The sequence below is a fragment of the Erythranthe guttata genome, chromosome 9 (assembly GCF_056151865.1).
Source record: "Erythranthe guttata isolate IM_541 chromosome 9, IM_541, whole genome shotgun sequence".
NCBI lineage: Eukaryota > Viridiplantae > Streptophyta > Magnoliopsida > Lamiales > Phrymaceae > Erythranthe > Erythranthe guttata.
Window position 1 is genome coordinate 4,641,197 of NC_142541.1, and position 72,089 is coordinate 4,713,285.

General features: G+C 35.6%; 6 protein-coding genes and 3 long non-coding RNA genes across 15 annotated transcripts; 4 read left to right on the forward strand and 5 right to left on the reverse strand.

The window, feature by feature from the left end:
* Positions 1-8,164: 8,164 nt before the first annotated feature.
* On the reverse strand, positions 8,165-11,519 carry LOC148767927 (uncharacterized). The gene is made up of 4 exons (XR_016033559.1): positions 11,492-11,519; positions 11,301-11,383; positions 11,106-11,210; positions 8,165-9,192 (listed from the first exon to the last, which is right to left on the reverse strand). It is a non-coding gene; the product is annotated as an uncharacterized LOC148767927 (long non-coding RNA).
* A 1,477-nt stretch (positions 11,520-12,996) lies between these two features.
* Positions 12,997-16,025, reverse strand: LOC148767928 (uncharacterized). Its single transcript, XR_016033693.1, has 2 exons — positions 15,715-16,025; positions 12,997-13,228 (listed from the first exon to the last, which is right to left on the reverse strand). It is a non-coding gene; the product is annotated as an uncharacterized LOC148767928 (long non-coding RNA).
* A 7,578-nt stretch (positions 16,026-23,603) lies between these two features.
* On the forward strand, positions 23,604-25,566 carry LOC105977806 (uncharacterized). The gene is made up of 3 exons (XM_013003187.2): positions 23,604-24,135; positions 24,638-24,985; positions 25,089-25,566. Exons 2-3 carry the CDS (start codon positions 24,638-24,640, stop codon positions 25,305-25,307), a joined length of 567 nt encoding a protein of 188 aa, XP_012858641.2. The 5' UTR covers positions 23,604-24,135; the 3' UTR covers positions 25,308-25,566.
* Positions 25,567-27,855: 2,289 nt separating this feature from the next.
* Positions 27,856-28,314, forward strand: LOC148767929 (pectinesterase inhibitor-like). Its single transcript, XM_088822692.1, has one exon. It carries the CDS (start codon positions 27,856-27,858, stop codon positions 28,312-28,314), a length of 459 nt encoding a protein of 152 aa, XP_088678818.1.
* Positions 28,315-28,860: 546 nt separating this feature from the next.
* On the forward strand, positions 28,861-33,283 carry LOC105976121 (uncharacterized). 3 transcript variants are annotated; one of them, XR_016033694.1, is made up of 7 exons: positions 28,861-29,200; positions 29,895-30,012; positions 30,092-30,869; positions 31,035-31,129; positions 31,215-32,369; positions 32,469-33,064; positions 33,148-33,283. XR_016033694.1 is itself a non-coding variant. In XM_088823597.1 (7 exons), the coding sequence occupies exons 2-4, from the start codon at positions 29,950-29,952 to the stop codon at positions 31,767-31,769; spliced, it is 717 nt and encodes a 238-aa protein (XP_088679723.1). In that variant the 5' UTR covers positions 28,869-29,200; positions 29,895-29,949; the 3' UTR covers positions 31,770-32,209; positions 32,285-32,369; positions 32,469-33,064; positions 33,148-33,283. The 3 variants fall into 3 exon arrangements, 2 of the variants coding, with proteins under 2 accessions (XP_088679723.1, XP_088679722.1); XM_088823597.1 differs by lacking the exon at positions 31,035-31,129 and having other exon boundaries at positions 28,869-29,200; positions 30,092-30,190; positions 31,215-32,209; positions 32,285-32,369; XM_088823596.1 differs by lacking the exon at positions 31,035-31,129 and having other exon boundaries at positions 28,869-29,200; positions 30,092-30,190.
* LOC148767930 (uncharacterized) lies at positions 33,168-35,283 on the reverse strand. The gene is made up of 4 exons (XR_016033695.1): positions 35,022-35,283; positions 34,725-34,894; positions 33,565-33,887; positions 33,168-33,476 (listed from the first exon to the last, which is right to left on the reverse strand). It is a non-coding gene; the product is annotated as an uncharacterized LOC148767930 (long non-coding RNA).
* A 12,309-nt stretch (positions 35,284-47,592) lies between these two features.
* Positions 47,593-48,051, forward strand: LOC105951498 (pectinesterase inhibitor). Its single transcript, XM_012974956.2, has one exon. It carries the CDS (start codon positions 47,593-47,595, stop codon positions 48,049-48,051), a length of 459 nt encoding a protein of 152 aa, XP_012830410.2.
* A 1,732-nt stretch (positions 48,052-49,783) lies between these two features.
* Positions 49,784-57,001, reverse strand: LOC105951227 (pentatricopeptide repeat-containing protein At3g26782, mitochondrial). Of its 3 annotated transcripts, none has more exons than XM_088823598.1 (4): positions 56,635-57,001; positions 52,346-55,895; positions 51,482-51,540; positions 49,784-50,374 (listed from the first exon to the last, which is right to left on the reverse strand). In XM_088823598.1, the coding sequence occupies exon 2, from the start codon at positions 55,876-55,878 to the stop codon at positions 53,203-53,205; it is 2,676 nt and encodes an 891-aa protein (XP_088679724.1). In that variant the 5' UTR covers positions 55,879-55,895; positions 56,635-57,001; the 3' UTR covers positions 49,784-50,374; positions 51,482-51,540; positions 52,346-53,202. The 3 variants fall into 3 exon arrangements, with proteins under 3 accessions (XP_088679724.1, XP_088679725.1, XP_088679726.1); XM_088823599.1 differs by lacking the exon at positions 51,482-51,540 and having other exon boundaries at positions 52,346-52,458; positions 53,159-55,895; positions 56,635-56,963; XM_088823600.1 differs by lacking the exon at positions 51,482-51,540 and having other exon boundaries at positions 52,346-52,489; positions 53,159-55,895; positions 56,635-56,953.
* Positions 57,002-62,470: 5,469 nt separating this feature from the next.
* Positions 62,471-69,025, reverse strand: LOC105951226 (PHD finger-containing protein 6). 3 transcript variants are annotated; one of them, XM_012974612.2, is made up of 8 exons: positions 68,723-69,025; positions 65,403-65,488; positions 64,851-65,284; positions 64,608-64,769; positions 64,192-64,324; positions 63,884-64,114; positions 63,659-63,780; positions 62,471-63,097 (listed from the first exon to the last, which is right to left on the reverse strand). In XM_012974612.2, exons 1-8 carry the CDS (start codon positions 68,723-68,725, stop codon positions 62,775-62,777), a joined length of 1,494 nt encoding a protein of 497 aa, XP_012830066.2. In that variant the 5' UTR covers positions 68,726-69,025; the 3' UTR covers positions 62,471-62,774. The 3 variants fall into 3 exon arrangements, with proteins under 3 accessions (XP_012830066.2, XP_088679728.1, XP_088679727.1); XM_088823602.1 differs by having other exon boundaries at positions 67,882-68,777; XM_088823601.1 differs by lacking the exon at positions 68,723-69,025 and adding an exon at positions 65,587-67,786.
* Between the last annotated feature and the right edge of the window lie 3,064 nt (positions 69,026-72,089).

The window sequence follows — 72,089 nt, forward strand, 5'->3', positions numbered from 1 at the left end:
CAAAAGTGGAAACCCTAGTTCAGTGCTCTTTCTAAATTTGGAAACTTCCCGATTTAGAAAGTTCACTAACACGTTCGCCTATTCTTTTCCTTTTCTTATTCTCATTCATAATTCCAAATTACGAATGTTGGATTCAATCGTATTGACTTCCAATTATGCAAAGATAAACTATTTTATCTCTGACCGTTTATTCAAAGATCTCATGTGCACGAGCAGTGTGACCCTCGATGGTTCAGGTGTAAGCTAGCCGTGGGCCCACAACTCTTTGTGGTCAAAACTCGTCCCTTAGAGTTACGATTAAGATGAAGCTCGTTTCACCTTAATCACCCAACGAATCAAGATTGGCGTCTAGCAACTACGCGTCATGATTCCCTAGATACAAATGAAGTGCCTGCAAGAACCTTCAGATATAGTTAACGTACAGTACGGTCCCTTCGATTCATATGTCCCGATCGAACTGGAGGCATTGGTTCATCGAGACCTCTTTATATGTTCGATGACGGTGCGATCGTTCTAAGTGTTGTGATCCATACGTGCATGACTTAGAGAATCGAATTCTCTAATCATCACTTAGTCAGCTCTGGCCAGAGACTTAGAATGATTACAAACTTTCAGAACACACAGGACATCCAAGACTATTCTAGCGATCGAATCCCCGACTACAATGCACAGACCTCCCACTAGATTTCGGATTGCACGAACACTGGCCCTTGGGATGGTCCTCGGTGGAACTCAGGGACAGGTCACGATACAGCTGGTCCTCTAGTGAAGTCACGGTGATGTCTAGGTCATAAGGACTAATGGTGTACAACTATACCATAGATATCTCTACTCGATTATTGGGAACCACTTAGAGATTTCTAGGGTGAGGGAGTTCAGTGAACTCGTCAACTTACGAGCACCCACTTATGCATGCCGATATCACAATACCGTTTACTGATGAGATGCAGTACACATACACTAAGTGCTAGTCTTAATGGGAAAGGCCGATATCCTCATTAGTGGCGTAACCCTTCGACTAGGAACACGTTTAACAGTTATAATACTTAAGTAAATATCTCACGATCCTAACGATCAATTACTAGTACTTGTAATAACTGTAAGGACTATATCTATGCTTGTGACAAAGGGACAAAGATATAGAATGCCAAGGTGTTTTATCATTAATACGAATAAAGGTTCGTTTATTACAATAATAAATACGAAAGACCACAGCCACATGTTGGCTTGTTGGTCACCTACTCTAACAATCTCCCACTTGACCTAAAGCCAACTACCCATAAATCGCAATCCCATCGACTCTCGATGTTTCTCATGGACCGATCTCGGCAAAGGCTTCGTGAAGGGGTCTGCTACGTTCTCTTCCGAGGTGACTCGTTCTACCTTAACTTCACCTCTATCAATGATCTCTCGGATCACGTGATACTTCCTCAGAATATGCTTCGACTTCTGATGAGATCGTGGCTCCTTAGCTTGCGCCACGGCTCCGGTGTTATCACAGTACAATGGCACTGGATCACTAGCATCAGGAATGACACCCAACTCTTGGATGAATTTCCTTATCCAAGTCCCTTCTTTTGCAGCTTCGGATGCTGCAATGTATTCCGCTTCGGTAGTGGAATCAGCCGTCGTGTTTTGCTTGGAACTCTTCCAACACACGGCACCACCATTAAGCGTGAATATGAATCCAGAATTCGACTTTGAGTCGTCCACGTCTGATTGAAAACTAGAGTCGGTAAAACCCTCTAATTTCAACTCGGCACCCCCATAGACCAAAAATATATCCTTAGTTCTTCGCAAGTACTTGAGGATATTTTTCACGGCTTTCCAGTGAGCCGGGCCGGGGTTAGACTGATATCTGCTTGTGACACTCACAGCATACGCAATATCGGGTCTCGTACATAGCATGCCATACATTATGCTTCCTATGGCAGAAGCATAGGGCGTCATTTTCATCTCCTCGATTTCACTAGGTGTTTGCGGACACATAGATTTCGAGAGACGAACCCCATGGGACATTGGCAAGAATCCCTTCTTGGATTCTTCCATGCTAAACCGTTTCATAACGGTGTCTATGTACAGGCTTTGGGATAAACCAAGCATCTTTCTCGCTCTATCTCTATAGATGCGTATTCCCAATACGTAAGATGCTTCTCCCAAGTCCTTCATTGAGAAACGTGTGGACAACCATGCTTTCGTTTGCTGCAACATTCCTACATCATTCCCAATGAGTAGAATGTCGTCAACGTAAAGCACTAAAAATATCACTGCCCTCCCACTAACCTTCTTGTATACACAAGGTTCCTCCGGATTCTTCTCAAAATCAAACTCTTTGATAGTTGAGTCGAACCTAATGTTCCAACTACGGGATGCTTGTTTCAATCCATAAATGGATCGCTGGAGCTTGCAAACCTTTTGCTCACTTCCAGAAGATATGAAGCCTTCCGGCTGCGCCATGTAAATTTCTTCCTCAATATCTCCATTAAGGAAGGTGGTCTTCACATCCATTTGCCATATCTCGTAGTCGTACCACGCAGCTATGGCCAGCAAAATCCTAATGGACTTCGGCATCGCGACTGGCGAAAAGGTTTCCTCATAGTCAACACCTTGCCTTTGAGTGTATCCTTTTGCTACCAATCCAGCTTTATAGGTCGATACCTTTCCATCCACTCCAATTTTCTTCTTATAGATCCACTTGCAGCCAATAGGAACAATTCCCTTAGGTGGATCTACCAAGGTCCACACCTTGTTGGAGTACATGGAGTCCATTTCGGATTTCATGGCAGTCAGCCAATGTCCCATGTCCGCATCCGATACGGCCTCATTATATGTTCTTCGATCTCGTCCAAGATCAATATGATCTTCATCATTTTCGAGGAGGAATAACCTATCCGGCATTTTCCGAACTCTTTCGGATCTACGTACCGTAGGTTCAGAAGGTATATTAGTGGATTGTTGTATTGGTTCGATTACTTGTTCTTGCGCTTGAACTTCACTTTGTGGTTCTTGAACTACTTCAAGTTCTATCATGCTGCCTTTTCTATCGGATAGAAACTCCCTTTCCAAAAAGGTGGCATTTCTTGAAACAAACGTCTTTGCTTCCTTGATATAATAGAATTCGTATCCCATTGAATCTTCGGGATACCCCACAAAATAGCACAAGTCGGATTTACTATCCAACTTATCTCCCACTAATCGCTTCACATAAGCAGGAAAACCCCATATCCTAATATGTTTGTAGTTGGGTTTCCGGGAATGCCAAAGTTCTTTATCATTAATATCTCACTACGTTTTGCTGAATTTCGCCTTAGGGGCCCCCACTACCTTCACCCACTTCGAACTTGCTGTTTGGAAAGGGAACTCTTTCCTTTCTCTTCTTTTGGGGAGAACTATTCTTTCCAGAAGTAACAGCAATGAGAACAGACTTCTCTTTCTTAATGGTGGACTCGAAACTGACCAACATGTTCATTAACTAATCCAAGGGAGGATCTAGTTTGTTCATGTTGAAGTTCACTATGAACAATTCATAGGAACTAGGAAGAGACAACATGATCAAATCCAACGAAAGCTCGGCCGGGAGGGTGACATCGAGATGCACTAGCTTTTCAAGGAGAGTGATCATTTTGAGACAGTGCTCATGGACCGAAGTCCCTTCGCGCAGTCTCGCTGTGATCAACTCCTTTGTAGCAGCGTACCTCGATGCCCTAATATTCTCACTATACATGCTATCGAGATGAGCCTTTATATCGAAAGCATGCATGTGAGACTCATATTTCCTCGCAAGCGCGGGCTCCATGGCGGTTATCATATAGCACCTAGCATGTGTGTCATCTTTCTTCCACGCTTCATAAGTTTCCTTTTCAGCATCAGTCGTTGTGGCAGGTATAGTGGCGGGAAGTCTCTCGTTCAAAACATACAGACGCCCCTCAACGGTTAGCACAAGCTTAAGACTACGCAACCAATCTAGGTAATTAGGGCCATTGAGTTTATTGTCGAGGATTGACATTATGGGATTCTTAGACATGATTATCTGAGAGGTATAGGGAAGAGGATTATTAGAGATTCGCGTTAAATGATTGTTACAATTAAATGTTTGGACTTATGTTATTTAATTGTTCTCCCACTAATTTTATCGAATTCCACTTCCCTCTAGTAGACAAACGAGAAAACTAATTTTTCTTAATGGGCTTTAGGTCCAATGGACAAATATAACCCGTAGTTAATCTAGCCCGATTATATTTGCCCAAAGGTAGATCACAATCAATCATATCCACAATATGACCCTAAATTAATTTTCCTCACACTTGATAATGACCTAAGTTAATATCGCGAATATCAAAATCGTCGTGTGTCAAGTCTAACCTACCAATCAAAGATGCTCATAGAACTTGATTATGCCAAACTAATACAGTCCCTAGTTAATCTAGCCGACCACGTTAACTTAACATAACCCTTTTCTATGGCTACCTTCATCGCTATGTCAATTGAATTACAGCTTACTCTACCATAGCACTCCCCGCTAACACGGCTTACTGCACTATAGTAAAGGGCTACACATAATCCAACCGTTGGCAGAAGGAAAGAAATAACTCAACAGATTGGGTTTTTCTTTATAGCTTGAAATGATTCTTAATTAAATTAAGAATGAGGGATTTTTATTAAAATGTTTTATCTCATCAGAAGGTTTTGGATTGGTCTATGTGATTCCTACATCTATGTTCTCTAAAGGTATATGGAAGCGCATATTGTCCTAAGAGGAACATACGACCTAATTTCATAATTAATTACATTAATTAATTATCGAGTTTTTCAAAATAATTACAGAACCTCAACTAGCATAAATCATTCAAATAATGTTGAGGGACTACTAATTAAGTTGAACCATAATCAAAATTATGAACGTGTTCTATTAATTGAAATCAATTTAACAATTTAAATTAATTAATTAATCTAACACCTATTTACTAAAATAGATGATTGTCGATCCAATTATCTAATTGGGATTAATTGAAAATAATTTTCCAAAAATTAAAATCAATTTGTTTTAAGTTTAATTTTAGAAATCTGAAATAATTTTTTTTTTTATTTTTTTTTTTTTTTTTTTTATTTTTCAGTGAACCGGTTCGGCCCAACCGGTCTGACCGGTTCGGACCGAAGTGGTCCGGTTCTGCCCGGTCCAGCTGACCCAAATCAGTGGGCCGGGTCAGTCGGACCGGGAACCGGTCTGACCGACCCGAATCCACGTGGATTCGGTCAACTAAATCGTGCACAACCATCGAACCGGCCGGTTCGACCGGTTCGATCCGAACAACAAAAACCGACGTTTTAAAAACAATTTCAGATCCGATTTTCCAATTTTAAACAATTTTAAAGCTGGAAAAATTCTAAACAATATTTCAAAAATATTTTAAACTTACGAAAACTCCCAATTACATAATACAACAATCACTACTTTAATAAATCGAACATGCATAAAATCATAGCATATTATACAACGCAATTAATTACGCAACGAGCTCTGATACCACTGTTGGGTTTCGGGCACGTGTACGCAGCGGAAAACAAAAATTTTGTGCGATTTAAACGACTTTAAAGCACATAAGAACATGCCCGATAAATTAAATTCAATTAATTGCGTATCTTTGCGCTTCCAGCGAAATTAAAAACAATTCACATACTAATAATTTCAGCCGAATTAAAAACAATTAACATGCTCGCGTTTAAACCAAATAACATGCTTGCAATGATTTAATCGATTACACATAATCACATAAAATCATACAAAGCAAAACATGAAATCATACATTTAAACGAAACTCAGAACGAAACTAGGGTTTCGTGTGTTTACCTCTTGAAGCGTGAGGTAGGAGCGTTTAATACGTCGTGATTACCACGGAAACCAATCCGTGGAATCGGGGCAGCAGCGGCGCGTGAGGTCACGGCGGCGCGTGTGATATACGCGCGGCTTCGGGGCGGCGCGTGGGGCAGCGTGCGGCTTCGGCTCGTGCGTTGCTCCTCGATTCTTCGATCTACGGTCTTCCTCCTCTCGGATTTCACCTCGTATACTTCGATCTACTAAAACGTGGCACTAGACACGAAGTAGTTAGAATTAACGGAAGAAAAAGAAAGGAGAAAAGAATACCGAAATGGATCGGCCAAGGGATGGCCGATTCCGGCGACGGGGCGGCGCCAACGGCGGAGGTGGCCGCGCGGGAGAGAGGGCGAGAGAGAGAGGGGTCGGCCGTTTAGGGTTAGGGTTTGATGTATGTGTGCAAGGCCTATAAATCATGTATTTATAGTCCCTTGCATAAAACCCTAGCGGGCTTAAGTTGGACTGGGCCCAACAGCTTAAGCTCGTTAGTTCCTTTACTTGCTCGTCTCTCTCAATTCAATGACCGAAAAATTTCAACGATTGCATTTTCGGAATCATTATAACTTCCTCATCATTACGAGTGCCATCTCTTATTTTCCAACTTTCCAAAAGTGGAAACCCTAGTTCAGTGGACTTTCTAAATTTGGAAACTTCCCGATTTAGAAAGTTCACTAACACGTTCGCCTATTCTTTTCCTTTTCTGATTCTCATTCATAATTCCAAATTACGAATGTTGGACTCAATCATATTGACTTCCAATCATGCAAAGATAAACTATTTTATCTCTGACCGTTTATTCAAAGATCTCATGTGCACGAGCAGTGTGACCCTCGATGGTTCAGGTGTAAGCTAGCCGTGGGCCCACAACCCTTTGTGGTCAAAACTCGTCCCCTTCGAGTTACGATTAAGATGAAGCTCGTTTCACCTTAATCACCCAACGAATCAAGATTGGCGTCTAGCAACTACGCGTCATGATTCCCTAGATACAAATGAAGTGCCTGCAAGAACCTTCAGATATAGTTAACGTACAGTACGGTCCCTTCGATGCATATGTCCCGATCGAACTAGAGGCATTGGTTCATCGAGACCTCTTTATATGTTCGATGACGGTGCGATCGTTCCAAGTGTTGTAATCGTCACGTGCATGACTTAGAGAATCGAATTCTCTAATCATCACTTAGTCAGCTCTGGCCAGAGACTTAGAATGATTACAAACTTTCAGAACACACAGGACATCCAAGACTATTCTAGCGATCGAATCCCCGACTACAATGCACAGACCTCCCACTAGATTTCGGACTGCACGAACACTGGCCCTTGGGATGGTCCTCGGTGGAACTCAGGGACAGGTCACGATACAGCTGGTCCTCTAGTGAAGTCACGGTGATGTCTAGGTCATAAGGACTAATGGTGTACAACTATACCATAGATATCTCTACTCGATTATTGGGAACCACTTAGAGATTTCTAGGGTGAGGGAGTTCAGTGAACTCGTCAACTTACGAGCACCCACTTATGCATGCCGATATCACAATACCGTTTACTGATGAGATGCAGTACACATACACTAAGTGCTAGTCTTAATGGGAAAGGCCGATATCCTCATTAGTGGCGTAACCCTTCGACTAGGAACACGTTTAACAGTTATAATACTTAAGTAAATATCTCACGATCCTAACGATCAATTATTAGTACTTGTAATAACTGTAAGGACTATATCTATGCTTGTGACAAAGGGACAAAGATATAGAATGCCAAGGTGTTTTATCATTAATACGAATAAAGGTTCGTTTATTACAATAATAAATACGAAAGACCACAGCCACATGTTGGCTTGTTGGTCACCTACTCTAACAGAATTGCCTGTATAAATAGGGCATGTGGTTTTGTTTGTAAAATAGGTTGTATTTTGTGCATGTGAAATGGTTCACATGTTGGTAGTACGTGTTTTTTTTTCTCGTTGTTGGTGTGTTTAGATATAATTAATTTATCACTATAATCATATGAAACTTGTGTGTGATCGTTTTGATAGTGATTATATCACTACTGTAAAATAGGTTTGTTGAATTGTAAATTTTGTATTCGCCATTTTATGTATTTTTGTCCAATAATTAGACCATTAAATAAGTAATTAAACGAATAAATCATCCCAATTATTTTTTATCAAAATAGGAGAATCTAATATTGTTCAAAAGTGCTACTGTGCCCCATCCGAAGATGTAATAAACATTATACAAAGAAATTGACCAAGTACCTAAAATTATAATACATCAAACACTTGAAGCATAATAGTTTCAAAAGATCAAATACTGACTTAAATTATATTTAATAACGACCATCTAAGATCATTTGCACCATATTTTCCTTGTGTTCATCACCCAAGTAGAAGAAAATGTCGAGGCCTTTGCTATTATCGCAAATTCTCGAAGTTGCCTTAAGCCGTTGCTCGAAGGTGAGATGTTGCATGTTTTCTAGGGCATCAAACACTTTTTTTCTAGCTATTGACCCATCTTTATCAAACCCAATACGGCTCACTAGTTCGCCCATTTGGAATTCCATATTTTCAAAAAACTTGGAGGCCATTTCGACATACCCATTATCAACGGGATCAATGCGTGATCGTTTTTTGGAACGTATTCGTCGTATTCGAGGGGTCTACTTGTGGAACGTATTCGTCGTCATTAGAATTATGTTGCTTCCCTTTCGAGCTTGTCACCAAATCATTAATGGTTTCAACAAATGCTTCGGCATGTTCACCTGTGGCACGATCTTTTCTAAAAATTTGAGTCCAATCTTTGTAAAATGGCCACGATTTGTACCTCATTGAACGGGCATTTGTATTAGTCTACGAATAGAAACACACAAATACATCAATGTAATCATGTATATACAATTCTTATAATGAATTAAGTATGATTCTTTATTACGTGCATAACATGAAATACCTTTATATAATCTTGCCATACTTGATCGTCAATCACATCTATTGGTGTTGTTTGCATCGTTCCAACCAAATCCAGACATTGAAAACATGGTTCTTAATGCTCCATAATGCTTTTTTCACACGTGTATTTTGAAATGGATTTGTGGTGAAGCCTTAAGATCGGTACCCGAGAATTTCTGCACCATATATTGTTCCAAAGTCCCTAAAAAACCGGTTTTTTTAAAACCATTTTCGCACTTCCATCCCCTTGAAACAATATCTTTCAGTCCTAAAATTAAGGTTTGCTCTTCAAGGACTGTCCAACAACGCGTGCTATTGATGACTTGCTTCTTACCAGTAGTACATTTATTTGAACCAGCATTGGTATCCATGTACCCTGAAGTATTGGACAATATATAATTTAGAAAATCCATTAAAGCATTAAAAAAAATCACAACAGAACAAACCATTCTAATAATATAATCCAAATAAAATTTCAAAGTCTTACACGAAAACAAACAATGCATAAAAACTTAAAACAGAAAACAAACTGTTAACAATTGAATTACAAGCAAGACTTTTTAAACATGTTTAACGATACATTAGCCACTCGTTATACATGTTTTAGGCAATAGTATCCTGCCATGTGGTCCATTCTTCTGAAGTTTCAACAGTGTTTATGTAATCTTCACCATTAATAATGCTTGGATTCTTACGGAAAAAATCATCCGAGGTTTCTTGCTCAAGATCGAAATCATTGGTTGTGCGTATAAAATTATGGAGGAGACAACACGCCATTACAATCCTATTTTGTACTTTGATGGTCTAATATGCCGGGCTTCATAATATGGCCCATCTCGACTTCAAAAGATCAAATTCCCGCTCAATGATGTTTTTTGCCTTCGCATGTTTCATGTTAAAAAAATCTCTAAAGTTTGTAGGTGCATTTGGACCTTGACCATATGCATCAAGGTGGTATCTACTACCTCGATACGGTGCCAAAAAATCCTCACCATTGCTATAACCATTATCAACCAAGTAGTAATTACCTGTAATCGGAAGATTTTAAAACATATAGAAATGACTCATGGACCTTTAAAATTTGGAAAGGGTAACTAGTAATAACATACTGTGTTAATCTAGATTTTACAAACATACCCGTAGGAACCCGTAGCCCGTTGTCTCTAGTTACCGCGTCCTGATGTATTCTACTGTCGGCGGCAGAGCCTTCCCACCCCATAAGTAAGTAAATAAAGTTCATGTCATCATCACAAACGGCTAAAACATTTAATGACACCTTATCCTTACGGTTTCTATATTTTGGTTTATGAAGACAAGGGACGCGACATCCTATATAAGTCCCATCTAGTGCCCCGAGACACCCCTAAAATTTATTACATAGTAGTGAAAATATTAAATTGATTAATGATGAGTAAGATATCAATTACGTTGTATGTTATTCACCGTACCTTAAAGAGTGAGAAACGCTCATTTTTTGAATTTTCACCAACGGGCTTTGGTGAAATCAATAGCATTTCATGTAACTTTAGCAAAGCTAAAAGGACGCGGTTAAAATGCTTGCTTACGGTGTACCCCCGATCTCTTGAAATGACTTCGAACAATGACATTTTTTGTGTGGTGGGAAAGTATTTGAAGAAACATTGCAACTTGCTCGGGTACTGACACATTTCTATTAGGTTTAAGACCACCAACATTTTCCAAAACATAACACAAATGGTAGAAGGTTTGTATGTTCATTCTAAGATTATCACGACATGTAACATCATTCAAGACAACTATAGAACGCAAATAATCGAGCTGAGAAGAGGTTCTTCCTACTAAGCTATACGTTCGAGTTTCATTTTGCGACTCAGCCAAACGACGACAATTATATTGGGTCAAAATACGCACGGACATCAAGAAAAACAACCTTAGATTAAATAATAGTTGGTTCAACACTACTATTACATCTTCTTCTTGTTTTGACAAATCCATCAAAAGCCAACAAGATCCTACAATATTCATAACCAACAAAGTAACACATTCATAAAGAAGAACATCTTAGTGGATGAATAATCAATTAACCTAAATTTGAACATGAAGGCAAAACCCAAACAAAATGCACGCAAACATGATTATTAGTTCAAAAATTAAAAACAAGTGAATAGCCAAACCAAAACATAACATAACATATTTGTTTATGAAAGCTATACAGTAGTCAATTAACCTATACAGTAAACTAACACTATAAATACGTTAAATAATACAAATGTCCAAAATTAGAACCCACCCTTCCAATCGAATACATACCTGATTGCAGTCAAGAATTTGGAACATGTCAAGGCAGGGCTATTTCGCGCAACAAAAGCCCACAATCTAAACGGGTAATGGTAGTCTCCGTTCCAATCGACAACCCTAATTTTGTCGGAAAAAAATAGAATGGGAATTACGACATACAACGATGTTAAAAAGACAACTAATGAAGACGAAGATTCTGAGAATTACCTTTCCAGATCTAACCCTGAAATTGTATACTTTTGCCTTCTTAGTGTGCCCGAAAATTAGCCAAAAAATACGTGCCCCGTTCTCTGCGAAATGAAAAACTCTTCCAGTAATTAGGCGGTAGTAACAAAACCACATGTAAATAAATTGTCGATTTTGGAGAAAAGATATTTCGATGAAAGATCAGTTCTTACCGCGACAGATTAGGGCTCAGCAGTGAAAGGGGATCTGAAGATTATACCTTTTTATATGTAATATTTTTGTAATTATTCCTTGTTGTAAGGGCACAATCGACATATCACATTTGTGCAGATGATGGAATTATTTGGTGATAAAGAGTCAAGTCAATTTTGGCTTGACAGGTAATAATTCGATTGGTTGATAAATATGGTGGGACCATTTATCAACATGTGGCCAAACCTCCAAACCAAATGTCCTCCTACTTGGTACTATTTGTTCCATCAGTCGTAATATGGCGAAACAAAAGGGCCCTTAAAATATAGGGGTTGTAATAAATATCAAGTAAGAAATGTAACGCTTACCTTCTCTACTAATACATTGAATGGTAAGGCTTTAACTTTAATGATGTGGCATTTGTTCATATCATATTACCATTCCAATCATGAAATAAATGATAAATATGTAAATTTGATTTTTTTTCAATATCTTTCAAAAAAAAAAATTATTTCAATTCTAATTTTAAGAAGATTTTTTTTTAAAATATTGCTTTAATTTTAATAGTTTTTTTTCTAAATTTTCCCTTCATTGTTAGCATAAACATTTGAAAATATAAATCATGTTACTACTTTTTATATTCATTGCAATGTTGTCAGAGATGGACCGGACACAAAATTGATCGGTATTTGGGTTACGGTCAGACCGGTTCAACCGGGGTTAACACGGGTTGTTAGGACTGGTAGACCTCCTTCCCCATCATCTTCATCACTTTTTTCCTCTCTATAAATCTTCTTATACCTATCAATCTCTCTTACCTACAATTTTTTTCCTCTACACCACAACATATCTGCCCTCTCTTTCCCTTTTTTATATATCTCCTTTTCTTCTTCTCCTTCGTCTATTTTTTTCTCGCTCCATATCTAGTCACACACAACTTGTTCCGGTCATCCAAGGTAGTTAAAATCGAGATCTAGATCTTAAAATCGTGAGATTTTAAGATTTTACACACTAAGAAGGAGTAAGATCGGACTAAAATAGCAGGTGCCTCAAAATTGGGTGAAATCGCGTTCCAAATCGTTAAAATCGTTAAAAACGCGATTTTAATGCGATTTTGGCGATTTTATTTTTTGTCTCAGTTTGGGCTGGAATTTCGAGTTTGGGCCCAAAAAACTCAATATTTAACGAAAAAAATACAACCCAATAGCAAGTAAATCAATAATTTTATCGATAAAGATCTACAAATCGAAATCTATTGTCAATTCTATGTTCGCTAACCCGGACACTAAAGTACCCTAACCCCCGTCTCCAGTGTAACACCCTCCATGACTTTTACTTAACTAAGAAAGGCTTTGGAAAAATGGCATTTATTAAAATTTCGATACAATTTGAACCTTGAGAAATCACTTTAAAATTTGTGAAAGCATTTTTTTTTTGTTTACTTAAATCATAACTCGAGTTTAAAAACAAACCATTTTCATGAAGAGTGCTACATACATGACTATGAACGGGGTTTACAACATACTTGTAATACAGCGGAAGAAAATAAACTTTATTTATATACCCCGGTTTAATAGACTAGATTCCAAAATCAGAGTACAAACTGAACTCGTAAAGATCTCCATTATACATTAGACTTTTAAAAGGGAAAAGTGGAGAGATAATTTTGTAAGAAATCCGGAGACGACATTTAAGGCATCAAGGCTTGTGATTCCTCCAACTCCGCTCCGCTGCGCCACTCTGATTACATTGAAAACCTGAAAAGGAGATTCGCATAAAGCGTGAGCCTAACCACTGGCTCAGTAAGAACATTGGCCTGACGATACTCACACCTCTCTCAACGTGTCACTCACGCCCTACGGGAGTCCTAAAGTCCTTGTCTATGTTCTTTTCATCTATGTCTTTTATGGCATAACTATATTCATTTATTCAATATCATGACATTCATTCATATCACATATAATTGGCCACGTAAGAAACTTAACACACAAAATTAGGCATATAATAAACATGCAATCATTCATTCATACACTTAACATGAATCTCACATTTACCTGTTACTTTAAACCTTTCACTTTAAACATTTCACGGATACTTAACATCCAACTTTCTTTAATAATCGGGTACTTAACACCCTTCTAACATTTAAGGGTACTTAACACCCTTTTAACTTTACTATGCAATATGCAATATGCAACTTTTAGACTTCTAGACTTTTCATGCATGAGAAAACATTGGGCCCGTTTGGAAAAACAATCGTGGAGTTCGGCAATAAGCCGTGTATTTTGGAGCTTGTGATCTATAACTTTACTATAGTCACGACTATAACTTTACTATCGCCGAGTTAGTGGTTTATAATCCCGATTCCTATGTGAATCAGTCCCTATGTGGACAGGTCCCTATGTAGACCCCAACTATCAACCACTAACCGGAATATAGTCACGGCTATAACTTTACTATAGCCGAGTTAGTGGTTTATAATCCCGATTCCTATGTGAATCAGTCCCTATGTGGACAGGCCCTATGTGGACCCCAATTATCAACCACTAACGGGATACCAGCCCCCCGTATCCCATACTTATTCACCTAGATCCACAACCAATTTCCAAACATTTTTAACTTTGAAAAATCGTGATTTATGCATCTTAGACTTAATAATGAATCATATGATCTATCTATGTTTACTTTCACATAAACAACACCAAAGTAACAAGTACCATACCAACTATACTTCAAATCTTTAATCAAATCATTAAACACATAAATCATATAGAACATAACACTTTCACTTCATAAGTACACATAAACATTTCATAACCCAAGGTAGCACAAAGGAGGGCATTCTTCAACTTTAACCATATCATAGTCACATAATCACATAATCATATAATCACATAATCACACATTCCTATCATTAAAAATATCACTTACATCGCATTTAAATTCACCTTAGGCCATAGCTATCTAATATTTCACATAAAGCATCGAATACTTTACCTTTACCACAAGATCACATAACAACAGTTTGGATATATATAAGTATAATTCATAAGCCATGGATCGGAGTATAATCACGACCACGTAGGCAGAAATATATATATATATATGTATATATAGTAGCATACTTATAATACATAAGCCATGGGTTGGAGTATAATCACAACCACGCAGGCCTAAATACATATATAGATATATATATACATACATTATATCTATAGATACTTGTACAAGATTAAACCACAATCAAGCGTATATTTAATTTATCACACACGAAGTTCTAATCCACATAATTCCAGTCAAGTATATAATCAAAAACACATAACAATAATCAATAACTTTTAGATCATCTAAATAGCACATAAGTTCTATAAACAATTTATCATCATTCCTCATATTATAATCATACTCTAACTTATACCCGGTCACTAATTTCTTCAAGAGTTATTCTATAAGATAAATACTCTAAATAATTTATTCTAAGTTCAGTCATGCTATTAAAGTTATGCATCAAGAGTTTAAAACATGCTCATAATTAATTTCATCAATTCAAAGAAATTCATTTTAGAAAATAGGGCAGTTTTAGTACTTTAGTTTTGAAAATTAATTTCTCTTTAATCATGCATCCAAAAATTCTGAAGCTTTATATTAATACTCTCCTCAAAGTTAAGAGTACCGATACAAAACAGTTTTCGAAAATACTTATCCAATTAAGAGGAATACGGAAAACCGTACAGCTCTGTTGTCGAAAATCCAGAAACAGAGCTGTGACTTCAAAAATACCAAATAAAATTATATTCTTTTCAAAACACCGTGAAATTTTGACAGAGATAACATTTAAAAGTCTTATATCTAATCTAAGTGGAATCACTATGATCGGAGTAATACAAGATCAGATTTAACATGCATTTCTTTCATGACACATAATCTGTGCAGTTCCGGAAAATAAATCACAACTTAATCATTTTTAACCCAAATAAGACACACTTTATATCAAATTCAAGATAACAGAGTGATCTATATTCTCTAGGAATTTCATATTTTTATAAAAATAAATAGTCTATGAAACGAGGCATAAACTCCGTGACTATGAATCTGTAAATTTCAATCTAAGCATCTAGTTCAAGATTCTAAACTCAATCATCCTATAGTCATAAAACCCAAACTTAAACACATAAGATTAACATAAAAACATTGGTTAACTTAACATGCAATTCAATTTCACTAAAGACCAAGGGGTCCTTACCCATTTGAAGAAAATTAAAGACAAGAGAAGGAGAAATCGAAGGATTCATGGAGGTCTTCGAGTTTTGGCCATGGATGATCTTGGGATGCTTTGGGCTGAGTTTGAAGGCTGTGGGAGGGCTGTTTCTTAGAGGTTATTGACGAGAGAAACCTTTTATGAGTATATACTGAATTATTGAGGGGAACGAAGAAGGAGAAGAGCTTGCTTCTTTATGAAGAACAAGAGAAGCCTTTGGGATTATTTGAAGGAGAGGGTTGTCGTGGGTTGGAGAGGAGAGAGGGGAGAGGAATTTTGGCTGATGTTTTGGTGTAGAGAATTGTGAAGAAGAGGTGGGTATTTATAGAGTCTTGGATGCTTGCTATCTTAATGACTAAGTATGAAGAGGGGTCTTTTTGCAATTAGGAGAAACTTGAAATATAGAGGGACTTCTAGGCAATTTCATTTAAGTTATCTTAAAATAAAATGCTAAATAAAAAGCCAAGTGAAAATGCACATGGAATAAGTGTATGCTTGCAACACATACAATCCTAGCCAATTTAAAGAGGGTAAATTACTATCAATTAAGCATATAAACTTTCTAGTGTGAGAAAATAAATTCTTATGTTACTAAAACTAAATTCACGTAGATCACATAATTTCACGTGTTCAATTATATTAAACACATGAAATACATTTTAGTTGCGCAATTAGAGGATAAAATCAAAAATATTCATGTAGACATATAATGCACATTAGTTCACATAATTTCACATAAATAGCAAATAAAGCAAATTGAAAAGCAACTAATTAAATTCGCACATACAACACATATGCATGCAAAGGAGACGAGAGGGAAAATACGGAAACCGGGTATCGGAAACGCGGGGTGTTACATCCAGTGTAGTTAGAGTCTACCCACAGGTCCGACGTCTCCGTTCAGAACCTGATATTAAGAGAGCATTTAGGTCAAGTCCTTAAGGGCTACCCGAGGTGCATCACGTCTCCGTTTCCACAACCCGAGCTATGCTTTCCTAAAATCAAACGAGAAATCCTCTCTCGAGTTCATTCCCATTTAGAATCAATTCAATTGTTGGCCAAACAATCGAAAGCATTTAATACAGGAAAACATAAATAGAATCAAAGAACGACAAATAGATCACAGATCTGGAAATCAAAATCAATATATACAAGGATTCATTTCCCTAAAAGAAAATGCTCAGTTCATTACAAACATAGCATCAAAATGAAGAACACGAGAAATTATAAACTAAACGTAAAGAAAAGCTTATGAAAAACCCGAGTCGAAACCCTCGTCGAAGCTTCCCACGAAGAACTGGCGAGAACCGAAGAGAAAACCGAAGAAAAAGTCGAGAGATGGTCGAGAGATTGAAAAATGAAAAGGAGACCTTCTATTTATAGTGAGATATCAAAGAAAAATATCTAGTCTCGATTTCTGTGCCCAGATCGCGATCTGGGCTTCTTGGATCGCGATCTGGCAACCTCGAAAACTGCCCACCGCTTTCCCAGATCGCGATCCAGGAAGTGCGGATCGCGATCTGCCCCAACTTTTCGCTGCTACTGGAATTTGCCACCAGATCGTGATCCGGTGATGCTGGATCGCGATCTGGCCTCTGCATCAACTTCAAACACTGTTTTGACCATTTTTCAGCCCGAATTTGACAATTGTGCATTTCACAAAACTTGTGGCCCTTGAAGTTAGCTTTCTAAATCCACTTGAATTAGCCCAATCGGAGGTCGTATGCAAAAGTTATGCTTGAAATAAGAAACAGTGCCACATCCCGCGATAATGCACTTTTGCACGTGTTTGGTTTGATTCTCGGCTTCGCTTCCAAAATCGTTTCGAATCGGAAAAAATAGCTCCTCTTTACCTATAATATAAATAAAACAAAAACAACATAATATATACAAATAAAGCCGAAAACTCGGACGAACGAAGACCAAAACTCGAAGAATTGATAAGCAAAAACCGTGCAAAACGAACACTTATCAAGTTCTCATCTGTTCCTATATTGAAATATATGTAGCCGTGTGCACATTGAATTAATTATAACAAACCAAGAAAGTTAGCATAATACAACCAACCAAGCATAGTAAAGATGTTACACTAAATTATGAATGAATTGTTTCAATAAAGAGATGAAAAAGGAAACAAAGAAAAGAACATAATAAAAAGAATTATTTAGTGGCTAAAAAATTGCACTAAAAGTAGCGTAGTTATATTGTTCATATTATAAAGCTGGATTCTGAATTAATGTGAGAATAATAATCTAATTCGCATCAAAAGTATCTAAGAAGATTAATGTAAGTACTGTTAGATATTTGATTTTTAAATCAAATATATAATACTCTCTCCGTTCCTAAATAGGTGTCGTTTTTTCACATTAGCACAAATCTTAAAAATCTTAATAAATATGTCTTGATTTTAGGAAAATAGATATTGATGGACCAAAATACCCTTGTTTATTAATTAATGCAGGAAGAGTGCTATAGAGTTAATAAGGGTATAATTGAAAAATAAGCAATTAATGCAGCATTGGAATTGTGAAGTGACAGATAATATGGAACAAAAAAATTTCTCAAAACAGACAGATATTATGGAACAGATGGAGTAATTGTTTTGATTTTCTTAATTTCCGAATTATTATCATTTTTATTATTATTCATTATTCGGATTTATTCTTTAGAGAAGTGGGCGTTGTTATTTAGCTTAGTGGGTAGTTACCTTTAGCACATGTTTAATTTATCTACTAACCCATGATCCCACTAACTCTCTATCATCTCTTAGTGTGCTATTTTCGTGCAAGATATGATGTTCCTGAACTCTATAAATAGGAGAAGAATCAAGTTCATTTGTACCAATTTCTGACGAGAATCAAGAGCGCATAGCAGAGAGTGTTGGAACATCGTTTACAACACCTTGTATTCTTTTTCGATTTCTCATTACAAAATTGAGTTTGTATACGATCTTATTGAATACTAATTTGTATTCCTAGTATATCGTCAAGTGCTTTTGTACTAGTTACTAGGAATTATTAGTCTACGAAGAAATCATCTTGGGTTTTCTTCCTAGAAGAGAAGAGCTTGACTTCTCATTTGTATTACTTTGAATACTGGTTTAAGCTTGTAAGAGCAACTCCAACGGGATTATTAAATGGGTTATCAAACCCCTTAACCTCCATTTGACTCCCCAAATTTAAAAACTCTCTTCTCCAATGGGTTATTAAAATTGAGATCTATTTTAATAACTCATCTATCCGCAAGTAAATATACATCCCAAATAAATAATTATCAAATATTCTCCTAAAAAATAGGAGCACGTGAAAAAGAAAAACCTCAACAAATTGAGTTTTCTTTTATATACGTAAAAATCTCAACAGAATAAAATTAAATTTATACTCTTCAACAAATTTCCACTGGAAAAAAATATCTCAAAAATATCTCAACATATTTATTCTCTCTAGAGCTTCCACAAAGTTCCACGGAAAAAAAAAATTGTATGTATATATAATTTTTTTTCTTTTTCTGTTTTGAAAAGGTAAAAACTTGATGAATATTGATTTTGAGGATAGTTTATCAGAAAAATCAGTTTGTATGGTTATTTAAAATAGATTAGAAAATAAATAAATATATAAATAATCAAAAATTTGTTTGATAATTGTTTTTTGATACTTGTGGTTGGAGTTCACTAGTTGTATAGAGATATCAAAGTATAATTCTAGTATTTGATAACAATGGGTTGGAGTTGCTCTAAAGGCTCCATCCACAAGTTATATACTTGTGGATAATGATTTGAAAAACTTGTGTTATTTATATTCCGTTGTAAATTTTTTATTACTACAAGTTTTTATTTGTCTTGTTTAAAAATCTCTGATTTTACACAAGTTGTATCTAAATTTTTCGAATTTAGAGGCACTGAATTCTTTCAATTGGTATCAGAGCCTACACTTGACGTATACTAAGTGATTGTGTCCTGTGGTGATTTTTACAGTGCACGACTTCGCGATGGATACACCAACATCAGCCTCCATGCGTCCTCTTGTATTGGATGGAACAAATTACACTTACTGGAAAGTAAAAATGAGGACATTCATCAAATCGATTGATGAAAGAGCCTGGAGAGCTTTATTGACAGGATGGTCTCCACCAAAACGAACTGATGAAGATGGTGATCTTGTAGTAATTCCTGAGATTGAATGGACTGCGGATCATATTTCAACAGCTAGCTACAATTCCAAAGCCTTAAATGCCATTTTTAACTCAGTTGATACCACGATGTTTAAGCTCATCTCTGTATGCACCAGTGCAAATGATGTCTGTGATGTACTTCAATTACATTGTGAAGGATCGGAAAGCGTAAGGAGAACTAAGTTTAGGTTGATGTCATCCAAGTTCGAACGACTTAGAATGGATGAAAGTGAAACCATCTCCCAGTACAATGAAAAGATCATTGATCTGGAAAATGATTTCAAGCTCTTGGAGGTCCTTTAAGCAATGAAACATTGGTAAACAAAGTGTTGAGAACACTTCCTAAGTAGTTCAAAATGAAGGTCACAACAATTGAGGAACTATCAGACACATCATCAATTAGGCTTGATGAACTAATGGGAAGTCTGAAGTCATGTGAGATGAATGAGGAGGAGGAGAAGAAATTGAGAGGAAAGTCAACAACTAATGCATTACAAGCAGGTTTTGCTCAAAATGTCACAACACTTGTTGATGAAAAATTGGATGCTAAAGACTGCTTGAACAATGTTGTTGTTCAAATCAGAAGATTCAATCAAGGCATCAACCAGAAGGGTGTCAAACCTCAAAAACTGTTCAATGATGACTCAACTTCGAGCTCAACCAGATCAAATTCAAACATGAGTAGACCAGGGCCTCAACGGAATAACTTTCAAAATTTCTCACAAAACTTCTCTCAAACTCTCTAAAAAACGGTTCATATCTTCACCAACTAATCTTGATTTTGTGTAATGCAGGGCCTGCACAGGTTTCGGGCATTATGCAAATGACTGTGCTAACACACTAAAGAAAAGAGGAATGAGTCTTATTGTTCAGTTCAACGAAAAAGACTGTGAAGAGTTCGGTCAAACCAGCTCTCACGAAGAAGAACCAGTTGTCAACTTCGCAAAAGTAAATGAAAAAATCTACAAACTGATCCACAAGGGATTGTTGCCAGTGTTTCTTCACCCTTTGCAACATCTGATAATGTTGAATATTTTGACTCTTCTCTGACTAATTTAACATGCTATAATTGTACTTCTCTTCCTAATACAGACGATCTGTCTGAAGAAGAAGAAATGTGCAATGAGGAGGAGATGAGGATTCTTTATAAGGAGTTGTATAATGACTGGATTAAGAAGACTGGAATGCTTGAAGATCTAAGCAAGGAAAACAACTCCATCAAGAAAATAGTCACTCAGTTAGAGGTCTCTTCTCACTAAGAAAGATGTGGAACGAGTTAAGGTTAAAACTGATATGGAAGATGCTCTGCTTGCTATAAAAAAGATTAACACCGGCACATCTAAACTCAAGGTTCTAAAAGGCGGTTATCGGGTTCGTGGCGGTTAGGGACCGCCACATGATAAATCGGTGCGGCGGTGATTTATCGGAGATAAATCGAAAATAAATCGGTTTTTAAATTTAGTGTAATATATTTCTAAATACTATTTGTAGACACTCGATATATACAAAAAAATATTTAAACATAATTATATCCTATATTCATATGTTATAATATAATTCTAATTACTCAATAAATAACTAAAATTTAAAAATAATAAGATCATAATATAATAAAAAATTCTTACTAAATACAAATATTATGCAAGTCTTTTGCATCAACAATTAATATAAACACAACAAAGCATAAACTCATGTTTTGGGTTATCGCCAAGTTCTTCTTTCTTGCCTGTTTCAAATTGCGGGGTAGTACTTGGTTTTGTTTTGGAAGTTGAAAGAATTGGAGAAAAACAAAAAAAACAAAACATATTTTCATTTTAATCTAAATTAAAAAAAAAAAACCGATTTGTTGACTGATATATCGGTTTGACCCGCCAAAAAACCGCCGCAAACCGCCTCGCCGTAAAAAACCGATATTCCAAACCGCCTCAACAAAATCGTAAAGGTTTATAAGCGATACCGATATGGCGGCCGATATATCGACCGCCACGACCGCTATTTAGAACATTGTCTAAACTAGAGGATATTGTAGGTTTAGGAACTGTATGAAGAAAAAACGCAGGTTTAGGGTATGATAAGAAAAATTCTAGTAATAAATTTTCTAAAAAGGGGAAAATAACCTTCGTGAAAGAAAAAGGATGTGAAGAAAAATGGAGTATTGATGAACAACTTACTGCTATAAAGGACATGCTGATACAAAAGAAATTCATGTGCCATCCCTGTTTTCATTCTGATCATATTAAACCTCTCTGTGAGAAAGTGGAAATAGATAAGATGTTGCATCACTCATCTCATAACACTCTGAGCAACATCTCTAAGAAGAAGGATATCATATCTAGAACCTGAAAGGTATCAATTCCGAAAGGTGAGAAAACAACGTGCAATGTTGTGTATACTTCATTTAATGCTAATCTTTCAGGGTCTTGGTATTTTGATAGTGGATAGTCAAGATACATGACATGGATAAGGAACAATCTTGATAACTATCAAGATTGTTTGGTAGAGGAGCAAAAGGAAATGTGATTGGCAAAGGAGTACTGGATGTTATTGGTTTGCCTAAGCTTAATAATGTGTTACATGTACAAGGATTGAAATCAAATCTCATTAGTATTAGTCAACTATGTGATGATGATCTGAGGGTTGAATTTGATAAACTCTCCTGCTCTGTATATGATGTTAATCATCGTCGTCTTATGACAGGTTTGGTCAACAGATGATTTTTATCAAACATGTGAAAACATTGTATGCCTGGTTTCACAAATAAGTGATGTGGAGATATGGCATCAAAAATTGGGTCACACCAACGTCAAGAATATACAGGTGCTAAACAAATATGGTGTTGCCAAGGGAATTCCAAATCTGCAGTTCAATGATGCTTGTGTGTGTGGAATGTGTCAAAAAGGCAAACAAACTAGGGTGTCACATCCGATGTTGATGCAGTACTCTGGAACTCAGAGATGTCTGGAACTACTTCATATGGATCTCATGGGTCCAATAGAAGTTGAAAGCACGGGGGTAAAAAAATATGTGTTTGTATGTGTAGATGATTTCTATCGTTTCTCGTGGGTCTATTTTTTAAAAGAAAAATGAGAAACTTTTGAAGTCTTCAAAAAACTTCACAATCAAATTGGCAATCAACTTTTTATGGATGTTAATCAAAATTGATCCAGGAAAAGAATTCAAAAATTACTTGCTTTCAAGCTTCTGTGATAAGAAATAAATTCTTCATGAATTTTCTGCCAGTAAAACTCCTCAGCATAATGGTATAACTGAAAGGAAAAATAGAACTTTGCAAAAAATTGCTTTAGTTATGTTAAATGCCAAAAATCTTTCCAAAAAAATTAGGGCTGAAGTTGTTAACACATCATGTCATATTTCTAACATAGTATATTTGAGATCAGGAACCACTATGACTGCATATCAAATTTTGAAAGACAAAAAGCCAAATCTTGAGGCTATGTTTGGAACAAGTTTCATTTTATTTTGGTTGTTTGCCCGAAACAAAAACGTGTTTGTTTTGTATTTGAATTTATTCTGGAAACATTTTGTGCAAATAAATCCAGAATTTTCTTTAAATGTTTACCTCGATTTCCACCCACCAACTGCACTGCTGTCCCCTTCTCTCTCCTCTCTCACGTGTTCACCTTTTCTCTCTTCTTCACTTTTTTCAAGTCACTTCCCTCTTAACATTTCTTTCTTTTTTTTTTTTTTTCCATTTCCTATCTTCTCTCCTTATTTGTTTTCCAGATCTTCCTCCTTCATTGCTCTCACTCATTCTCTCTCTCCTCGTCTATCATTCCCCATTTTCTCCACCAACTACAAGCAATAACTTCTCCCTCATAAACCCTATCTTCTTCCAACCGCTTGTAATAACTTTTCTGCCGATATCCACTGTTGTATCTGCAAAAATAGTGAAGGAATCCGATTCTTTGCTTTATTTTCTTCCTGACACTGATTTTTTTTTTGTTACTGTAGTTTGATTTATGTAAAGGCTATTGTTGTAGTGTGAGGCAGACGAATCTCTACTGTGTGAAGCTTGAATGCATTTTTTTATGTTATCTCTCTGTAATTTTCTCTTATATATTTCATTCATTGTAGTTCATATATCACATATGAATCCATCTCTTGCCCCTCTTATATTTGTTTCTTCAGAGTCAAAAACGGAGTCCGACGATCTACTCTGTTCTTCAGTTGATAGCAATATCCCACTTCTTTCGGTGTAAGAAAAGAAAGAGAACGGTAATTCTAGTACCCATTTTGTTGTCTGAAATTTATATTATATCTATTTCTTTTAAATACTGATTTCATATAAATTCTTGTATGGTTGTCGTTCCTTTTGTATTTTTTGTGTGAATATATGCTAATATTGTCGGTAGTTTTTTTTAGGCGAGATCTAATTGTTCTTCCTTGGTTACTTCTATGTTATTTTGAGATGTCTACTGCCTCTTCTATTTTAGATCCATATATTTGAAAAATATTATGTGTATCATGTTTTGGTAAGGTGTACTTATTCTATGATTAGATCAATAGATTTTTTTTTGCACCTTTTGACTTCATTTTAAGGGCCACCTCAGTAACAACCTATAACAATAAGGATGTTTGGCAGCTAGTGTTTGGCAAATAAATGGCCAAATATTGTATCCAAATTCCAAAATTTCATTTACTTTATTTTAAATAGTGTACATAATGCACGTGTTAATGGGCTGATTTTTTGGAAATGTAATGAATATTATTTGTTTAGATGTCTAGATCTGTTAATACTGACAACCAACCAAGGTGTGAGAATGATCAATGGCCATTCTCTAGTGAGGAAATGTTAGTACATGTTTGCTATGATTCATACCTTCAAGGACAGCTTCTAACGACCACAATTTCTAGTTTTGTCTGGGGTACTATTTGTGAGGAACTGAACAAAAAAACAGAACATAAATATCAGTACAGTGCAAAGCAATGCAAACAAAAGTTTAATAGGATTAGGGCCCAATGGAAGTTATATTATCGCTTGTTGAACCAAGAAACTGGATATGGAATTGATGAAATTACGAAAACAATTACTGAAGACCCGGAGCGTCTTGCTAGTGTTGTGAAGGTAAATGATTACCTTTGATTCAACTTTTTTTGCAAATTTAGTTTGATTCAGCCTAATTAAGTTCATTTCATCATTAATGTGAATCCTTTATTTATATTTGTAGGATAACAAAGATTATGCCCGCATGTTGACAACCAAAGTCCCGAATTATGACTATTGCATTGAGATGTTCTACAAGAATGTGGCAAATGGTTCTGTGGCTCGTTCTAGTACGCAAAATCCGGCCAATAGCCTTGAAGAAAGTGAGGAATTGTCTGGCAGTAGAATGAAGCGGTCAACACCTGAGGTTACTTTGGAGCAAGAATCAGGTCCCAGCAATTAATTTGGAGTGCTTATTTAAAAAAAAAATAAGTTTATTTAAATTGGACTGTTGAATTATTTTTTTGAAATAGTGCTTAATTAGATTAAGAACGTTTTTAATTTTCTAGTTGTATTTGACTATTTATGTTATGGGCGTTAACTATGTAAGGACATAATTGTTATTTGCTTTGTGACCGTACATTATTATTTCAATCTTACTTCATTTTTCTATATAGCACGCATTTCAAATTAAAATAATTTATATATAAGGACAACTACATTAAATTAATAGATTAATAATTATTACCCAATAATAATAGCAATCACATATATCATAAATCAATAAAATAAATATGTTCCAATCATTAAAAGTATTTAAATTATATTAAACTATTTCATCAACTCATATCCCTAGACATTGGTTTGACTGCTACAGTATTTCTTGTTCCCTCCCAAAATATAAACAAACATTACTTTCATTCTCAAATTATTTCCCCAGAACTACCATTTCCCGAGAACAAAATGAAAATAAGGCCCAAAATGCTTCCAAACATTGCCTGAGTATTTGCATGTCTTTGGGTGCATTTGTTATGTTTTGAATGATAGAGATAAACTCGTCAAATTTGACTCCAAAAGTGATAATGGGTTGTTTGTTGGATATGCTCAGCATAGTCATCATGCCTATAGAGTTTATAATCTTCGCATTAGAATAATCATTGAGTCAGTAAATATGGTATTTGATGACATTGCTCATCTTAGTGGAAAATCAACCGAAGATGAAGTGTATGATTTGATAGACATGTCACAGACACAATCATAATCAAAATTGAAGTATTGATCACAGTGCGACTACACCTCCAACAACACTCTGCCCAGAGTCAGCATAAAATTAATAAAAACATATTTACGTTCGACTACGTCACAAGAAAGATTAAGTGAATTAGCTATTTTATCTATAGAAAAAGATTTGTTAGAAGAGCTAGAATACGAAGATCTAATTAATTCATTTGCATCTATAAAATCAAGACAAAATAATTTTACATAAAATAAAGATAAAACTAAGAATATCATAACCTCATTTTTTGGTTTCGCCTAGGGCCCGCAATATCCTAAGGTCGGCCCTGTGTATGACAATAATATTATCCTAAATGATAGTACATATACACAATATGATGTCAATGGCAGCACAATAGAATACCGACAGTATTATAAGTGATGAGACTAATGTATGACATTAATATTATCAACAACAAAGGCACATACATGCAAAATTACTCTAAATGACAGTACAATTAGTAATTTTAGTAGTATTATACATATGTAATTGCACTGTATTTGCCATAAAAAATCCTTAAAAGCCACATAAAATTATTTCCAAAATTGAAAAAAAGAATTCTAATAATGAAAGAAAAAAAAAATATACAATCCCATTATTTATGTCACAAAATCAAGATTTATAGAGTAACATAGAAACAAAATTTTATTAGAGATATAACAACTCATAAACTTTTTTCGATTAGGTTTTGCCAACGTCTGACTCATGTATTTTTTAGGCTCTAACAGTAATTTTGAACTCCGTAGACAATATTTTGGCGGAGGTAACAATATCTTCTTAGAATACCGGAGTGAATTTTCTTGAGAATGGTGGTGGAGATGACAAGAAATTTATTGTCCAAAACCGCGGTGGAGATCACAGTAATTTTTGAGATCCGGAGTGATTTTGCTTATGTTTCTGATGAGGGTAGTAATTTGGTGAAGAAAAATTGGCGAATACTTTAAGAGAAATGGGGAAAAAATTTCAAGTTTGGAGAGAGAAACTACATGGTGAGGGAAAACATTTTGGAGAGAGTGAAGAAGATCTGCGTAATTTTAGTATTTGAGCGTATTTTCGAAAAATCACAACCAGATGGGTTTTTTTTTTTTTTTTTGTATAATTTAATTTGATATAGAGAGAGTATGCAAATAAATTTTCATCCATGGGGTTGTATGCAATTTGCCACGTTATAGTCCATCAATTTTTTCCTTTTTTTTCCGTTTGACTAAATAGTCCATCACATTTTTATCATTATAATCTGCTTACGATTGTATCAATTTTATGTTTTGATCATTATAATCCTGGGAATAATTATAACAATCTTATGTTTCGATCTTTGTAACTTGATTTGTTATTACTCGAATACCACTATTACATGAATATAGTAATAAAACTCCTCCAATATAAAATATAAAATACGTAATAATATTGATTGAAAGTTGAAATCTCATATAGCTTTTAATTTCCACACCTTATTACAGCAATATTCAGCAGCCATATAATATAGAAATTTGATTACAGATTATGAATATTTAAGAGAACCGCCACTACAATGTAATTCACACACACAGATACATTTCTATATAAGACTGCCTAAAACATATACATTGGCAGAACACATAAACTTCTTGAAATATATATATATATATATATATATATATATATATATATATATATATATATACATCACGCTAATTATATATAAGCCATGTTCCATTACTACAAATATTCCCTTTCATATGTGTGCCTCTTAAACATGGTATTAATATTCGCACGCGCTTCGTTTCTTGATAATGTGTGTTCGGGGTGTAAGGATAAAGCTTTTTGTATGAAGGTTCTTGGATCAGATCCTCGTTCAGCATATGCTGGCTACGACGAATTGGCTGAGATTGCAATAGAATTGGCATCCGGTACTGCCACAGCGACACGACCCAAGATTTTGACGCTCTTACGTTCTGCAAAAGATCCTCAACTAATAAACAATTTCCGAACGTGTAATGAAAACTATGGAAATGCTCTCGATTCTCTGAGAAGAGCACCGGAATCTTTGAAGCATAGAGATTACCTAGAACTTAATTTAGAAGGAAACAATGTGTATGAACAAGTTACTATTTGTGAAGAAGTGTTCAAAAATGGATCCCCACTTAAAAATGAGAACTATCGATTGGCGCAGCTCGGGGATATAATTGTGGTTATTGCAACGGATGCAAGATGAGGAGATAAATCTTCTACATCAATTATGCATTGCTTTTTATATTAGATTACATCGTTATGGTACTTCTAAGATTACAAATCAATTAGGAATAATTTCTTCTTCTTTTTGTTCTATAGATAAAGGTTGTATTTCTATTCAACTAGTGCTTTGCATGCGCGATGCGTGGGAATATTTATCATGAAAATAAATATTTTACTAGAGAAAAAAAAATTTAAGAATGAAATTTCGTATACAAAAAACGAGGACATACTTGGTCCAACATGTACAACTATTATACTCAATGCATTCCAATTCTTCATTTGACCCGAATCTATAACTTAAATCTTAGTTGGGGTTGTTTAGGGTCCGAGAGGGTTGTACTTCTCGGACCGTAAGAGATATAATCTGGTGCGTACAATTTCCTTAAATTTCAATCTTATCCGTTGATTATTTTGTACGACTCAGTACAATCTAGTACGATATTATAAATTTTAAAATTAATGTACGAACCCAGTAAAAAAATATCGTACACTATCATATACACATCGTACTTTATATAAATTACTTAATTAACCCTATAAACTCAAATTAATTAATTGAAAGACCTTTTAAAAAATATTATAATAATCATAACTATTAGTTAAACTTAAAGTCAAAACCCCCCACCACTTCTCCCATTTTCTTTCGAAAAACTCTTCCAGTGCTTCCACCATTTCATTTCTTCTTCAGCGGCAGCGACAGGCAATACTCAACCAAGGAGATATGGATGGGCTCAGCCGCAACAATCAATCCAAGTTATGGGTGTATTTGGCTTTTAGAGGCGACACAGTGAATTCGAATTGGGGATGGTTCAGATTGAAGGAATGTAATAATTTGGGGGAAAGTATGTCTGGGCTTGGAATCTCGGGTACGAATCAATCCCCTTATTTTTTTTTATAAGATTTAAAATATTTGGAATTTTTATACAAGTTATACTGAAGTAAGATTTAAAATGTTTGGAATTTTTATACGAGTTATATTGTGAATCGGAGTTGAGAAAGTAAGATTCAAAATATTTGGAATTTTTATACGAGTTATATTGTGAATCGGAGTTGAGAAAGTAAGATTTAAAATATTTGGAATTTTTATACAAATTATAGTGTGAATCGGAGTGGAGAATTGAAGTAAACCCTTGCAAAGTCCTAAATTTCCATGTGCATCTTTAGTATTAAAACAATCGTTCAGACTCCCTCATCTATAGAATTCGGAAAACCCTAATTATGTTCTATTTATTTGGTTCTTGATTTGGTTGGTGCATGATTAATTGTTGTAGCAGTGTCAGATCAAAAATCATCACAGCTCTCTCCTCTCTCTATTTTCAAGCCGGAGACAATTTTGGGATAAATTATAGATTCAGAACTCCATCGAGCCGTAGACAGCTTTGAGATAAATAATAGATTCAGAACTCCATTGATTTTTCATTCGGCAGCCTCTCATATAAGTGATTAAATTACGTAAACCATATATATGCAGGTTTTTCAAAAGCAAGAGATTCCAATAATTTCAAAATTGATTTTCGATTATAGTTGTAAATATGTATATAAGACGTATTTTTTTCGTAGGGGTGATAAAAAACCTGATAATCTAAAGCGCAAGTTGAGCTAGAATGATTCGTACATGAAAACTAGTCACAAGTCCGTGAAGATTGAGTTGCCATCCGCATTTACAGAGTCCAGCATGGTATCGTATCTTCTTTTTTGATTTTGCACCTTTTCAAAGTTTGTTCAATTATTCTTATTTACGAATTTATTATTGATAGGATGCGAAGAGTACAAAAGCCTGGAATAACAACGGCAAAGGTTATAAACTGTACAGCGAGAGACATCACGTGAAATGTGATGAGTTTCTTAACCGAAATGTATGAATTTATTTCAACAGTACGAAATAGCTTAATCTATATAGTGCTCTTTTTTTCAAATTTAACCATTGTAGGTTCATAATTTGTTTAGGTTCCAAAGCTCGAATATAGAACTTCACTTAGAAAGCTGATAGAGGTAAATAGAACTCTAGACAAGTCTCAAATAGGATGCGTTGAACTGATGGGATTTGGAGCTCTGACTAGAGTTGAAATTGATCAACTAGATAGAGAGGTGCTAAAATGGATAATATACAATTATGACCCGGAAAGTAGCACCCTTAACATTCGTAGTCATTGTTATGGCGTGAATGATGAAGATGTTAAAATTGCACTTGGTGTACCGACAACTTCTCAAACCATTATACTACACACTAAAGGCACCGACGGGCTGAAAAAATATGGACATCTTTTTAAAATCATTGATGGACGTATAGACATAGTAACTTTAGTAGGGAGTCTTAAACAATGCACTAGTGCTGGTGACGAATTTAAGGTGATGTACTTGGCATTACTATTTGGCACGGTATTATTTCCATGTACTCAACACAACTTGTCTGTCATAGAGAATATTAAAGAGTTGAATTGGGCCGGTCTCATCCGAACAACTCTAAATGAAGGAATCGGGAAGTGGAAGAATACAGAACATGCATATATAGGTGGATCTTTGGTTTTTCTTCAGGTACAAATTTAATCAAGATTTAATCAAGGATATATTGTACAATAATTACATTTAAGACACTCGTTTCATAGAAATAATAATTGTTTTTTTTTTTTTTTTGTCATTTACACGTGTTCTTCTTTGCGATCGTACGCCCTCCTGGTTCACATTATGATTTCAATTTAGCATTTGAAAGGCCTTTCATAACGTTTTTAACGAAACAAAGGGTTAATTCGTTGACTGATGATATACACAAAGATGTTCCATACTGGAATGCCATGGTAGCTTATTTAAAATATTTTTCTACCATTTGAATATTTTATTGAAAAAAAAATATTTACACTTTGCATTCGAACTTTTTTATAGGAATGCTACATTGCTTTGAATGAAATCTCCACGCCGAACCCCGTGGATGAGACAAAAGTGAGAAAGGAAGATATTGATACAAGTGGAAATGAATTGAACGAAATACATGATGTGAGGGGTGAAGAGTTCATGGATTTCAATGTGGATTTAAATGTGTTAGGTGATCATCGTGTACATGGAGATTCACCTAGTGATCGAGAAAAATCATTGAACAACCAAGGTGAAACTGGTGAATTGAAAGAGGATGTGGTCTGCAATTATCGGGTCACCCAACAAATCGGGAATGCATACGATGACTCTGACATAAAAAATCAATTGTCGTTGTTGATTGCACGAGTAAGTAATATCGAGAGACAAGCAAAGTATGTACAAGATGACTTTTTCATAAGAAATCAATTATCGTTGTTTGGTGCACGATTAAGTGGTTTCGAGCAACAAATGACTCAGTTATTGAATACCATGGGTGAGTTGGTGATCCGATGTGCCACCCGATCTGCCAGTGGAGATCAATTTGGAGACCAGCCAAGTAGTCAAGAAAATGTTGATAAATTCTAGGATGTACTTAAAGAACTGAAAATTTTAGAGTTAAAAATTCCATCAATGATATGGGATACATGGGATGTAATATGTCGCAAGGCAAACAATGAACACATATCATCAAACGTTACCGGACAAAAAATCGAGGTAGATACTGTATTGAAAAAAAAAATAGATGAAGATACCGCGTTGAAGCAAAAAATAGAGAAAGATGTCGCATTGAAGAAAAAAATAGAGGAAGATACTGCGTTGAAGCAAAAAATAGAGGAAGATACTGTGTTGGCAAAAAAATTAGAGAAAGATACCGTGTTGGAGAAACAAATAGAGGAAGATATCATTTACATCCACGAGAATGAACAACTTATTAGCGCAAAAGAGAAAGAAAGTCCAATAAACCCTGTAGGAGCAGACTTCGACGCCATAATCAAATTCTTGTTCGATCCAAACTTGGATCAGAGGTAAGGCAAAAAAAATTAATATGCATGTTTAATACAATTTTTTTTTTTTTTCTCTTCTCTCATATAATTGGGCAGTACTTGGGTGATAAACTTTGGAGGACGAGGATGCAACAGGAAGAACTTGATGGGCTTGAAGCCTTGTGAGTTCATAGATGGAATTGTAAGCATGCTCATAACCCTTTCCTTTTTCCTTTTTTTAACCAATAATATTTTGAGACTTGTCTACTAACTGTACCGAAATAAAATATTTGAAATGTAGGTGATAGATTGTGTAGCATTTTTGTGCACACGAAATAGTATAGAGGGTAGAATGGAAGATGCTCGATGGTACTTCCCTGCAATATTTGTCGTATGTCTATGTTTAATCTAATTTTTCAATAACCCCATTAGATAAAATTTTCAGTTTTTGTATTATAAGTATTCATAATTTATTTTATTGCAGCAACTTTGTTTGACTGGAAATTTTCCCGATGAGCATATCATAAACACCATTGATTATTGTACAAGTCGAATGGATGATTGTTATTAGATATACTTACCAGTAAATGATCTTCGTGGTCACTGGTTCCTTACAATTATTCACTTTGATAACAAAGAGGTCAACATTTGTGATTCAGCAGCATCGAGAGAATCAAATGATTATAGGAGAGATTTACTCGATCAAGTGGTTGGTTAAATATTTAAAATTATGTCTAAGCATAATTCAAATTGTCCTATTTATATATTTTTATAATTGCAGATTATTCGAATGGAGCATTTGATACAAAAATGGAGACCAAAGGAGTACGCAATAAAAAACATAAAAGATAGTTTCAGTTATGAATATCCAGAATGGGTTCATAGACAACCAAATGGGTATATATATATATAATAATAATAATATGTTAAATTGTCAGTATTTTATTTATCACCATTAACTATTGTGCCTAATATGACAGGTACGATTGTGGACTATATGTTTGCTTGATAATGATGTTTGAGATGGGGGCAAAACAATTATCAGACGTAAACATTCACTGTGTATTTGTAAAAAAAATTGCTATCTTTTATTTTCATGCTTTCAAATAAAGCTAATGACGTGTTCACATCACCACCTTCAATTCTTTTTAACCGCATACTGTTCAACCAATTGTAACCATCTTTTCTTGTGAAAGACATTTTTCCAACACCCCCAACAAGTAGCTCTAACAAATCCATAGCTTGGCACGGCCTAAACCCGGCATCTGTAATTAAATTCAGCATGCACTTGTCGGGCATTGAAATGTACCTATTAATGGAATCAAATTATAAATTTTAAAAAACCGATGCAACTAACAATAAAAGTTGCGACTAAAATAAACTAGTAGATTTTGTACCTCTTCCTGTAACCTCGTAAATCGTGATTATGTCGAGGCTCAAACTTTTTGTCACTGAATAATGCCTTGAAAAACGGTCATGTGCAACACGAAACCATGCTATACAACCATACCTAGTCACCACTTTTGCCTCTCGCTTTTTAGTATAGTCGTCTTTCGGTCGTCTGCGGAATCCCTCGCATGTGCACACCCATTCCCTGTACTTTATGATGCCATCAGCGGTTTTGCGTTTTACACCTTGTTTCCTAATGCCAAAACCAACTACACCGGCATACGTTGTGTAGAATTTCTCTGCATCATCAAGACTTTCGAATACTAGTTGCCTGACCACATCCTCATTGATATTATCAAAATTGAAATCAACTGAATCACCTATATCATTAATACCATGATAGTGGATATCATCATCCTTACTATCATTCATGCAATTACTTTCGTCGTTATTAGAAGGTGAAATTGGTTTCTCATTTGTAGTATCAAAATCTATCGTACCTACAACATATGATTTTGAAAAAAAAAATGAAAGGATTTTCACTAAAATTTCTAATATAGGATAAAAAAAAATTCTAGCAGGTATTTAGTTATAATTTATAATTCAAGAGAGTTAGAAAATGAACTCTCAAACTATTAGAGGACCCTTCTTCATTCACTTGTTAAAAAAAATTATGAAATAGAGCAACAATATGACACAGAGCTTTAGACCAATTGATATGTATTGAAAATCAATAAAATTTCATTGTGTCTTTTTATATATATGGGACTTGGTGTTGATGAACTTGTGTTCCGAGTTGGTGGATTCATATACCAAGCAATTAACAAAAAAATATGTGTTTCTCTTCTTAAGGTTCTAAAGCTGCAAGTAATTCACAAGGTTCAAACTCAAATATCCAACTACCACAAAAACAAAAAACAAAAAAAAAAACAAAAAAAATTAATGGCAAAACCACTTAACTATCTTAAATTCAAGTTTCGAACTACCACAAAACAATTTTATTCAAAGATAGCAAAATCACTTTAAGTGTCACACCACTCTTCAGAAACATGTTTTAAATACATAAATATAGATGCAACAGGGCCAACATGATAAAATACAGCTGAATTGATTGTGGAATCGATATAACAAAGAAAATCTAAAATAAGAATTTAAATCCAATACTTACCAAATTACAGAGTTGAGTCTTTGGAAATCTTCCTTGTGGTTGACGGCCCACTCTGGCGTACGTGGTGCCTCGAATCTCGATGAATCTTGTTGTTGAAATCCCGCTCTACCCAACGAAGAGATCTCAACAAAAAACCCGACGCTCTCGAAGGGTGTGTACAAAGCTCGCTTCTAACCCAATTAAAATAATAGTGAAAAAGAATTTAGTAGAATACATCCTACATCCCCAATAAAAGCGTAGATTATTATGGAAGTTCTCCTTGAAAAAAAAAAAGAAACGAAACACTATTAACGTTACCAGATCGCAAACATATGCTATATGCCGCCGTGGCAACCGGATGAACAAGGCTGGTCGGCGGGCGGCGGGATGATAATTGGGCAGTCGGGGTTTTAGGAAATAGAAATTGATTTATTTGTGGGGAGAGATGCCCAATTGTTCGCCGAAAGAAGAGACGCCGGTATTGATTTATTTGTGGGGAGAGATGCCAATCGTTTGCCGGAAGAAGAGACGCCGCTGAGAGAGGAAAAAGTTTTCAAACACAGAGCCAGAAAACTTATTTTCTTTGTATTCGATGATTATAAAAATTAGGTTATTATTTAATGATAATTATTCATCTCATTAAAGTTTAGTTATTAATTATTAATTAATATTTAAGTTTTAAATATAAGGGTTTTAATGTAATTTTATTTATAAGATAGGCATCGTACCAATAAATTTTTATTGGTTCGTACTAATCTTACATGGCGCAATTCTATTGGTTGATTACGGTCCGAGAAGTACAACCCTGTCGGACCCTAGACAACCCCATCTTAGTTTGATAACAACTACCTTAAGTGCATGTCGAACCCAATAGTTCAAGATAAAATAATTGAATGAAATTTTTTGAATAGTTAAAATATATAAAAAAAAAAATGTAATCCTAAAAAGTAATATACATTGCATTTGATTTAAGTACTGGATTAAACAAAATAAATGAGAAAAGATAATATACAAAAAGAAAAATTGTGATTTAAAAAATAAGATACATCATCTGACCAAAAGGGTACAACTATCTCCTCCAATGCACTTGGATTATTAACATGAAACTTAGTTATCATAAGTGGTGTTTTATAATACATGCATTAACATCACTTATAACTCATTTGATACCGCTCAAGTAACCTGTACATTTTTCATAGTTCATTGTCAATCAGTGATATACATTACGGATATAAATCACCTAAAAATGTAAGAAATAATTATAATTTATATTAAATTACTTTGATAAAAGAAACTTCATTGCAATTGGAGATAAAATTAGCATAAAGTGCAAATAAATATAACACTTCAAAATAATAATAGGGGAAAGTACAGTTTGCACCCCTGAACTATAGGGTTTGTCACAAACACTCCCCTGAACTACAAAACGTAACTTAATGGCCCCTCCGTTTTCAATCTGTTTGTGTGATGATGTGGCTGTGTTGATTTTTTTCAATTTTAATCACTTTTGTGGCTGCAACAATTTTTTGACGTTTTTACCCTCTAGGCTCTATATATTGGTAATATATATATATATACACACACAAAATTGAACCAAAAATCTTTACAACACACAAAATCCTTTTTATCACTAAAAGTTAGAATATTTGATTTCCCAAATCTTTACATCACAACAAACATACAGTTTTTCTTTATCAGGCCACAAAATTGTATATTAAATCCTAACAAATCATGATGATAATGAAATATAGTGCTGGAAATAAAAATATAATTAATTATAAAAAATAGAAAATAAAACAAAAAACAAAAACCCAGCTTGTGCCTTCTCTTCTCCGATGGCTTATACCTTCTCTAGTTCAAGCACACCAATCATTTTTGCCTTCCAAATAGCGAAATCGGTTCACGAGCAGACTCTTTTCCCTCTCCGACTCTCTAATTGTGCAATTTGGGTGCATCGAGCGGACTCTATCTTCGACTCTCCAATTGTGCAATTTAAGTGCCCTTGAAATTGGAGTATGTCTTGTAAGATGGTGGCAACAACAGTCGACGTCGTCGGCCGGAGTATTCAATTTCAATTTAATGAGGAGGGGGCGAATGAAGCTACTACAAACTGACAACAATGGCGCCTTTGTTGTTCTCGCTGTGGGACGACGCGTTGGAGATTGAAGGCTGCAATTTCACCATTAAGGAAGTGTATGGGGCTGAAATCAACCGACGAGCGGAGAAGGAAGATAATGGTGGTGAGAGGAAAATATTGTCGATTTGGTAAAGAAAAAAGAAGAACAAGAGGCAGACAAAAAGAAGAACATGAGAGAGGGGAGAGGAAGTGGTTTTCTATTTTATTAAGTAAAGTTTGAGGACAAATAAGTAAATGAACATGAAAAGTAACGGTGTTAGTTTGCAGACGTTGACCACAAATCACAAGGGTCATTTTATTACGTTTTGAAGTTGAGGGGGGTGTTTATGACAAGCCCTATAGTTCAGGGGTGCAAACTGTAGTTTACCCATAATAATATATATATAAACAATACAAAAAATAAATGTATTATTGAATCACAATCACCTTTTTGTGGTATAACTTCTTATTAGCCGAAAAACTGACTTTTAGGCAACATTGCTAGTAACATTAGTCGCCCCATTTCGACTTAATAGAAATATCTTTATATAACATATACTCGTAACTCTTGATATTATCATGTATAATTGACTATGCCACCTCTAATAATAATATTAACATTAATACTAATATTAATATTAGTATTAACACTAATACTAACACTAATGCTAATGTTAATATAATAATATCATGATACTAACACTAATATAAAAACTAATGCTAATGCTAATGCTAATATACTAGTACTAATTCTGATAGTAATACTAATATTAATACTAGTACTAATAATAATATCATGAGATAGACTAACAAGCTAATCGTAGCATATTTTGATAGTTTGGCTTCTCCCTTGTCCTGGTTCTTATATCATCAGATAGACCACGTATGACTTGAGAAATTGGGTGATTCTTTTGTATTCTGCTTTGAACTTGTCTTATGAGAGGATGATGAATATCATTTTTAGTCATATTTGTTTAAAATTTTCTTAATCAGATTCAGTATTTTCTGGATTTCCAGAATCATGTGTGACTTAAGATGTTACAACATCTTATCATCATTTGGTGCAGACTGAGGGCAATAGCTTTCTATTGATCGATCCATTATTTTAGCTATCTTCTCTTCCCTAATTTTACTTGCAAGATAAGAAAGGTCATCAAAAACAACATTTGTAGTTTCTCGAAAACTCATAGTACTAAGATTATACACTCTATAAGCATGACTATTCACAGAATATCCAAGAAACAACCCTCCATCATTTTGAATGTAGCACACACATCCAAATACATGAAACTATTTGAGATTAGGTTGCTTACCATTGAATATCTCATATAAACATGATTATATATATAACAAGCCGTGTTTAAAGCTTCAAACCAAAAGTTTTTAGAAATATTTTTTGCATTCAATATAACACGGGTCATTTCCAGAAAAAAAAACATATTATTTTTTTATGGAACCTCATTTTGCATTAAAGTTCATGAAAAATACCATTTTTAGCACAAAATGAAGTAAATGAAGAGTTTCCAAATTCTTCTTCATGGTCATTTCTAATTCGACCAAAATTGAACCCATACACGTTTGTGAAACTTCTTAAAAACATCAAAACCATCATATTTTTCTTGCAAAAAATATATCTATGCAAACTGTGAAAAATTATCAACACAAATAAAATGGTACATTTTACCACCAAGTCTCATAACATCGTTCGGACCCATAATATTGGAGAATTTCAAACAAGTGGTGTGCTAAAGTGTCGTAACATGTGATGCGACGCTCTAGCTTGTTTATCTCGTTGGCACCAATCACAATCAAATGTGTGCTTACGGGGAACTCTCCTTGCAGCTTCATATTTGACCAGCATCTCTAAATTCTTGAAATCTACATGCCCTAACTTTCGATGCCATAACTCGAGTTGACTCATGCGTATGCTTTTACACACTTGATTACCATCAATTGATAACAATTGTCAATGGATCTTTTACCTGCTAAAATACAAGTGTTAGAGTTATCAAACACATAACAATAGTTTTTTTTTTTTTTTTATCAAATTTAACATGGAAATCATCATCGCATAATTGACGTGTGCTAATCAAATTTGTACTAAGCCCATCAACATGCGAAGCCCTTATGAGTTTAAGAAGTCCTTTAATTATAATTGTTCATTTTCCAACAAATGTTCCCTTGACAGCTCCAACATAAGTTACCTGTCCACCATAAAAAACTTCATAGTCAGCCAAGTGTTCCCTTTTCCCGACCATATGGTAGGAGGAGTCGCTATCAAAATACGAAGAATCTGAAATGACAGGCGTCACAACAATCCTAGCAACATTACAACTTAGACAAGACTTAGGAACCCATATTTTCTCTGTATTTTACAAAATTGTCTCTAATATGCCTAATTGGGCCGATCCAATGTGCCCACAATTTATCTAATAATTGGGCCCGCTAAACGAAAGCCCAAACACCTTCAAAATAAGGTTTGGGCCCAACAAAGTAAACCCAATCCAATCAACTAAACGTGAGCAGTGATCCACTTTGTTCTCCCAACTCCCTCTATCTCAACTACTTAAGGTGATCTATTTCTAGCATCATCACAATGGCGCCGTCTATGGGAACGCATACAAGATCATGTAGCGCGCATGATGTCTCTGAGTCATCTACTCGGAGAGAACGTGCCAATGCTAACAACTTCCCACATCGCGGAGGCTCTGGCTTGCCACTTCCTCCTCGTAATCAGGATCCATCTCATGAGGTCCAGATAAATCCCCCGCAGGATCCACCACTCCCTTCTCCTCAAACAGTTCAGATAACCGAATAGGCGCTCCAACACATGATTGCGGAAGCTTCAGCTCGTGCTGCAACTGAAGCAGTGGCACAATACATCGACATAACGGGAGTCAATGCTCCCCTTTCAACTCTACCCGTGGCACAACGACCTCCATCGCCACCGGATAACACATCCACCTTAAACCCTAGATCACATATGCAACAATCTACTCATCGTCATGATGCACGAACTGAGCGACAAGACCCACGTTCACCTGCGAGAGGCAACGCCTCTCGCCAACGAGCACCTCCACACAATGGTGGAGAGGATGAAATTAACAGTCGGGTATCTTTCTCAAATCGTCTTCCCCATATAGGTAATCCTATTGGAGGAAGGGAAATACCTCCAATAAGGCGCAGTCCTTTCACTGTCGCAATACTCAATGAGATACTACCCCAACGGGTAAAGGTCTTGAGTCTACCGCAGTTCGATGGAACTAATGACCCACATGAGCACCTTGAAAATTTCTACGCCATGACAGATCTATATGGCCCCACTGATGCGGCGATGTGCAAGATGTTCCGCGCAACGCTGTCCGAGCGAGCATTGAGCTGGTTCAACTCCTTGCCCACTGGGTCAATAGAAGCCCTCTCCCAACTGACGGATCGCTTCACCAACCATTTTGCTATCAATAAAGAGTACGCTAAGACTTCCACGTACCTCTTCACTATCACTCAGAGAGAGGGCGAAACTCTTGGCAACTATATTCAACCATTTATGCAGACAGCTCATGAAGTTCCTAATGTGAGAGGAAGCATGCTCTCTGGAATCCTTCAAAAAAACTTGAAACAATGTAGATTCAAGGAATCTATCGCCGGAAGACCTCCAGCCACTCTGGAGGAGTTATTAAGTCGCGCTGAGAAATACGTACGCATCGAAGAAGCTTCGACCCTCATCTCATGGATGATCTCCTTCTATGTCTCTGGACTTCCAAGGATGTCAATGACACTTGGAGCATCTCGAGCCATAACAAAGTTAGTGATCACAACATCCTAAATTGGGGGGATATCCTATCCTAAGGATGATGCATCCCCTCACCTCTCTACATCAATTGGACGAAACACCTACATCATCTACTTTGTACAAGTTTAGTTATTTCGAGCAATTCGCTCCCTACTTATTTATTTACCTTCGCCTGAAGTAGGCTTGTAAGCTTCACATTTTCAAATAAAGCAAGTTATTTCCCCTACTCTCGGTGTTATTGCTCTTTCTCTACATAATTATTAGCTCAAGTCAACATTAACCCTAGAAACACTTAGAAATATTATGGGAATCTATATAGTCTGGCCAGCTTGATTACTCAAACTTATCGATCTACTTGTTTTCGACAGGTCCTTCATTAAAACGTGGCCACGGTCCTAACATATTTACGATCCATGAGGTCTAACAAGGGGCACGATCTCCATCGAAAAATCTTGAGAGACTGATCCCCTCATCAAGTACATCACGCACAATGCTAAATGTAAACACATACAAGGAACGCGTCAAACTAATGACAATATCAAACAATGTAAACGTCAAACGAAATAGTAGTGGGCATACCCATCTACTCCAAGTATGAAGACAGTGAAAATATCATCTACATCAACATCATTCTCTACATCAGTGCCCACATCATCGACATCCTCTACTTCTTCTCCCTCATCGAGAATGCTCGGCTTCATCCATCGGATGATGTCCTTATCCATCCCACCCGCATCGCGAAGGTGAGACAAATCCTACGATGAGATAACTCGCCCAACATCTCTATCCCACGCCAAGACAACTCCCACGAGGAGACAATTTGCTCAGACCCACAGAGTCACTTGACGAACTTGACTTGTCGTTATATCTCCCAAAATCTAAGACTTGGGAACTATAACATCAAACACTAGTACCAACCCCATTGGTGGTATCAGAAATACCAACATTTGGTCCAAAATCATCACTTCAAGTATAAGTTGTTCCTCGCCAATATGCGAGGCCCCATTCGAGCACGCCTCGATTCGTCCCAAAAAAATGGACGAACGCTTGCACAGCACGCGCGCGTGGAAGCCGCGCCCCTCGGTTCGCGCGCGCGCGTCATTAAAAGAAAAAAAAATTGGGCGGCGCGTGCACGGCACGCGCGCGTGGCAGCTGCGGCCCTCGATGTGCGCATGCATCATTTATAAAAAATAATAATAATAAAATAATATATAAAATAAACAAAAAGGTGCAAAGTGAAAAGAGCAGCACAACAGGAAGCACAGCAGAAAGGCAGCGCGCCACCTAGCTCCACCAAGCATCACATCACTCATTTTGCGTCAGCTCCCATCAAATCGCGCGGCTCCTATACATCAAATCGCGCGCGCATCAGCTACTATCCATCAATTCGCGCGCGCCTGCCCGCACTCACCTAATCGCGCCCAAGTTCTTATACGCGCGACCGAATCATGCGGGAATTTGAACGCGCTCTACCAAATTAAGCAACGAATTCAACGCGTTCCACCAAATCGCGCTGGAATTTCAACGCGCTCCGTCAAATCGCGCAACCATTCTAACGCGCTCCACCAAATAGTGTAATGATTCTAACGCGCTCCACCCAGTTGGGCTTGCTCTCCGCAGAGATTTTTTTTTTATATTTATCCACGCCACGCCAACGATTAACGGTACACTACAACATCTATCTAGTCTCGACACGATCCGGTGCCCTTTTCGACTTGGCTTCCACATCGACTCAAGAGTGGGGGGCTAATAATATGCCTAATTGGGCCTACCCAATGGGCCCACAATTTATCTAATAATTGGGCCCGCTACACGAAAGCCCAAACACCTTCAAAATAAGGCTTGGTCCCAACAAAGTAAACCCAACCCAATCAACGACATATAAATAGAGGTTTTCACTCACTTGTTAAGGTACGTCCTATTATCTGAGCAATACTAGCCATTGTATTCTCTAGACCTTATACTATCCACACGTCTGACTTGAGCGTCGGAGGGGTTTCTGCCGGATCAACCCTCGGCCTAGTTCACGTGTTTTCTGTTCGCAGGTATCTCAGGGTCATCTAGCACATGAGCAGTGATCCACTTTGCTCTCCCAAATCCCTCTATCTCAACTACTTAAGATTATCTATTTCTAGCATCATCAGTCTCAGTTCTAGAAATGTTATGTTGAATGTCATGTGATATTTTGCACAATATCTCATCAGTTTTCTTTTTTCGAAACAAAGTCCTAATATGACCAAAAACAAAACAATAAGGACAGACAAATTCTTTTCTAAGGTATGGCTTTTGAGAAAAAATATTCTTTTATAAAAACAATGATGATTTTTCAGTTTGCACAAACAATGTCTTTTTATCATCAGTTTATTCATAATGGGTAGACGAAGATGCACATAAATTAGTTTTATTAAATACACTCAAAAATATATTACCATTAAGATTAAAAGTACCTGTGTTAGAGCTTTTTAATGACAACTAATGCATTATCTAATTCCACCCTTACATTGAAAAGTTCAATGTCATTTTTGGTAAGCAAGACTTCCAAGCAAGTAACTTTGTTCTTCAATGTATCATTTTCCTTACCAACAACTTCTAACATTTTTGTTCCCTTTATCCAATCATGAAGATCATCATGTGAAATCATATAATGATCTGGATAATGACAATAACCATCTTGAATCTCCATAACAAAATTCGTGTCACTGAAAAACATGAATCACACTTAGTATCAGTCAAGTGTTGGCTCTGATGCCAATTGAAAGAAATCAATCATTACGCAAATGATTTAATGAGTGATTGTTTAAAGAAATATTTTGCAGCAAAATTTAAACAACACAAGATTTAAATCATTATCCACAAGTATATAACTTGTGAATGTTCCTTTCAGGCGAATTCATCCACAAGTATGTTTTTCCTTTTATGAAGAAATCACAAGATGATTTATTCGTACATAAATTTCTAGAATCGGTGACAATTTATTCTTAACAGAACTCTAGAAATACAAACTAGTATTCAATGATATTGAATACAAACAGTCTCAATTCTGTAGTGAGAAAAATGCAGTGAAAAACAAGGTGTTGTAGAAGATATTCCAACACTCAAAAGACTATCCTCTCAACTCATTTCAGAATTCGTCAATAAAAGAGGTGAGGACCTCTCTTATTTATAGAATTCAAGAGCTCCTAAACCTTCACGAAAATCAATAAATTATAAGAGATAGTGGGTTAATGGATTAGTGAGTTAGTAGATTAATTTAAGGGAAAAAACACATGTCAGTTACGGTAGTGACGGGAACTCATTTGATTCACATTTGGTCCCCTGTGTTAAAAAAAACACATTTGGTCCATCGGTTTCAATAATTTGACACTTTTGGTCATTTTCGTCAATTTACCGTCAAACCCTCATTTACGGTAGTGACGGGAACTCATTTGATTCTGTTAGTTTAAACGAAAAATTGACGGAAAGGACTGTAAGTGTTGAGTTTTTTAAATATGAGGGACCAAATGTGTTTTTTGTGAGCATGGGGGACCAAAGTTGGAATTAGAGCAAACTTGAGAGATGAACACTGTATTTGTCCCTTAATTTAAGCATGTGCTAAATAATTGACCGCTAAGCTGAAGATAAAACCGCCCACTAAATACCACTACTAAGGCCGACTATATAAATAAATAAAATTGGTTTAAAGAAAGTTAAAACAATAAATTATATGTGACTTTAATAGTAAAATATCCAACTTATATAGATATGAGTACAAATAAGTCTTCCTCCTTGAGATTAATTGCAGTTTCCCCCCATTGTAATCCGCATATGTTGTACCCGTTGTAATCCGCATACGTTATAGTCCATAAAAGTTTTTATTTTCGTTTTTCTTTCTTTTATTCTTTTATGACGCAGAACTGAACCACAATAAATAATAAATTGCAACGAATATATACGAAAGAACACAAGGTTTATGGAATTCACCAAAAAATTGAGAGAAATATCAGAAATTTTATTGATAATAAACAATGCTGAAAAATAAGCCTTATACCAACTACTTATACTAATCAAAGCTGAAAATCCCAATTAAACTAGGAAAATGAAAATTTGCCAAAACAAAAAAGCAAAAACGAAATAACTCCTAAGTGTAATAGGATACTGCAAATTGGAAATAACCCAATTCACGGATTTCAAATCCGGATTTTGTAGAATTAATTATGAATTATTTAAAACTTTCATAAAACAACGAAAATGTTGTTTTGAGGGCCTAAACGGCCTCAAAACGCCAAAATTCATTGTACATCACATTGCTGTGAGTTCAGTTCCCCATATTGTTCCGGTTCGGAAAAGCTTAGCCCTGCGTAGTTCCGCCTCCGTCACCTCTTCATCATTTTAACTTAATAGTCCCATCATATTTTCGCATTATAATATGCGTACGACGTAGCAAATTTATGGTTATTTCTATGCTACACCCGATGAAAGTTACACCGGGTGGATTTTTATTGTTGATCTACACACACCAATGTGAATGTGTGTATGTGAGTGTTTGTGCGCGTGCGTGCTTATGTATGGTAAAGATCTATCAAATGTATTTCACCCAATATAGCACTGTATAAACCCAATTTTATGTTTTGATCACTATAATATGGGGATAATCATAACAATTTTATTGTTTGGTCATTATAATTTTATTTGTTATTACTCGAATACCACTATTACTTGAATAGTAATAAAACTCTTCCAACATATATATATAATATAAAAAGAGAATCTATAGCCTCAATGAATGACATGTGTCAAATGCTTATGTCAAAGCTCCCAATCGCTCAGTTGGTACTAAATTGATTATGTGTATTCAGGGTCGTAAAAGGTGGGAATCGGGTCGGAGATGGTTAGGCACCACCTCACAATTAATCGGTGCGGCGGTGATTAATCAGAAATTAAGAAATTTACAGTCCAAAACCGTGGTGGAGATGATAGTAATTGTTGAGATACAGAGTGATTTTGTTTATATTTCTGATGAGGGTTGTAATTGGGTGCGAAAAAACCGGCGAATATTTTTAGAGAAATGGGAAACCGTTTTGGAGTTTGGAGAGAGAAATTAGATGGGGGAGGGAAAGCAGTTTCGCTAGAGTGAAGGAGATTTGCGCAATTTTAGTATTTAACTAAGGTAATTTCCGAAAAATCACAAGCAAATGTATTTTTTTTTAGAATCAAATTTGATCTTTTTTTTTTAGAATCAAATTTGATCTAGATAGGGTGCAAATAAATTTGCATCCTTGGGGTTGTATGCAATTTGCCCATTGTAATCTGCATACATTATAGTCCATCAAAGTTCTCTCTTTTTTTTCTTTTTTTTTCTTTTTTACTTCTTTCGACTAAATAGTGCATCATATTTTGATCACTATTATCTGGGGTTTTTTGCAAAAACCACCCCTGTGTAATCTCGAATTGCTGAAAAACCCCTCGTGTTAAAAATATTAGCACAAAACCCCCTGTGAAATATAGTCAAAGCCAAAAAAGACCCTACGAGCTCGATGTGTTATACACTCGCGCTTTGTGCGACTGGGCCTCGTATTTTGGAACTAGAAAGACCTAAATACCCTTTAAATCAATTTTTGAAATTTATAAATTTACCCAAAATATTTTTCATAAGCTCAAAATGAAGTTTTCAGAATTTTCAATTCAATCCCCACTAATTTCAGAAAAGCCCTCTCTCCAAATTGCATAGAACCAAATTGCAATTTTCATAATTTCTCACAACTTCACCATCTTCTTCCCCTCTCCTTCAGATATGCTCCTCGCCAAATAAAAAAAATAAAAAAATAAAATAAAACAAACAAAAACCAGCAATTAATCTACATAACCTTCCCATTTGCAAAAGAAGAAAAAACAACCAAGATAAAGCATAAAGCATAATTTGTAAAATCTTGATTTACAAGAGATATGAAAGAACCCATTAAACATAAAGCATAATTTTTTTGGGGGTGGGAAGGCAGGTGGTGATGCGGCCGTGGTGGTGGTGATGCGGCGGTGGTGCGGACGTGGTGGTGGTGATGCGGCGGTTGTGCGGCCATGGTGGTGGTGATGCGGCGGTTGTGCGGCCGTGGTGGTAGTGATGCGGCGGTGGTGCGGCCGTGGTGGTGGTGATGCGGCGGTGGTACGGCTGAGGTGGTGGTGGTGATGCCGTGGTGGTGCGGCCGTGGTGGTGGTGATGCGGCCGTGGTTGTGGTGATGCGGCGGCGGAGGGCTCAATGGAAGAATGGGTTACGGGAGAAAGAAAATGTTTGGGTGATAATTTTATTTTTCTCTTTTTTTTTTTTTTTTTTTTTTTGCATTTTATTTATTTAATTGAAATATAAATTATTAAAAAAATATGAGGGTTAGTTTAGTCATTTCATTTAAGTCAACTGATAATTTCCAAATAAGGACCAGTGTGCTTTGTCAAAAATAATATAGGGGGGTCAATGCTAATATTTTTAACATGAGGGGTTTTTTAACCATTCAAAATTTCACAGGGGGGTCTATGCAATTAGCTCCTATTATCTGCGTACGATTGTAGCAATTTCATGTTTTGATCGTTATAATCTAGGGAAAATTATAACAATTTTATGTTTTGATCTTTGTAACTTGATTTGTTGTTACTCGAATACAACTATTACTTGAATATAGTAATAAAACTCTTCCAATATAAAATATAAACCACATAATAATATTGATTAAAAATTGAAATCTCGTATAGCTTTCAATTTCCACACCTAATTACATTTCAATTTCCACCCATTATTACAGCAATATTCAGCAGCCATATAATATAGAAATTTGATTACAGATTATGAATATTTAAGAGAACCGCACATAGATAAATTTCTATATAAGATTACCTGAAACATATACCTTGGCAGAACACATAAACTTCTTGAAATATATATATACATCACGCTAATTATATATAAGCCATGTTCCAGCACTACAAATATACCCTTTCGTACGTGTGCCTCTTAAACATGGTATTAATATTCGCACGTGCTTCGTTTCTTGAAAATGTGTGTTCAGGTTGTAAGGATAAAGCTTTCTGTATGAGGGTTCTTGGATCCGATCCTCGTTCCCCAAATGCCGGCTACGACGAGTTGGCTGGGATAGCCATAGAATTGGCATCTGCTAGTGCCACAGCGACGCGACCCAAGATTTTGTCGCTCTTGCGTTCCGCAAAAGATCCTCAACTTATAAGCAATTTCCAAACGTGTAATGAAAACTACGGAAATGCTCTCGATTCTTTGAGAAGAGCACCGGAATCTTTGAAGCGTAGAGATTACGTCGACCTTCATTTACAAGGAGACACGGTCTTTGAAGAAGTTTATGAATGTGAACATGTCTTCAAAAGTGGATCCCCGCTAACAAATGAGAACTATCGATTGGAGCAGCTCGGTATAATAATTGGAGTTATTGCATCGGATGCAAAATGAGATAAATCTTAAAAATCGGTTATGGTAGTTGATGTTTTAAGATTATAAACCAATTCGGGATAATTGTTTTTATTTTCGTTTTTCTATAGATGAAAATTGTATTTATATTCTATGCAAAATTAAATTAAATAATTAAGTTATCAAGAAAATAAAGAGATCGCTACCTTCTTTTTTTTTTTTTTTTTTTGATATATATAAATCATCTTATTACAAGTTGTCTATCTCCCATAATGGGTAATTGATACTAATTGGCGATTTGATCCCTAATTGTTCAGAATTGGCAAAATCAACCCTCAAATTATATACCTCAGAAGCATTTACATTTTCTGATTTTACATCTATGACAAGACGGACTTCATTATTGAGGATAGGGTTCTTACATTTGCAGTAGTTTTTGTAAGAAATTGGATGTGGTTTTTATTCCGATATTTTGGTTTATGTGATTTTGTTTAGAGATTTAAAGGTGATTTTATTTACACATATTATTTTCCATAAGTTATTAAGACTATTTTTGCCACAACATTTTATGTAGACTTGGAGAAAAATAAAACTTATAACTAGAGATTATACAGAAACTAGTATCTAGGGGCCAACTAGGAAATTGCTCCGAAAATAAAATAGACATGAGCAATAACTACATAACTAGGGGTGCAAGTTCGAACAGAAATTCCAATTTCTGCTGGTTCCGATCTGAAAAGTTTCTATTTGAGAACAACATTTTTTGTTCCGACTTCCGAAATTCCATTTTTCGAATTTTTCCGATTTTTTTGGATTGGAATTGAAATTATATAAAGAAATTTGTGATTTCCGAACCGATTTAATTTCCGAAATTAATTCTCGAACATTCCAATTTTTCCGAAAAATTCCAATTTTTTTTCCGAAAAATACACCTATAAATAATATATATTATATAATAATTATTTTAAGTGTGTTTTTTTTATGAAACAATAATTTGATTTAAGTTTTGTTTTAGGATTTTTACATATTGAATTGTTGTTAGAAGTTTTATTGGGTATTATGATGTGTTTATTTTTATTTTTATTTTTTAACTTAAATTTAGTAGTTATTAGTTTTACTTTTATCGATCGTCGATGTTCTTATTTTTTGAAAAATTATGAAATCTTCATAAAATTTCCGCTAATTTTTGAATTTTAAAGCTTATGTGATTTCCGATTTTTTTCCAAAATTCCGAAATTTCCAGACCTTTTGGAATTGGAATGAAGTTTTAGATTCCGAAAATTTTGAAACTGGTATTTGAATTGATTTTGAACTTCCGATTTTTTTTGAAAATTTTCCAAAAAAGCTAATTCCGATCTGATCCAACCGACTTCCACCCCTATACATAACCACCGGAAATAGACATCACCAATATTCTAGGACTCACAACTTTCGTTCAGTAATACTATAATCCATCCAAGTATAAATCGTTAACAAAAATAATAAGGTTAATCATTTTGTAAAATGACCTATTTATATAACTCTTTGGTTTGGCGATTGTGGAATAATGTAGTAGAGACATAGTTTAATGTAAACAACAATACAAAGGGAGAAAGAAAGAATACAACAACAAATACATACAGAGATAATTATATTGTGGGTTATCTTTTAGAGGATAGAGAGATTCCATTGTATAGGTGTAAAATTACTCGGGGTTACAAATGAGTTGCAGATGGAAGTTATATATCCGCTAAACCATAGAATAGACATGGGAAGTTAATAAAATGGAGGGAAGTTGAGAATCATTAAGTATAGTTATGTTAGAAAACCCCAAATTTCATACTATATACAACACTCTCCTTTGGAGATTCCTATCAAACGACTATTTTTTTTTTGCCTCGTTAAGACCTTCCGAGTAATTAGAACTCACTGGAAAAAAACAACCCCGGTTAGAAAAAAGGGTATAATGTACAATTTTTTCAATCAACATATGCTGTCTCGTTAAAACCTTGGCGAGTAAAGAAATCTGCGTGGAAAAGATAAACCTCGCACGAACCCATTTAGACCCAAACTTGCCCCAACCGGTTTGGTTCCGGGTCTAAAGCCCGGGTAACCGGGAGCCATTGCCATCCCTATAGGCGACCTATTTGCTTCTTCACGGATTCTGGTATCGGTTTCTTTGTTAGGTGGGTAATTCGGCAAGGTTGACAGATCACATGAATATGACGGAGAAGATATTCTTTCCTCACCTCGAGCGAATGGTAGAGACTTGGCTTCTGGCTTCTTTCTATTCTTTTATTCACTCATACAATCATTTTCAATAGAGAAGCTATTGTTCAAAAATGTGGCACGAACAACTTTCGAGAAAACATGTTCTTCTCCAAGTCTACAAGAATGGCAAATCTACTGTTACAATATGAATTACGGACAATAGGCACTTTAAGTCGAACGAGAAAATAAAACATTTAAGGTAAGAAAATAACTGGTTAGTCATTTTCCTAGTTAACATAGAAGAATTTTAATCAGTTATTATATAAACAAAATAACTGGTTAGTCATTCACTTATGCAGCCATAGCTCCAAAGATGATAAATAAAAGATACTGGAATCGAACGGAGCATTTCATATCAATATTTAGATACAATCCTGAGTACGAGGTTTCTATTTACTTTAAAACTAACAAAACTATTTTAAAAGCTCGTTGCCTCTGATCACGAACTAACAAAACTATTTTAAAAGCTCGTTGCCTCTGATCACGTACTACGAAAATTGGAACTGTCTAAAGCCAAAAGAAGCTGGCAACCCAAAAAAAGAACACACACACACACGGTATGATGAAAAATGGTTTAGTTATACAGTGGATGAAAGATTACTTATTCCCGAACCTTGAAAAGTTCAAATTCGGGTCACAAATTAATCCAGGTCGATTTTGAACTGCTTAAACTAATTTGTACTCACATGCCCATATTTAATTAGGCTTTTCTGATCAAATTGAAATGGGCTGCAAGATCGGGTTTCAGTAAATTGACCTCCTAATGAATAATGGAGAAGAGTAGACTAGAGCTTATGAGGCAAATAATACAATCAGGTCACATTAGAGTTTAGGGTGAATTACAACCACCCCTGAGGTATGGTTAATTAACGAAAAAACCCCTCTTGTTTGAATAATTACATCTACCCCTCAGCTATGATTTTTTCTTACACATCCACCCTTATGTTGTCAAATTCAACATAATCAATCATCTAGATTTTGTTGAATATGCTCTAGTTTGTACTCATTTTGTAAATGCAGTTGCTGATGTACCACAATCTGATATATACATGCCCAAAAACACATATTATGATCATCTTGCTTCAAAATGTGAAGTTCGAATGAGATAAAACGGGTACAAAAGTGATAATATTCCATATAATCTCGAAGATTCCACTAAATTTGAAACCGCAAGGGTGGACATGTAAAAATATTTATAGGTGAGAGGGGTGGTTGTAATTACCCAAACAGTAGGAGGGTCTTCGTAATTTGACCATACCTCAGGGGTGGTTGTAATTTACCCTAGAGTTTAACGGGGAACAAAACATTAAAACGCGCATACGGTGAAAGGATACAGTACGGCAGCAGAATTAAAAACTCAAAACATGGTGTAAAAAATTGGGTTAAATATAGTTTACACTCCTAATGTAATACCCTCTGTAACACTTACCCCCTAAAGTATCATTTGTAACACTTACCCCCCTCAAGCTCAATTCAATTTGTATTTTAAACCCTCATACCTTAAAATTTTCTTTTTTTATTTAAAATAATAACTAAGAGAATAATTAAATTATACAACAATACATATCTGTTGAAAAATGCAATATTTTAAAATTTACTTAAAAAAATTATCTTGTATTGTTGGGTACATATTTAATAAATAACATCTAATTTTTATTGGACCAATTAATCGAATATATTCATATCGATAAATTTTAAGAAATCAATACATAAATAATAGTAATCTTAAGTATTTAAATTTATTTTAGTTCATTAATTTCTTAAAATATATTTTCATTCATTATTATACAATATATATATATATATATATATATATATATATATATATATATATATATATTACTTTCTTTTTCCAATAATTTAATTTTAGTTACTTTTCAATTTTTATGATCCAATAATTATTAGATTGTTATGTTTATTACGTTTTAATTTTAAAATCTATGAAGAGGGTTACAAATGATACTTTAAGGGGGTAAGTGTTACATAGGCTATACTTCAGGGGTGCAAAATGTATTTAGCCCAAAATTGTTCTACAACTGTATCAACTTTGCAATTAAAACTTATAAAGAGGGTCAAAAGCATTTACCTTACGATATTCAACGAACGAAGAACTTTCCATTCTCAAACTTGGTAGGATAATCGGATAGGGCCATTGGACAAAAGATTAAGCAATTCCAGTTCCAGCAAAACCCTTTTTTTCTGAAGGCGAAAAAATAAGATAACCGAATAACTGAATTCAGACAAGAAGCAAACATGATTTAGTTCCAAAAGTCACAAAATAAACCAGATAATGTAAGACAAGCAAACAATTCCCCGACAACGGGAATAAGTATAAAGTACTCAGTTTCTTGCATCAATTGCTCAAACACTCCATCAAACTAGAGTACCGGCAATGGAATAAACGATCAGGACTAAATTACAAACAGAGCTTAATCAGAGAACATGTTTCGACAAAAATTAGAAGCAACCGCTTCAAAACCCTTAGGCCCTCTTTGGTTGGCAAGATAAGATTAGCAAGATAAATTAAATAATCTAATGAAACCCAAATATTTTACTGGAGCTCGCGACGTCCAACCAAAAAAACTCATTAGAAGGCAAGATAAGCCATGATTATATAATTTTGGCGGGTCGACCCGGGGCAATTTATTGTGGATACCAAACATCAAATTAAGTCCAACTAATTTAGTTAATCATGGCTTATCTTGGCAACCAAACGGGACCTTAAAAGACTGCCAAGTTCAATATTTACGAACCCAAGGAAATAAATCAGAATCGAGATCGAAATCGCAAATCAGGAAATTAAAGATATAATTTAATGCCACAGTCTCATAATATAGGACTCGTCACTTTCGGCACCCATCTAAATTACAAAACCTTTCTAATTAGCAGAGTAGCTTACGCTTTTAGCTGCATAGGAGTCCAATCGGGACTGAAAAAATAATGTTACCAATAATCCCCACACGAACAAGATCCTCCTCTGAAGTGGTGAAATCGGCTAATATCTCTAATAATGATTTCTCTCGACACAATCTTGCAGATGTACTTAAATACCGTATGGCAGTCCAAACATATGCGGAGATTCTTCTTAACCCTAATCGGTGCTCCATGTGGGGTCACAATCAACGCAAAAGCCACCGCGAGTTTTTCGCTATGGTACGAGAGAAGAAGTTCCTTCTCTCTCTTTTCAACGTCGTGTAGGTCAATCTCCACCATAGGTACATACCCAGCTTTCGCCGCCAAATACCCCAACTCCTCGAGCTTCGCGTATATCTCTTCGCTTCTAGGGTTGCTTCTGTCGCCAGCTGTAAACGTGTATATATTATCCTTCACCTCCATCCAGCTCATTCCTGGTTCTTTCTTCACTCGACTCTCTTTCATTAATCTTCGCACCTTCGCGACGTCTTCCCATAATCCCGCCGATGCGTATATATTCGCGAGAAGAACATGCGTACCGGATTTTTCCGGTTCGAGGGCGTAAAGCATGTTGGCGGCGCGTTGGCCTAGCTCTACGTTTTTGTGGGTTTTAGCAGCTCCAAGAAGTGCCCCCCAAATTGCACCGTTGGCTTCGAAGGGCATGTTATTTACGAGATCGACCGCTTTATTCAAATTCCCTGATCGGCCAAGAACATCGATCATGCAAGCGTAGTGCTCGTGCGTTCTTTCTATGCCGAACTGCTCTTTCATAGTATCGAAGTAGCGTTGAGCTTCGTCGACTAAACCGGTATGATTACACGCACAAAGGACACTGACTAACGTTACGTGGTTCGGAGAAACGCCGTCGCTCAACATGTCGTCGAACAAACGGAGGGCTTCTTTGGCATGACCGTGTTGTGCAAGCCCACCAATCATAGCGGACCACGAGACGACGGTTCTCTCGGGAATTTCGTCGAACGCGTTGTCAGCATCCTCTACGCTCCCACACTTTGCGTACATGTTCACAAGCGAATTCCCGGCGAAAACATCCGACATAAACCCCAGCTTCAAGACGTGAACATGTATTTGCTTCCCCTGTTCGTAAGCCGATAAATTTGCACAGGCATTAAGAAGAGAACTGCAGATAAAAGAATCTGGCTTAAGATCCATATCTAGTAGCTTCGAGTACAGCTTCAGAGCTTCTTCGCCGTGCCCGCATTGCGCGTAAGTTGTCATTAACGATGTATAAGATGGTAAATCCGTATCCGGACATTCTTCGAATACTCTAGCTGCATCGAGTACGTGTCTGCATTTCCCGTACGAATCAACAAGACTGTTCAAAACGAAACTATCGGCTTTGTAACCCGACTTCACGACAAGCGAATGAACTTGTTTGCAGAAAACAATATCCTCCGAAGCAGCAATTGCATTAAGAACTGCTAGTAAAGTCGCCTGGTCGAATTCCATACATCGCTTGTGCATCTCCACAAATAGGGTTAGAGCTTCTTCATCCTCCCGATTCTGTGAGTGGCCGCATATCATTGCATTAATTGCAACCAAGTCCTTTTCCGGTGGCATCGAACGATAAACCACCATCGCATCCTTCATCAAACGACACTTGCAGTACATGTCAATGAGTCCAACCGCCACAAACGGGTCCCGCATTACCTCCATCTTAATCAATTCGGCGTGAAACTGTTTACCCAATTCCGGTAAACCTAACGCCGCACACGCTTTAAGAGCGCTCGATAAAGTGAACATATTCGGACATAACCCGGATTTCTTCATCTGCTCTAACAACTCCAAGGCCTTGCCGTTATAATCATGATACACACAACCAGCAATTATCGCATTCCAAGAAACGATATCGGGTTCTTGAATATTACCGAATACGGTAATTGCGTTTCCGAAATCGCCCCCCTTTGCATACATGTCGACTAGTGCATTCAGTGAGAACGGATCTCCGTCGTATCCGAGCTTTATTAGATATCCATGAACTTTTTGCCCTTGACCGATATCACCTAGCCCTGTTGCAATATTCAATACAGTCGACAAACTAAACTCGTCTGGCCTAGTCCCACTAGCAATCATTTCTTGAAACAACGCCATTGCTTCACTAAAATAATCGTTCTGCGCATAACATGAAAACAAAGCATTCCAAGAAACGACATTCTTTTCGGGTATGTGTTCAAACAGTGTCCTAGCGTCGATCAAATGACCGCATTTTGCGTACATAACCACCAAAGTATTGGCGACAAATACATCCGACTGGAACCCAGTAACCAATACAACTCCATGAACTTGTTTACCAAGCGTAAAGTCGGATGTACTTGCACACGCTTTGAGCACGCTGGGGAAGGTGAACTCGTTACACCTAACGCCCAAGGCGTGCATTTCTCGAAACGATAATAGGGCTTCTTGCCCGAGTCCATTTTGGGCGTACCCGGATATCAAAGAAGACCACGAAACTAAGTCTGGCTTTTCACTTTCATCGACCAGCTTACGGGCGTGGGAAAAGACTTTACACTTGGAATAGAAATTTATCAAGTGGTTGCGGTGTTTCGCGTCTTGGGATAGACGGGTTTTGATTAGGTGCGCGTGGATTTGGAGGCCTTGTTTTACGGACTTGGTTTGGGAGAGCTCCGACAAGAGTTTCGAGAAGGAAATGTAGGCTGATGCGGACTTTGGCACTGCTTGAAGAAGCATATACTCGAGATGCTTGCCTACAATAAAAACAAACAAGTACATTGAAATCCCGAAAAATAATGTAATACAAAAGGCATTCAATAACATCATGAATGAATAAACTAGATGCTAAGGCTAAAGCATGGTGCAGCAAATTTAAGTTGATTCAAGCTTCTTCGATTCCACGTGCTCGAGCTCTCGAGGTCGTAAGAATCAAGATCCAGTTCGAGTAATTGAAGCATGCGTTTCGATTTCAAAGAACAACTTTGTAATTGAAGATGCCAAAAACGTAAGGGGGCATCCATTCATCCAAACAAAAATTAACCAAAAAAAAATTAGCAAAAACAAATTAAAAAAAAAAAAAAAAAAAAAAACCCTATCAAATGACTGAAACAACACACTTAAAAGACAGAAAATTCCTTTAATAAAACCCTATCAAATGACTGAGACAATACATTTAAAGGACAAAAATTCCCTTAAGAAACCAATTGAGCTAATCCATCCAAATTAAAAAAAAAAAAAAAAAAAAAAAAAAAAAAACTCAACTGGATAAATGACTTCTCTCAAGAACAGACACTAAACTAGTTGATTCAAGAAAAAAAACTTTGAAGAAGATCAACTAGCGACAAAGTTCCAGCAAGCACACACACACACACACACTCATGGTGGTTCACCGGCGACAAAGTTCCAGCAAACAGCGGCTGGCGTGTTCTAAAATCTAAAAAAAAAATAAGCGATTTATTAGCCGGAAAGGCAATATATGCGGTTTACGCGTACCGAGGCGGCGATTATCGGACGGGACGGGGTCGAACGGCTTCCGGCGGTGTTCGTGGCGGCGGGAATAGATTAGAGCTGGTGACGTCGACAATTTTATATTAATTCTGATTTCACTTTAAAGTTTTCAAATGATTCCCTAAATTTTATGATTTCTATTAAAATAGAGAGATGTATTCAGAACTTACACTTTAACCATTAAATTGAAATTTTCTGTTACTCAAACCAAAAAAATAATAAAAAAATTGAATTTTTCTGCATTTTCTCCCTTTTGCAAATTTATTAAAAGTTCTGAAGCCTCCTTTGGTTACCAATGTAAGATGATTCTCCCTATAAAATAACATGCCTATTATTTTATAAGATGTTTGTTAGGAAGCTTTAATTTTTTTTATTTCACCATTATTTGATAGTTTTTTATGTTTGATTTCTCTCTAGCATCAACCCAATTACTTAAAAATGACCAAATTACCCTTTCATATGGTAATACCTTTTTTTTCCTCTTTATAACATTTATATTTTTTTAGTTTTTTTATCTTTTTTTATTTCTTTTCTTCAGTTTTGCCGATTTCTTTTATTTTTCTAAAAAAATTGAAAAAAAAAATACTTTCAAAAAATTTTCGGAATTTTTTTTTTGATTTTTTTCCAAATTTTTTTTATCTTTTTCAGTTTTATTTTTCAAAAATAAAAAATATTCAAACTTTGTTTTTTCGAAAAATTTTTATTTATTATTTTTCGATTTTTCTCAGAAATTTTATTTTTATTTTTTCGGAAAAAAAATATTTTTCCATTTATTTTATATTTTTCAATTTTTTTATTTTTTCGAAAAACAAATTTCCGATTTTTTTTTATATTTTTCAAAAAAACTAATTATATTTTTTTCGATTTTTTTTTTGTTTTATACTAGTTATTTAAAAAAATAATTGATTATGTCATTGTGATAAATAGATGAAAACTAGAAGGGCAATTGTATCATTAACGTGTTTAATCATAGCACAATGATTTTATTGGACATCTCAAGGTTCAATTAGTTATCTCCCAGTTAGCCAAGATAAGCCATGACAAAATTATTTTGTCGAGTTGACTCGGAAAATAATAGGGCTAACCAAACATCAAACTAAACCTTAGTATTTAGTTAATCTTGGTTAATCTCCCCAACCAAACGGAGTCTTAAGGTCTCGTTTGGTTGGCAAGATAACATAAGCCAAGATAAGATAAATTCTTCTTATAAAATAATAGTAGGTCTATTATTTTATAAGGTAAATGAGTGATACCCCTAGTTTTGAAAATGTATATGAGGATGTCCAATAAATTTTTTCGCCCTAATCAAAAACCCAAATTTCAATTTTAACTTGTGAGACCCCATTGGGCAACTTAAAGTATCTGTTTTACCATTTTAGTTTCAATTTGCCCTATTCTTCTCCCTCTTCCACTCACACCCACAACAACCTCCGTTTTGGTTTATGCTAAACTCTTTTGAACACTTTAATATAATTACATTTGTAATGAAGATTGAAGATATTAAGTAAATATAAAACAAGGCAGTGATGTATTTGAAAAAAAAAATTCTTTATTTATTTTTAATTTTTAATTTTTTTTTATTAAATTTACTATTGTTTTTGCAACGGATTTAGCAAGAATGTACGCTTCTCTAATTAGAATGCTCGTTTTAAATAGCAACGGATTTAGTGATGAATGTAATGGGATGTTGTGACGGAATATCTTGTCACCGTATAACGAATTTAATAACGTCATTGTCGGTCACTAGTAATAGATTATTTTGTCGCTACATATAGCGACGGACTATACTTAGTCGTAGCTAAATATTAGCGACGCGGATTTTAGCTACGGATTTGGCAAGGCACGATATTCGTGGCTAACGATGTGGTAGCGACGGATTTATGTCGTTTAGCGACAGATTCGTCCGTAGCTAAAAGGAAATCTAGTAGTGGCAATTTTATCTCTTCCCCTCTCCCTCTCTTCATCTCTCGTCCTCTCCCTCTCTCTAAATCTATCGCCAAAAAAGAAAAATAAAAAAAGCAGAAAAGTCTCTGGGCGGCGGCGGCGGAGAAGAAGAAACCGAATATCAACTCGGTGTTTTTTTGAGACGAAGGTTATGGTTATCCATAAAACTGTTCACCTTTTTTTATGGGTTTTTTTTTTATGAAAACCAACTAAATTTGAAAATTTCAAATCGCGATCCGACGATATATAGTCAGGTCTAATGCTGAATTTCAGATCTGAAACCGGTGGTGTTTGAATTGTGTATATTTACTGCATTTATCAAAAAAAAAATCGGATCTACTAAGTTTTTGAAGATATGTTAACAATTAATATTAAAATCTTTTTCTTTGGATTAATTTGATTTTTTATTTTGTTTGATTCTTATCTTGTTCATTTTTGTTATAAATCATATGTGATTTATTTTTTGTATTTATTTGAAGATGATTCGAAATGCCTCAGGTGTGAGAGCTTTGTTTGTCTGTAGTAGAAACTTAATCAGTAGTGGTTACTTAGATGGGTGATTTGGGTCAGATGATTATACAGTTATATGTAGTCATATACAGTCATGTATAGTCATGGTTACATATGGGACTTGTAGTATACTATAGACATGTAGTCGATTTCTGTACAGTAAATTTATCAAAAAAAAAAAATGAAAAAAACAAAATTCATGTTTTTTTTTTGTATTATTCACGTAATCTAACTCGCATGTTTTGATTCGTATTTTTTTGTCACATGTTTTGCTTTTATTATAATTTTATGAGATGCAGAGAATAAGATGCGGTGAAGTGACTTGTGAAGTTGGATTCACACTAAAGTAGTCTAGACTTTATGTCACTATATATAACTATAGATAATTGTAGACAACTATAGTCACATGTAGTAACATTGGTCTTTATAGCGTCCGGTCGTTAATTTCTGCCTGATGCAAGAACTCTATGAAAAGGATAGACGGCATCATTTTGAATAGGGTATGGGTTTGCTCTCGAGAGGGCCACCGTAAGGAGAGAATTGATGAAAGTGATCGATTGTGTGGACATAGACCAGAGACGCGGTGTGGATGCCCTGCTCTATTTTGTGTTGCTCTCAATCTTTCTACTGGGAGATACATAGTGACTGCCTTCAAGCCCAAGCACAATCACAGTATGGAAACCCCTAATAGCAGCCATATTTTTCGTTGCAATAGGTAATTCTATCTTAGGTTGTATTGAAAATGTTCGTTTGCCTGAAATTTGCAGATCAAATTCATTTAAATGTACCCCTGTCTATTTGTTGAAAAATTGGGTACCGAATATTGACAACAGCTACAAAGATAATGTTGGATACCATGACCCATATTGGGTGCAAACCTAGTCAAGTTCTAGACCTTCGGAAAATCTTGGTGGAGGTAGTGCAACTGGCGTATTGAATAGGAAAGACGCGTACAACTACCTGAACAGTGAAAAGTTGAAACGAATTGAATCAGGGGATGTGAATACTTTATTGGGTTTACTTGACGGGATGAAGTTGAAAGACCAAACACTGGAATACAAACACGGTATCGATCAAGGTGGAGCTCTAACAAGAATATTTTGGCACGGCGGAATATCAAAAGTCGAGTATGAGGAGTTTGGTGATGTCTTAGTATTTGACAGCACCTACATGACCAACATATATTGTTTTCCAGTAGTGTGTTCTCCGGAGTCGACTCCTATCTGTGCACATGTATTATTGGAGTTGTTATTATGTACAAGGAGACGACTCAACAATACACGTGGTTGCTGCAAATTTTGTTAGAATTCATGGAAGGGAAACCACCCAAATATACAAGGAAGAGCGCAGAAAAATACCTGAGAATTAAAACGACTTACCCAGACTTATTCCACACAAGAATTAGAATTTACTTCTCCCCGGCACAAAAAGACTCAGTTTATTTGGCACTAATATAATATTTAAAATACTTAAATATATATATATATATATATATATATATATATATATATATATATATATATATATATATATATATATATATATATCTTCCTGCCAAATAAATATATTAGAACCTTTTATGAAAAATTCAACAACAGCAAAAAAGGTCAAACTACAACACATTTAACTTTCGACACAATCTGGCACCCTTTCGACTTGGCTCCCACCTCGACTCAAGAGTTGGGGGCTTAATGATATGCCTAATTGGGCCGACCTAATGGTCCCACAATTCATTTATTTATTGGGCCATAGGTCCAATTTAAAAGAACACTACACGAAAGCCCAAACACCTTCAAATAAGGCTTGGGTCCAACAAAGTAAATCCAACCCAAACAACGACATATAAATAGAGGTTTTTACTTATTTGTTAAGGTACGTTCTATTATTCACAACAATTCTAGTGCTTATATTCTCTCTACAATCTCCACGATCCGAACATCTGACTTGAGCGTTGGAGGGGTTTCCGCCGGATCAACCCCAGCTTACTTCACGTGTGTTACTTTCGTATAAACCTCAGGACCATCCAGCTCGTGAGCTAGTGATCCACTTTGCTCTTCCAACTCGTTTTACTACATTACCCAATGTGATCTAAGTACTAGCATCATCAATATTTTATTTATTTTGCTATTTATTTTTGTTGATACAAATTGCAGTTTGTATGTTGTTAATTGTATTTTGCAATTCGCTATTGTAACTTGCATATTGTTGATACAACTTGGAGGGAGACAGCCGTGAGGCTACTTAAAAATAAGAGAGAGAGTGAGAGACAGAGAGAGGGAGAGAGAGAGAGAGAGAGAGAGAGAGAGAGAGAGAGAGAGAGAGAGAGAATCAATTAATAAAATAGATCTATATCCATATAAGTTCCAAATATGCGGGGGAGGAGGGTTGTTTCCAGCCAATTATCCCTATTTTCTTAAGAATAAGTTCAAAATTTTGAGAAATATTCCTTACAATCTAAAACAAAAAAAATATTATTTACTATTACTACAGTAAGGAACAAGTATAACCTATGTAGCATGGACATGGAAACGATGAGACAGGAAAATAGGGAAACGGATACGGGGACACAACATGTACCAAAAATGGGTATACAAGAATTTAGGGAAAACATGTATATTTATAAATATGATACGTAAACATACATAAGTTTTTATTTATATATTCTCATACGAATAGATTCAAAATAAAAACTATTATCAATTATTAATTGATCATTAAATCATTTAAATAAGGTTAAATTCCACTTTTCCTTTTTATACGGCTCAATATCACTTTACTCCCTTCTATTTTCGGTTGCATCGGTTTGTCCCTCTGCACATGAAACATTATCCCAATGTGGTCATCGCTGTTAGTTGTTAGACATTTGACATTAGCACAGTTTGATTTAAGCTATGAAATTACAAAAACGCCATCCCTCTCAATTTAAATAATTATTAAAAAAAAAAACAAAAGATAAAATAATTAAAAATTCAAGACAACGAGAAAACATAGTTCACAATGACAGCCACAATTTATTTTTTTATTTTTTATTTTTATTTAATTTTCTTAACAATTATTGAAACTAAGAGGGGGTAATAATTTTCAGACTTAAAGATCAAATGGTGTTAAAGGTCAAATGTATGAAAACTAACATCGAGGGCCACATTGGGACAATTTTTCAAGTACATGGAGCAAATCGATGTAATCGAGAGTAGAAAGGATTAATGTGATATCGAACCAAAGTACAAGAGGGAAAAATGGAATTTACCCTTTAAATAATTAGAGAAGCAACAAAAATATTACGAAAATTGCTATTCAAACATGTTTCCAACTTTTTGTAAATTGCAAAATGTCACACAAGGTGTCCTCGAGTGTCGGACACAAAACATGTCAAAAACGCGGATACGTTAACAAGTTAGAAATTTCCAAGCTACACAGATTGTAACACAACTACAAAACAACAAAGATAATGTGTCTACAGTCCATACTAAAACATAAATGAATATGAAATATAAGTAGAGAAGAAGCGGTTAACCCCCGTTAGAAAACGAATTTACAGGAAAACAAACGTTGCAAAGGACGGACGTGTAAACAAACCACATAGAACTGTACAGATCAACCAAATAGATCCGTGCCTAAAATCTAAACAACTCCAAAAGGCAATCGATTGATCGATCAATCACGGATCCCATTTACTTTTGCCTTCCCTCAACTCTGAGCCGATATATCTCCTCAAATCCAGGTGGAATACTGAGATCTTGGTCCTCCGTTTTGATGTTTATTAATCGAGGAATAATAGGTTGTCTCGGAACTCGAACATCCTCTCTTCCTACACTGATGCCACCTATCATGTCTATCTCCATGTCTACTTCCTCCTTATTGTCACCATTATTATTATTATTATCCTCTTCCCAGGGTTTCATCGACAATTTCGGTACCTCGTTTTCCAACAGACAACTTGTATCTTGTTTCACATTATGAAATACTCCCCAAAGGAAGTTCTTCCCCTCCCAACCTGTGTAATAATTCCAAACATTAATGCCAATTTTTTTTTTTTTAACATTCGGTGAACACGACGACGGCACAGAGAGAGAGAGAGAGAGAGAAATGAATAGGGGCATTCCTAATAAAAGCTTACATCAAAGATAAAGGGAGCATAAAAAATATATATATAAATAAAGAAATAAAAAGATAAAGGGAGCATGGCATTACAGTTTTAGTCACCCAAGTTTGCACCGATTTCACATTTGGTCCTCATGTTTCAACAATTTAACACTTTTGATCATTTCCATCAATTTACCGTTGGTCCGTCAGTTAAGATAGTGACGGGCACATGCTTGATTCCGTTAGTACTAACGGAATAAACGAAAAGGACTAGAAGTGTTAAATTGTTGATACATGAGGGACTAAATCTGTTTTTTTTTTTTTGTGAACAGGGGGACCAAATATGAAATAGAGGTAAAACTTGAAGGACAAAAAATGTAATTTTCCCGACTTTACCAACAAAAAGGACCTTAGTAAAAAAACATTTCCATGCAAACCATAAAGACAACACATACGAAATACAAGAACTTACATTGGCAGTTAACAGGCAAAAGTTTGGAGGTGAAAACCAAAAGCTCCACATCAGCAATCTGTATCCTCAACGCCATGTTTTTCACAGTAATGGACTCGAGCAGGGATATATAATCCTCCGATCTATAAAAAACGGGGACAAACAGTTATAGCAATATTCATAAACTGCATTCAATTGATTGTTATTTTTTTACAACGGTTAACGAAACACGAAACTGAGGCACACCTCTCTCCACCACCGGGAAAGAAGTACAACCCAATGTCCCTCTCGTACGGAGTATATTCCTCGAAGAAATCGATCCAGAATTTTTTCAACGGAACCAATTGTACATGAATCACTTTCGGCATTTGCTTTGAGAATTCGTAGATTTTTCTACGAACGTGCGAAGGAGAATGAGCTTGAATCTGATGATTCACTTCCCCACGTCGATCGTCTTCCTTGATAACGAAGCTTCCCCTAATAAAATGGAAAAACGAGAAATAAGTCGACATTCCGATGAAAAGAAATTCGCATACAAAGATTAGGTTACTTACGTCCATAAAGCATCCAAAGAAGGAGAAAGTGAATACGTTTCTAAATCAGGCAAAAGATCGTTGTTCGCATTCTCGTTACACTTCTTCAAATCAGACAAAGTTCTCGACTCGATAGCAGTTTGACCAATTTCACCTATAAAATAGATATAATTTCAGTTACTAAAATTCATCAAAGTCGTCATAATACAGTTGCGATAAAAACAGCCAAAAAATATACTGCAGACTGTTCGATGAGAGATACGGGGAAGAAGGCAAGATGGAGTGATTCTGTTATTTCTCGATAAAAAAAAATTCAGAAATTTTGATTTTCGGTTACATGTTTGATATATTCTCTCTTAGCTTCACTTCGTCTTTTGAGGGGTCTGTTTCTGTAACTCACAAGAGTTACAGAAACGTACGAAGAGAGAGAAAGTAACCTTGTGAGTCGTTTGCTGATGGTGCTATTAACGGGGGGTTCTTCCTTATTGATCTTCTCCCCTTTGTATGAGATAACTGAATTTCTGCTGCCATTTCCTTTTGCGTACGTTTGTTCACAAGGTCTATAGACTGTTTCGGACTGCTCACCGACGTTTGAATTTCTGACCAAAAAAAAAACCATATTTAAAGTTTCACGTGCATTAAAACGAAAGCTCGATTTTTTCCCGTAAAATACTAATCACCTGTGAGTTTCTTCACCTTTGGATGTTTCCTTCCGGAGATGTCGATAAGGCCATGTGCCTGAGGCTTTACGGTAAGTACTGTAGGCCTCAGCTGCGATCTCTCTGGTTGGTGTTTAGGGAATCTGTTTCTCGAGTGGGAAATGACGTTTGAAGGGCCGGGCGATTTTTTCTCACCCGACGAGAGCTTAATAGCTTCTGTAACAGAGATGTACTTAGTCTTCCCAGTTGCCACCATCTTCTCCCAATTTCTTTTCACCAGTTTTCGTCTCTCTGCAGTTTGCGTTTGCTCGGCAAATTTGACGGTGTTGCTTAATATCGAGACGAGGGGCGATATTTCTGCACTTGGTGGTTTATTAGGTTTGGAGGTGGAGTCGCACTCTTCGCAAAGCCATGTACCTACTGGGGGCTCCTCGAGAAGCGTTGCCATGCAATAGCTAAGATCGAAAGAAAAAAAAACTCCGATGAAGGATAGCCGAATAACGGAACTCAGAAGAAAAGCAAATGTAGTTTAGTTTCTCAACCGAAGGAGAAATACAGAAGAAATCTTCTTACGTGTGTTCGCAATTAACTTTGCATTGAGTGCAGGTCACTATTGCATCGGCAACTCCAATGACACCGCAGATGTCGCATTTCTCCTCCTGCAAAATCGAGACGTGTGGCATCGAATCCCGTGTTAAGGAGTTACATAAGATACTTGTTCTTATGACAGCATAATATAAGAAATAAGAGGAACTACCTCACAATCAAATAAAAATACCATGCATGACGAAGTTGCGGGTTTCGGGTTTTCGGGGTTTCGAATCAACTATCATGATATGCACAAAACTCGTGAAAAATTTCATCATCGGAATTCTTGAATGTCAATGGTTGAAGCTAATTACGAAAAATGTACGTAAATATTAGAAGCTGATTTCTTTATTGAACTGTATACACAATACGAAGTGTAATTTAAACTTGTAGGCTTCTTTGTCCGACTGAGACGCGTGTATGTGGAGAAGATTAGAGGCGGCTTAATAAATACTCTTCAAGCAACTCAGGAAATAATTTAGCTGCATTTCTGTTCAGACAGAATCTAAAGATCCATCGCTTAACAACCAACTCGTCTGATCTTCGTCAAATAACATATCAGAAAACAAACGCAAATGCAATCAAATTTCAAGGCAGGTCTCTTTTTTCAGTAGCATTCAATAGCTATCCGTCCAGGAAGATGAATTTTAATTTATTCGATTTAAGAAATAATACTTTGTCGGGAAGTTCGGTTTTTCCTTCCGACCTAAACAGGACATCAGAAAGCACTTGACGTACTCAAACGGCATATGGTAAAGATGACAGATTTTGTTTAAATAATTGATTCACACCAATGTGAGGATCTTGTTTAACTTATTTCGGAAATGAAGATCGTTTGACAATTATACTGGACAAAAAATTCGTTGCTTCCTTCTAGACTCGTAACTTATAAATGAGTAATCCGGAAATCCAAATCCAGCAAAATATATCCGCGATAACTAAATATAGAATGACGACAATGCACCAAAAATATAATCGAGCAAACATCAAAATTGTCATAGAAATGTGTACTAATCACCTTTTAACCATATATACATACCTCTCGGTTTAAATAAATTTGGCTCGTATATAGCAATAATAACCTCTAGAAAATGTAACGTTTACCAGTTGCATGGCTAGTTACCTATTTCACTACAAAGTCGTAAGATAGCACTGAATCCCGCATGAAGAATTTCACTACATTATGAGCAAATTATAATACGATACTGTCAAAATATGACATAACTAGTTTAACATGACTTAATGCTATATATTTTAAATATTAAAAAAAAAACGTTAAGTTTTTCGACGATTTGTTATCCAACGTGCTCAAAGGAAATCTCTATAGACGGTCTAAAATTTCTTGTAATTCGGTAATTGCTCTGACCAATTAATGAATTAGCGCCATACGAGCTTATTGCAATATAATTTATATCGTTCTAGGCTCTGTTACAACACGGTGAAACTAAATGGTTCGAATAAGGAGGGAAAAAAATTGAAGAAGTACACCTAATTTTTATTAATAATGTAAAAATTCCAATAAATTTTCATTATCATATATTCAACAAGCTATGTTTTAAATCATGAAAAGTTGACATTCCTTAAAAGATCTCTTGGCCTAAAGGCAACAACAAACAATAAACAATTAAGATATTAATTAATTAACAATTAGTACTACTAATCATTTAATCACATGTTAGACAAATATGTAACTGAAACTGACTCATTCTCATATGTGCTTCTTTGATCACCTCTTAAATATATCATACACGTGGACTTTTCATATCCAATAAATAAATTCAAAAAAAACAAACAATAAATTGTTTTCATTATACAAACCCCAACTAAATTTATTTCCATGAAATCCGCAATCACATATATATGTGCATCGAGTAAATCTCACTCTCGTGAGTGGTTATTGCAACTATACGAAAGGTGTAAACCAACTCGGCAACGAGCTCAACCAAGAAATCTAAAAGTATTGATAAACGGATAAAAAAAAATTAAATTCACTTCTTACGCGTAAATCCCACTTACTATTAAACCTCTATAAATTATAAATTAATACAATCGGATCTAGCAAAATCCTATTAATTTAACAACATATTAAATTATCGAACTAATAATTTAATACGTTTACACCAAGTATTAAATTATCGAGGTTCTAATGTATGGCTGACAAAATGAAGAAAATAGTGAAACGGAAAAATTAAATAAAAATCCAACTGAAAACACCAACAAATTGCAAGCTTTCGCCCAAGAAAGAAGAAGAGAGAGAACAGGATATTCCCTCGGAAAACAAGCACCACAAAGCAGATGTTCAAATTTCGAGAAACACATGGTTCCATTACAAAATTGAAAAATGTTGTAAATCACAAACAATTTGTCACAATTGAAGCAAACGTGACAGCATTATTTAATGCAACAACAACATAAACAAAAAACAAAAACAAAAAAAACTAAAAAAAAAGTAGGGTTTTCTCACCATGTGGTGGTGGGCCTGAGATGTTTGGAAAGCAAGTATTTGTGCGTTGGTGGCTGGCTATGTATTTTCACAGCAGCTGTTTGCAAGATCCCAGCTATTTTTGGGTATTTTTATGGTTTAATTATAATATAAAAGTAGAAATTAAATTGATAATTGAGATAGAAATTGGGGGAAGAAATTAGAGAGGAAGAAAACTTGGGGAAGAAGAAGAATACAGAGATAAGAGAGAGATTCTGAAAATTGGCTTAATGCCTTTCATTCAACTCGTCCAACCCTTATAACAAAAACCTCTAATAATAATTAAAATCTGAAAATAACAATTAAAACCTCATTAATTAGTTAACATTTTAGTGTGGAATACCTACTTCTTTCTTTAAGCCCCTGTTTCTTAAGAGTAACCATTTTCTCGAAAAATCAAAATTCCACGTACAATTAAACCTCTATAAATTATAAATTAATACATTTGGACTAGCAATATTTTATTAATTTAGCGAAATATCAAAATTATCGAACTAATAATTTAATACGTTTTCACCTAGTCGGAAAATGAAGAAAATAGTAATACTGGAAAAATTAAATAAAAATCCAACTGAAAACACCAACAATTTGCAAGCTTTCGCCCTAAAAAAAGAAGAAGAGGGAGAACATGATATTCCCTCGGAAAACAAGCACCACAAAGCAGATGTTCAAATTTCGAGAAACAACACATGGTTCCATTACAAAATTGAAAAATGTTGTAAAATCACAAACAATTTGTCACAATTGAAGCAAACGTGACAGCATTATTTAATGCAACAACAACAAAAACAAAAAAAAAAAAAAAGAAGTAAGGTTTTCTCACCATGTGGTGGTGGGCCTGAGATGTTGGAAAGCAAGTATTTGTGCGTTTTGTGGCTATGTATTTTCACCGCAGCTGTTCGATTAACCTACTCGAGATGCGCACACCCATCACCCATAATTCGAACCACAGTGTAGAGAGAGAAAGCGCTGTGTGTGTGTGTGTGTGTGTGTGTGAGAGAGAGAGAGGGAGGTGAGTGGTAAGTGGGTGGGTGGAAAATGACAAAACGTGGGGGAGGTGGAAGGCCCTACTACAGTAGTAGTATAAAGTTCAGACAATTTTTATTATTTCTCTAAAATAAATCTCGGTGGTTTCTCGGAGAATATCTCGAAAAATTCATTTGTTGTATTACTTATAATTAAATGGTTAATTACAATTTACACCCCTAAAGTATTGGGGCGGTAACTCTTGATCGCTAATGGGAAGTCATCTTACCAAATTTCTCGCATCTCCATTTTGTTCAAAAGTTCTCCATGAGATTATCAAATTCAGCACGTGTAGCATCATAAGCACCTTTTCAAAACAACCATAATTAAAGATATAATCAATATGTGCATTATACCGTGACAAACTGCAAGAATAAAAATCTTCAATTAAGGAAACTATGTAAATAATATTTAACTTACATTTATTAAATTGAGTCACCATAGACTTCCGAAACAAAACAGTAAAAGTGTGCGGAGTCGGGAAATATTGTCCTTACACCTTCCAAACTACTGTGGTTTCGGTCCGAAATAAACGTCAACGGCCAATGGTTACCAATAGCTATCTTCAATTTCCTCAAGAAATAGTTCCAATTCGCATTCGTTTTCTCACTAACCACTGCAAATACAACCGAAAATGAACATGTATAGTAGCACAACCATGAAAATAAATTGCAAATTATACTGCAAAATTAGAAATATAATATAGTAAATCAATGACATAGAATACTGTAGATTAACCCTTGCAAAGTATACTGCAAAATTATATAGATAACGGCATCTACACAAAGAATTGGACGGCATGCCTTGAAACCAGCCAGTGAGCCAGCAAAGCGGAAAAACACCTGTGAAACTTCATAGTCTTTCATATCAGCATCTAAGTCAAACACACTACCTCGATTACTCCTACCCTCTTCCCCAAAGTACGAACTCAGAAACGCATATTGTTAGAATTTATTTCGTGCAAATATAAATTAATTGTGTCAGATTCAGTTTTTCGTTACTGTTGCGTGAAGTGTTGCAACAATTCGTGAAACAGTTTGTCAAAACAGAAATAAACGAGACACAAATTTAATGTGGTTCGGATACAATTGTACCCACTGGCGGAGCTTCTAAGGGGCCGGGGGGGGGGGGGGGGGGGGGGGGGGGCTGTTGCCCCCCCAAGAAATTTTTTTTTTTTTTTTAGCTATTTTGACCTAATATTTTTTGAATATTACTTTTGACCCCCCCAAAGATTTTGTAAATATGTTTCTTAACCCTTACTTTTTTGTTTATTCTCCATAATTTTATATAAATTATAGATATATATTATATTATAGATATGTGTCGTAATTTTTTTCGCAGTATAAACCTATTTTTTCAATGTCTTGTGAACCTAAAATTTTTTTCGGGGCGCTGCCCCGAATTCCGAAATTTTAGTTAGCCCCCCCTACTTTCTAATCCTGGTTCCGCCCCTGATTGTACCCTACATCCACAGGGACCTGCAAACGAAATGTACTAATTTTTAGTTTTACGAATACAATAGTAGGACTTAATAAAAATACAAAGACTCCCTCTTTGTTGACGTCGTTCTTGTATACTACGTTGAATTATAAATCTTCAATTTGCAGCACGTCCCTTGCTCCGTGTTAAGTGTATATTTTTACACTTTATCGTACCTTTTTATTTAAGCTTTTGGTATGTTTTAACGATAATTGGTGCTTAAAAAGTTGATTTATTGTATTTTAGGTACAAATTGAAGAATTAGAAAAGTATGGGGTAAAAACTACAATTTTGGAGAAAATATGGGCCAAAAGTGAAAAAACCAAAATATGAATATTTAAAGCTCGGACGGCCGTCCGAGTTTTAGTTCAAATTGTGGGACGTCCGTCCGAGACCCCGAGTCAGCGCAGTAAAGGGATTTGAATTGCACAAGGAAACTGCCTTCTTTCCCAAGTTTTTCACCCTATATAAGACCAAGTCAAACACACAATTGGCGATCTTTTTACGCAATTTCAAGAGCAACAAAGCTATAACAAAGACGAAGAATTCGAAGACTCTAAGCATAGATTTATCGTTTATGACTTATTTTATTTGTGTTTTTCCTTTAATCATGAGTAGCTAATTTTCTTATATCTAGGATTTTATTTGGAACCCTATGTGGGATTTATGAACCCAATTTTATGATTTTATGCAAGTTTTAATGCCGGATTATTTCTTCTACTTATTTTATTAAGTGCATGAACTTGATCAACTTATGTGCTTTTATGTTATTGTTAATCGCATGAATCGGAAGATCGGGTTAATAATTAGAACTGTGGTAGAAGAGCCTTTGTGGTATTAACATAAGAATATAGTCAATCTCTTAGGTAGCCATTATTGAGATTTGTAGAATTAATTGCATAGGAATATAGTAATTGAATCTAGAGTATTAGAATCGTAATACACGCGGAAGCGCGGGTTATGATTATTTTAGCATCTCATGTTAATAATCCGGGTTAATTGCTTGCATAATTGAAAGAATTGGGGGAGTAATAATCACATAGGGGGAAGAATAAAATCCTAGGCTTGTCTACTTTGATTAATCTTCGTGTTTAAATTGCTTTCTTGTTTTTGCTTGCTTTTTAATTTAGTTTATTCTCTCAAAACTCGACTGTGTAGGGTGGGCTTGATAATAATTGGTAGAATTTAGCGTCTATGATTAAGTAATTAAATATTCCCTGTGGGTTCGATATCCGAACTTAATTGTCCACTATATTATTTGTATGATAAGTGCACTTGCGTGTAGGTTTTCGGCCAACAAGTTTTTGGCGCCGTTGCCGGGGAATATTTTAATTATTTATTTTATTCTAGCTCTAGATTTTAACAATTTTCACGATTTACCCATTTAATTTTTGTTTTATTTTATTTTTCTTTTTAGGTATTGTGTATGCGTAGGAGACTCGATCTTGCTAGAGGACCGTTTGATCCCGAAATCGAACGCACTTTTTGAGCCGCTAGGAGACGTCAACACGCAACCAATACAATGGAGGACGAAGAACGCAGACGCGCAGAGGGCAATATACTCAATGCCAACGGAAACCAAATCCAAGGCCCATCCCCCTCATGAACTCCCATTACAGCCAGTAGCTAGGCCACGGGCATTTCAAGACTACATAATCCCCACTCTCGACGGGTTCCGACCGAGC

Excerpts from the sequence above, each read along its gene's own strand:
- LOC105951227 (XM_088823598.1), bottom strand. The coding sequence starts at position 55,878 with ATGCTTCTTCAAGCAGTGCCAAAGTCCGCATCAGCCTACATTTCCTTC.
- LOC105977806 (XM_013003187.2), top strand. The coding sequence starts at position 24,638 with ATGTCTAGATCTGTTAATACTGACAACCAACCAAGGTGTGAGAATGAT. Across the intron at positions 24,986-25,088 it reads GTCTTGCTAGTGTTGTGAAG|GATAACAAAGATTATGCCCG; the intron begins GTAAATGATTAC and ends TTATATTTGTAG.
- LOC105951226 (XM_088823601.1), bottom strand. The coding sequence starts at position 65,610 with ATGGTATTTTTATTTGATTGTGAG. Across the intron at positions 65,285-65,402 it reads AAAGTTAATTGCGAACACAC|CTATTGCATGGCAACGCTTC; the intron begins GTAAGAAGATTT and ends TTTCGATCTTAG. Across the intron at positions 64,115-64,191 it reads TCTTTGGATGCTTTATGGAC|GGGAAGCTTCGTTATCAAGG; the intron begins GTAAGTAACCTA and ends CCATTTTATTAG.
- LOC148767929 (XM_088822692.1), top strand. The coding sequence starts at position 27,856 with ATGGTATTAATATTCGCACGCGCTTCGTTTCTTGATAATGTGTGTTCG.
- LOC105976121 (XM_088823596.1), top strand. The coding sequence starts at position 29,950 with ATGAAAACTAGTCACAAGTCCGTGAAGATTGAGTTGCCATCCGCATTT. Across the intron at positions 30,013-30,091 it reads CATTTACAGAGTCCAGCATG|GATGCGAAGAGTACAAAAGC; the intron begins GTATCGTATCTT and ends TATTATTGATAG. Across the intron at positions 30,191-31,214 it reads ATGAGTTTCTTAACCGAAAT|GAATGCTACATTGCTTTGAA; the intron begins GTATGAATTTAT and ends ACTTTTTTATAG.
- LOC105951498 (XM_012974956.2), top strand. The coding sequence starts at position 47,593 with ATGGTATTAATATTCGCACGTGCTTCGTTTCTTGAAAATGTGTGTTCA.